The 72,089-nt window shown below is 41.9% G+C and overlaps 2 protein-coding genes across 7 annotated transcripts; one reads left to right on the forward strand and one right to left on the reverse strand.

The window, feature by feature from the left end:
• Positions 1–9,193: 9,193 nt before the first annotated feature.
• On the reverse strand, positions 9,194–23,723 carry LOC112248852 (proline dehydrogenase 1, mitochondrial). Of its 2 annotated transcripts, XM_024418205.2 has the most exons (14): positions 23,306–23,721; positions 22,247–22,455; positions 20,477–20,511; positions 20,224–20,373; positions 19,839–19,903; positions 19,610–19,726; positions 16,263–16,333; positions 16,038–16,119; positions 15,477–15,569; positions 15,124–15,270; positions 14,685–14,860; positions 14,145–14,243; positions 10,480–10,568; positions 9,196–9,881 (listed from the first exon to the last, which is right to left on the reverse strand). In XM_024418205.2, the coding sequence occupies exons 1-14, from the start codon at positions 23,612–23,614 to the stop codon at positions 9,679–9,681; spliced, it is 1,845 nt and encodes a 614-aa protein (XP_024273973.2). In that variant the 5' UTR covers positions 23,615–23,721; the 3' UTR covers positions 9,196–9,678. The 2 variants fall into 2 exon arrangements, with proteins under 2 accessions (XP_024273974.2, XP_024273973.2); XM_024418206.2 differs by lacking the exon at positions 14,145–14,243 and having other exon boundaries at positions 9,194–9,881; positions 23,306–23,723.
• Positions 23,724–24,616: 893 nt separating this feature from the next.
• LOC112248853 (scavenger receptor class F member 2) lies at positions 24,617–51,332 on the forward strand. 5 transcript variants are annotated; one of them, XM_024418208.2, is made up of 11 exons: positions 24,617–25,461; positions 28,207–28,265; positions 29,763–29,864; positions 30,023–30,542; positions 31,716–31,934; positions 32,434–32,562; positions 34,177–34,280; positions 35,971–36,085; positions 36,510–36,634; positions 41,749–41,907; positions 47,663–51,332. In XM_024418208.2, exons 1-11 carry the CDS (start codon positions 25,352–25,354, stop codon positions 48,946–48,948), a joined length of 2,928 nt encoding a protein of 975 aa, XP_024273976.1. In that variant the 5' UTR covers positions 24,617–25,351; the 3' UTR covers positions 48,949–51,332. The 5 variants fall into 5 exon arrangements, with proteins under 5 accessions (XP_024273976.1, XP_042176699.1, XP_024273975.1 ...); XM_042320765.1 differs by having other exon boundaries at positions 36,537–36,634; XM_024418207.2 differs by having other exon boundaries at positions 24,618–25,461; positions 41,746–41,907.
• The last annotated feature ends 20,757 nt before the right edge of the window (positions 51,333–72,089 follow it).

A 72,089-nucleotide genomic window follows, 5' to 3' on the forward strand; every position in this document is an offset into this window, starting at 1 on the left:
TATTATTCTACAATGTAGAAAGATGTACAAATTAAGAGAAACCCTTGAATGAGTAGGTGTGTTCAAACTTGATTGGTACTGCATATATTATGCTATTCTATGTATTCTACAGATATGCTGAATGTTATATATATATATATATATATATATATATATATATATATATATATATATATATATATATATATACAAACACACTGGACTCTGATGTTGCTCATCCTAATATTAGATTCTGTATTTCTTAATTTCATTCTTGTGCTTTTAGATTTGTGTGTATTGTTAGATATTACTGCACTGTTAGAGCTAGGAACACAAGCATTTCGCTACAGCTTCAATAACTTGTGCTAAATATGTGTTTGAAACCAAATTTGATAAGGAATTGTTTTAAGAGAGTCATGCCAAGGATCCTTTTGTTATTTGCTTTAGATTTTTAAGACCCTTTTTTTTGTTGCTTTACTGCTGTTAGCCCATACAAACACATTTGACTTGAGACTTGACTTGGTATAAAATAGCTTTGACTTGGAGCCTCAAATCTCTGGACTTTGACTTGAGACTGACTTAAAATGATCTGACCTGGTTATGTCACTCATTTTGTGGCACAGTCTACATGGATTAATCTACATGTAGCCGCATCATCGCTCTTGCAAAAAAAAATGCAACAGATTGGCTAGTGAAACATGCACTCGGAACTCTAATTGGATCAGCAGTCTCAATCAACACAGATGTCGGGGGAGCGGAGGGGGTGAACAAGGTCAAATCATGACGTCAATGATCTACAGGTCAGACCTGTTGGATGACCGTTCAAAGATTATTTTCCCAGTTGGAGCAAGCTTTTTTTCCCCCAGTTGTGTTGAACTCACTGAAGTCGGAGATTTCCGAGTTTGCAGTTGTTTTGAATGTGTCAGAAATCATGCTGGATTGACAGCATGGCCAATGTATTGAAACTGTTCTGGCCCGTGGTGCTGCATGTTTATTATTTATATCTTGTTAAAGGGACCGTTAAACCCAGACTTGGACCGCCCACTACACTGAATATCAGGCTAGTGATTGATTGCTTTGCAACACTTGCAGTTAGCAACTGATTCCTTCCAAACCCACTCATTGTTGAGTTTGCGATTTCCAACTTGTGTAATGTTTACGATACATCGGCCTTCAATACATTTTTCATTTTACAGCAAAAATGTGTACAATGTTTATAGTGCACCAGAACATTTGCAAGACTTTGAGGTAGCAATTGTTTATTTAATTAAATGTATGATTTTCTTTGCTCATATTTCCCAGGTTATGTCAGAGTGCCGTGTGTCCAGTTCCTGTCATTTTTGTTGTGCATAATAGGAGCACGTGCTTTAGGCTACATGGCCTGTGCTCCATGCTTTGCAGTCAGAACATTGAATGAGAGAAAATTATTGTTTCATGTATGCATGGTGTTGGAATATCATTGTCTGATTTTTAAGACTAGTGTACAAATATAACAATGGATGTAGACATTACCTTTTACATTGTGGAACCAGTTTATTGGTTGTAATTGCATATTGGGTAATTGTATGGTCCTGTAGGCCAAGGCCATATTATTTAGGCCTACCTGTTATAGCTCCTTTTTAGACAAATTCATTTTGGTTTCTCAGATACAGAGGCTATTTATTTCTGGCATATGTTTGGTAAATCTACTTGTATAATGTATATCGCTTTCAACGTTGGCTCACCAAGACCTGTAAATAAATCTACGCTCTGAGCATATCAACCTGCCTTGCCTTCTGCTGATTTCATGCCCTTGACTGCTACAAGATACATATTTTACAATTACATAGGCTAATAAAAATGTTGCAAGATGGAGCTGACAGACATGACATATTTCTTTGTGTGTTATTTCTTACGTTATTAGCCCAGAATTTTTGTTTATGTTACATACAGCCAGAAATTACTTTTGGATATCAGTGGCGGTATCTCACCAGTATTCTGACCAGAAATACAACTTTCAAATTGGATCCTTTGCTCGTACCTCCCCCAAGGCATATGAACTTATCCCAGAGGCTGCTCCAAGACGCCGGAGGAGAAGATATATTCAGAGTGGACTTCTAGTCCGACTCAAGAGCCATGCACACCATCCACCACTTCCGAGTATATTACTCACTCATGTTCAGTCTCTGGACAATAAAGTAGATGAGCTCAGGGCGAGGATCTCCTTCCAGAAAGACATCAGGGACTGTAGCGTACTCTGTTTCACGGAATCATGACTCTCTCCGGATATATGCTGTCCCCATCCATACAGCCAGCTGGGTTCTCAGTACATCACGCAGGCAAGCATAAAGAACTCTTTGGGAAGAAGAAAGGCAGAGTTGTATGTTTTATGACTAACTACTCATGGTGTGATTGTGATAAGAAGACATATTCCTATGTTAGATCTGGCAAAAGATAATACAAAGAGAAACATACATTTTTTTAAAATTACCATCCTTGAAATGCAACAGGAAGGCCATAATGCATTATTCAAGCCCAGGAAAAATTGAGATTTTGGCCACTAGATGGAAGCACTGTTTGTGCAAAGTTTTAGACTGATCCAATTAACCATTGCATTTCTACTGTATGTTGTATAAAGACTACCCAAATGTGCTTAATTGGTTTATTAGTACATTTTCAAGGGGGGCGCTCACTGATCACGTAGAGGTTAATAATATCCTCTTAAGGATCTACAGGATCGGTGTCCCTATACAGGAATGGTTGTTGCTAATGTGCGCTAATGTGAGTTGAATGACATAAGTAACAGCAAACCTTCCATGATATAGACAAGGCTTATATGGGCAGAAAGCTTAAGTTCTTGTTAATCTAACTGCACTGTCCAATTTACAGTAGCTAGTACAATGAAAATGTGATACTTGATACGAGCAAATTTATCACTGAAGGTAAATAATGTACTTACATTCAGTCATTTTGCTCTGATTTGTCATCCTGGGGGTCCCAGAGATAAAATGTAACAGTTTTGTTTGGTAAAATCCCGTTTTATATTCAAATGTAGGAACTGGGTTCTACAATTTGAACCCCTGCTGTCTCACACACCACTGCAGTATATCTATATAGATAGATGAGATTTTAAATATGTTTGTCACAGAGTATAGACAGGTAACAAAAAATTACATCTATTTGGGAAAAGTATAAATCGACAAGGGGGAATCTGTTTATGATATATTTCTTTGATAGTTTACAGAGTATTTTTATCAATTCAAAGCTTTTATGGTTCATATGACAGCTAAATCTCCATAGGTTTATTAGCTTTAACCACTTTTTCACACTTCCTATATACACTGCTCAAAAAAATAAAGGGAACACTAAAATAACACATCCTAGATCTGAATGAATGAAATATTCTTATTAAATACTTTTTTCTTTACATAGTTGAATGTGCTGACAACAAAATCACACCAAAACTATCAATGGAAATCAAATTTATCAACACATGGAGGTCTGGATTTGGAGTCACACTCAAAATTAAAGTGGAAAACCACACTCCAGGCTGATCCAACTTTGATGTAATGTCCTTGAAACAAGTCAAAATGAGGCTCAGTAGTGTGTGTGGCCTCCACGTGCCTGTATGACCTCCCTACAACGCCTGGGCATGCTCCTGATGAGGTGGTGGATGGTCTCCTGAGGGATCTCCTCCCAGACCTGGACTAAAGCATCCGCCAAGTCCTGGACAGTCTGTGGTGCAACGTGGCGTTGGTGGATGGAGCGAGGCATGATGCCCCAGATGTGCTCAATTGGATTCAGGTCTGGGGAACGGGCGGGCCAGTCCATAGCATCAATGCCTTTCTCTTGCAGGAACTGCTGACACACTCCAGCCACAAGGTCTAGCATTGTCTTGCATTAGGAGGAACCCAGGGCCAACCGCACCAGCATATGGTCTCACAAGGGGTCTGAGGATCTCATCTCGGTACCTAATGGCAGTCAGGCTACCTCTGGTGAGCACATGGAGGGCTGTGCGGCCCCCCAAAGAAATGCCACCCCACACCATGACTGACCCACCGCCAAACCGGTCATGCTGGAGGATGTTGCAGGCAGCAGAACGTTCTCCACGGCGTCTCCAGACTGTCATGTCTGTCACATGTGCTCAGTGTGAACCTGATTTCATCTGTGAAGAGCACAGGGCGCCAGTGGCGAATTTGCCAATCTTGGTGTTCTCTGACAAATGCCAAACGTCCTGCACGGTGTTGGGCTGTAAGCACAACCCCCACCTGTGGACGTCGGGCCCTCATACCACCCTCATGGAGTCTGTTTCTGACCGTTTGAGCAGACACATGCACATTTGTGGTCTGCTGGAGGTCATTCTGCAGGGCTCTGGCAGTGCTCCTCCTGCTCCTCCTTGCACAAAGGCGGAGGTAGCGGTCCTGCTGCTGGGTTGTTGCCCTCCTACGGCCTCCTCCACGTCTCCTGATGTACGCAGTACGATATTAAAAACACTAGAGAATCACATGTTTGGTCTTTACTGGAATTCCTCTTCAAAGTGCAAATCTAGTTCTAGATCTAATGATGCAAATAACAAACAAAAAAAAGTATATGCATAGGTTCTGTACAGCAATCTAGAGGGAGTGGGTGGAGACAGTGAGGAGGGGTGAGGGGGTTGTTGAGTCTAGAAGGGGCATCGAGGGGGGTGTGCAGAGGTAGCGCCTCCATGCTCTGGACACTACGCTGACAGACACAGCAAACCTTCTTGCCACAGCTCGCATTGATGTGCCATCCTGGATGAGCTGCACTACCTGAGCCACTTGTGTGGGTTGTAGACTCCGTCTCATGCTACCACTAGAGTGAAAGCACCACCAGCATTCAAAAGTGACCAAAACATCAGCCAGGAAGCATAGGAACTGAGAAGTGGTCTGTGGTCACCACCTGCAGAACCACTCCTTTATTGGGGGTGTCTTGCTAATTGCTTATAATTTCCACCTGTTGTCTATTCCATTTGCACAACAGCATGTGAAATTTATTGTCAATCAGTGTTGCTTCCTAAGTGGACAGTTTGATTTCACAGAAGTGTGATTGACATTGTGTTGTTTAAGTGTTCCCTTTATTTTTTTGAGCAGTGTATATATATATATATATATATTCCTCAGTCTCCTCCTCATCTTATTCTGTGTTGTTTGAAAGGGCTTGATACTTGTTGTGAACTTGCATTATGAAGGTTTTGTTGACAGTTTGGTCCCTCAGCATGCCAACATCAAATCTGGTTGTTCCTTTTGTTTGGTGGTCCTGAACGTTTCAGCTTTAGTTTGATGTTGGCAGTCACAAGATGGTGGTCACTGGCGACATCTGCCCCCCTTCGCACCTTGACGTCCCTCAGCGAACTTCTCCACTTGCCGTTGATCATCAGGTGGTCAATCTGGTTCTTGTGTCTTTCATTAGGAGAGTACCATGTCAGCTTGTGGATATTTTTGTGGGGGAAACAGGCTGCCAGAGACTAACACAAAGGACCAATTTTAAAACAGTTATTTATAAGGCATGTTTTTTTGTTCAACCATTCAGCATATTCTGAAGTAATATCAACAATACACATTATCATTTCAATTTTTGGTATCAATTTCCTTCAGTTTCCTCTTTAACCCCTAAGGTTGATTTCCACGTCCCCGCAGAAATCGAATTAGCATAATAAAAACATCCCCATGAAAGTTTGTCATTTGCAGCTTTTGCATTTGATGCTTCTCAATCCACCGCATCCGCCCATATCACACTGCATCTGTGGTGAAAGTTGACAGAGCTAGAGCGGGGTTTGTCAGACCATGAGACATCCCAAAAATCGGTCTTCTCACAAAATGTTCTGTAGCATTGGAACACTTTGGCCTAAAAACCACTATAACCCCTCTATGGAAAGATGAGACTCTCACGAACACGATGGCGTTCTTCGTAAATTGGTACAGCCAATCTGTCAACTTCTATCTGTAGCAGCCAAACAGTTTGGCCTACACACTAATATGACTCCTCTGTAGAAAGGCGAGACTCTCACGAACACAGACGCCCACAGGCATCACAAACTAGCCGAAGGTCCCCCGGTACCAGTTGAAAAAAATGATTGGAGATGGTTTAGTGCCAAAAATAAGGGTTTAATAACATGTAAAAAAGAACACACTTCAGAACAAACTTCCTTTAGATATCTGTTGTTCCATATTGTGAATCTGTTATTCAATGTGTTCGTATGGCATAATAGCACTGAGGCCAAATACATTTTTTCTTCAAGTAATTAAAAATCAAACATGTTTTTGATACTTCAAGGGGTCGTAAAATTAAAAATCAAATAGCAAAAGGATCCTTGGTATGACCTTTAAAAGAAAATCCATGTAGCTTAGTAGAACTTGGAGGAAACTATGCAAAGCCCACATGTAAAGTGATTCCAGTCAACCTCTTGCATAAGAAACGTCGACATTCATTACATAAAGTAAATTAGGAACAGCTCAGTTTAGAAGGTACTGTCAGTGGATCTGGAGTTCAATTGTTTCCTTACTAGAGAAAAAAAACATCCCGAAAATCAAAAAGAACAGTTTAAAAAAAAACGGAGAACAGAAACGTATTGCTGAAGGATTCGCGGAAGATCCGCTTTGACATTGAAAGGCGATTTCCGAATGAGCCGACATTTGCAGCATTTACTGTGAATGCAGTCTCCGCGAACGTAGGAACACTGCCTTTAAAATGAATTTGAGCTATAACAATACAGATGGAATTGAGCCCTTACATTGGACAATGTATTTTTCTTGTTTCTGTAACACAGAGTTCTTTTGACCAATTTGCCTACAATGAATAACACATCCTCTCCCTCCCCTATTCAGGGTGAGAGAACAATATCACATGAACATCTGCAGAGTCGCAGGGTGATAATAACTGGGAAGCATGATTCGTTTCCGACAGAGATATTAATAGACTGTCAGTAATGAAACAGGCATTAGCCTACAATTATCACACAAAATTACCCATACTGGGACTCTAACTTAAAAGCTGGGCTATCAAAAGAGGATGATAACTTTGTGATTTCTCAATTTACTTTCAACTTGTACAAGACTTGTTGAGGCCTTGTGCATTTTTCCATACATTCTTCTTGTCAGCCATTTTGGTTATAAACTCACTTCGTGAAACACATTTTGAATAAACAAAATGAATGACTTTTCACAGATAGCTTAAGTATATTTACAAGAGACAAGGTTGGAGTGTAAGATCTGAAGCCATTCTTGTGATTATTGTGACTTTGCCATTGTAATTGTTTGTAAGCTTGTGTAGTTAAAAATTAATTTATGATCGTATGCTATCCATTTGTTGCTTGTATGCGGTCCTTTGTATGACATTTTAATATTTGATATTAACCAATGATATTTGGCCACTCTTGGCCATGATTACAGACACCTGTGTCTTTTGACACTATATAAATGAGTCATCCCGCAGTGTTTGTGATTATACCCTGATGAAGACAGCTTGGCTGTCGAAACGTTGGTAATTACATTTTTGCATCTGAGCTCCTAGAGTGTGCGGCTCCCTTTTATTTTGGAGTGTAAAATCCAACACATTTAAAATGTAATTAATTTACATGCCAAATGGACAAATAAATAGCACAGTCAGTATCAGTTATTTGATGTCCAGAATCGTATACAATACTGTAATTGCATCCCTGGATATGAACACAAAAGAAACAAGGCTACCGGAGAACCAACCCTCCAGACCCTTTACACAATTTAGTTCCAAAAGACTCTTATTGATTCAAACTAAACTAGCTCTGTCTATGAGAGCAATATTTAATGCAGTACTACAGAGGCACCGGTGTGTGTAGACAAGTATACATTCTCACCATAGATTTATGTACAGTATACATTTCCCAAAGAACACTATATGATACTATCTTTAAAACATGATGTAGGAAATCTACAGAAATACTCCTCAGAGGGTTTTGTATTCTCAAGAAGTATTATAAAGTAAAAGGGATATTGATGGATATTTTACTGCCACTTAAATAAGCCTGCAATGTTTTTATTGCTGTTGTCCCTCTCCAGGATAAATAGAGCTATAAAAAGCAGCGAGTGACAGGTAGTCTGGGCCAGCCTGACATTTTAGGGAGTCCTGTTAGAGTAGTAAAGATGCCCATATGATATATGCAGCGCTCTGAGGATGCTGAGGACACCAAGAGGAATGCTCATAGAGAGAATTAAGAGAGAGGAAGAAAGGGAAGTGGGGGAAAGAGAGAGGAAGAAAGATGGTTGGGGGGGGGAAGGGAGGGAGATTAAAAGAGAGAGGGGTAATTGATAAGAATAAGACAGAGAACATGACAAAGAGAGAGAGGAGACAGAAAGAGAGAAAGCAGCTGTTGTGTCTTTACTATCATTAAATTGAAGACTTCGTTTTTATCAAAGATTCCTGTAATTAGTATTACGTGATTAAACTGAATAATCATGTAACTGTAATTAACTAGGAAGTCGGGGCACCAAGGAAAGTATTCAGATCTGATCAATAGTCTTCTGATTAATGATTTATTTTACCTCATGTTAGTCTCCTTCCAAACGTCATAAATTGTTGGTTATCTGCAGGAACCCAGTCTTCACTATGAGTCATCCATACATCAATTGTCTTAAATAATTGATTTATTACTAACTAAGTAATTCACAGAAATTCATAAACAAACAAACAAACATGGTAAATGTGGTTACATGAAATGATAGGAGAATATGCACTAGTGGGCTGAACCGGCATGGTGGCTTGTTAAACAAGCCACAATTAAAATGCTAATCCTTTACACATGAACGCTCACTCATTCGGGAACAATTGCAATCAATATATATATTTACACTCAGTGTGTCGTCTTGATCGCTGGTGAAAAGTCTTTCTTTTGTAGAATTGTCCGTCTCTCTCCCTCTCTGTCTTGGTTAAAGGGGATAGTTCAAAGTGACATTCGTTATAGAATGGATGTTTCGGCGGTTGTTGTTCTTCGCGTTCGATGATACCAAATTCCTAGCTGCAGACTAGTAATTAATATCAAAGACTTGTTCTCATTCTGTCGGTATCGATAGTCTAAGAGTTTAACCACGTGGTATGGTTAAAAGATTCAGCAATGGTCCTAATGGAGAAAAACATGGTCTGGTGATAATTTCTCAAAGTTGGGTTTTATTCGGAATGGCAGAAAAGGGCTGTCCCAGGATGTCTGACCCTAACTGGGTTCAGGGGCGGTCCTCTGATTTAGTTCAAATCCAATTCCCTTTTTGAGTTTTCCTTCATTAAACAGTCCAAAATCACATTGTAAAATTGTGTAAACAGTATCATACTCACTCATTCATCTTATACAACAATTAGATGTAAACCCTTTATCTGGGGCTATCATATAAACAACGTTATGGTAATATGGCCACAGTCTCCCATGAGTTTCCCAAGTTGTGACAAACGGACCAGTTCGTAGCTGGATTCTTCACCGATCTTTTACACTTTCTCCGGAACATGAAATTTGTTCGTACCTCGAGTTCTGTGAGGTGGAAGGATTTCCTTTGTCTCCATGAAAGACTACTCTCAATAACTGTGTGTCCATGAGGTCTTCTCAGGAATTTACGACCTCTGACCACAGCAGCCTAGTTGAAGGAGGCAAGGGGGGTGGAAGGGAGAGGGCATGGGGTTGCTATACTCAGAGGCCAACGTCATGACACAGCACAGACAGACAGCTAGCTAGCTGTGATTTCATAGACCCGGTTCAGGCTGAGGTCTGTAGAAGACCTGTCCCGAGGCCAGCCTGCGTTTTAGCTCCTTCCACAGCAGCTCCCTCTCCCTCTGGGAACCCTTCATGAAGCCCCTGTTCTCCTGGGCACGACGGGATAAGTACGGTATCACCTCATTCACCGGCCCGTATGGAACATATTTATAGACCGGGAAACCTGCCTGGCCTGGAGGAGAGAGAGACAGAGGGGAAGAGAATGACATTTATTGGGGCAGCTTTTCAGTACATACCCAAAAAATATTATACTTGGCTAGTGTAATGGAATTAGTGAGTTGGGAATTTATTCAACTTAATCGTGCACTTAAATTTTAGACCACACAAAGTTGAACCAGTAGTATCTTTGCTAGGATGGAGCAAAAGCCTTCACATCCTGTGTCTCCCCAGCACCTCAGTTGATCATCCCTGATTTAGTTCAATACAATGTCTTTGATTGACAAACTAGTGCTGTGAGCCAACACCAGTCATGGACAATTTGTCAATAAAGTGTCAGTGCAAGTCCCAGAACTCCATATGTGCACAATGCAGGGTCATGAGGTTCCATGTGTCAACACAAATAACTGACTGCTATTGGGAAATACCAATACAAATCCTATGGAATCTAAACAGGGCCAAAAGGCCATCAAATCAGCAGTGCTCTGTGAGGTCAGAGAGCTCTGTCTGTCCCTGCATCCCAATAATCTGTCCTGTAGGCATGGGAAGTGCAAACTTGGACCATTGGGAAGCTAACCAATCAATCAATTAACCAATCAGTCAGTCAGTCTCACCCAATGGGAAGCTGATTTGGTCACACATGCCCAGCAGCTGTCCAAAGTACACCTTGTTCTCCGTGGGAGTCAGGCCCAACTCATTCATCCTGTGTCAACAAGAGGAAAAGGAAAATTATAAGTATAAGTTATATTTGTATGGTATGTGATAGTGACGAAGACACAGTCTATGAAACTAAGAGATGAGGTATAGAGACTTCCTTTGGACACATTTTGTTACTGTATGTGCAAACAACTCTAGCTGCACTAATGGTGAAAGGGACACGTTAGCTTTACACACACAGTTGGAGTCATTAAAAGTCGTTTTTCAACCACTCCACAAATTTCTTGTTAACAAACTATAGTTTTGGCAAGTTGGTTAGGATATCTACTTTGTGCCTAACACAAGTAATTTTTCCAAAAACTGTTTACAGATTATTTCACTGTATCACAATTCCAGTGGGTCAGAAGTTTACATACACTAAATTGACTGTGCCTTTAAACTGCTTGGAAAATTCCATGAAATTATGTCATGGCTTAAGAAGCTTCTGATAGGCTAATTGATATCATTTGAGTCAATTGGAGGTGTACCTGTGGATGTATTTGTGAAAGGCCTACCTACAAACCCAGTGCCTCTTTGCTTGCCATCATGGGGAAATAAAAATAAATCAGCCAAGACCTCCACAAGTCTGGTTCATCCTTGGGAGCAATTTCCAAATGCCTGAAGGTACCACGTTCATCTGTACAAACAATAGTACGCAAGTATAAACACCATGGGACTGCGCAGCTGTCATATCGCTCAGGAAGAAGACGCGTTCTGTCTCCTAGAGATGAACATATTTTGGTGCGAAAAGTGCAATCCCAGAACAGCAAAGGACCTTGTGAAGATGCTGGAGGAAACAGGTACCAAAGTATCTATATCCACAGTAAAACGAGTTCTATAATTGACATAACCTGAAAGGCCGCTCAGCAAGAAAGAAGCCACTACTCCAAATCCGCCATAAAAATGCCAGACTACGGTTTGCAACTGCACATGGGTAAAGATTGCACGTTTTGGAGAAATGTCCTCTGGTCTGATGAAAGAAAAATTGAACTGTTTGGCCATAATGACCATCGCTATGTTTGGAGGAAAAAGGAGGAGGCTTGAGTGTATGTAAACTTCTGACCCACTGGGTATGTGATGAAAGAAATAAAAGCTGAAATAAATCTCTCTCAACTATTATTCTGACATTTCACATTCTTAAAATAAAGTGGTGATCCTAACTGACCTAAAACAGGGAATCTTTACTAGGATTAAATGTCAGGAATTCTGAAAAACTGAGTTTAAATGTATTTGGCTAAGGTGTATGTAAACTTCCGACTTCAACTGTACAGTCGTGGCCAAACGTTTTGAGAATGACACAAATATTAATTTCCACAAAGTTTGCTGCTTTGGTGTCTTTAGATATTTTTGTCAGATGTTACTATGGAATACTCAAGTATAATTACAAGCATTTCATAAGTGTCAAAGCCTTTGACAATTACATGAAGTTGATGCAAAGAGTCAATATTTGCAGTGTTGACCATTCTTTTTTCAAGACCTCTGCAATCCGCCCTGGCATGCTGTCAAATAACTTCTGGGCCACTGACTGATGGCAGCCCATTCTTGCATAATCAATGCTTGGAGTTTGTCAGAATTTGTGGGTTTTTGTTTGTCCACCCACCCCTGTTCGTCACAAAACTGTTCCTGGATGGTTGGAAGAAGTTGCTCTCGGAGGATGTGTTGGTACCATTCTTTATTCATGGCTGTGTTCTTAGGCAAAATTGTGAGTGAGCCCACTCCCTTGGCTGAGAAGCAACCCCAAGCATGAATGGTCTCTGGATGCTTCACTGTTGGCATGACACAGGACTGATGGTAGCGCTCACCTTGTATTCTCCGGACAAGCTTTTTTCCAGATGCCCCAAACAATCGGAAAGGGGATTCATCAGAGAAAATGACTTTACCCCAGTCCTCAGCAGTCCAATCCCTGTACCTTTTGTAGAATATCAGTCTGTCCCTGATGTTTTTCCTGGAGATAAGTTGCTTCTTTGCTGCCCTTCTTGACACCAAGCCATCCTCCAAAAGTCTTTGCCTCACTGTGCATGCAGATGCACTCACACCTGCCTGCAGCCATTTCTGAGCAAGCTCTGTACTGGTGGTGCCCCGATCCCGCAACGGAATCAACTTTAGGAGACGGTCCTGGAGCTTGCTGGACTTTCTTGTGCGGCCTGAAGCCTTCTTCACAACAATTGGAACCGCTCTCCTTGAAGTTTTTGATGATCCGATAAATGGTTGATTTAGGTGCAATCTTACTGGCAGCAATATCCTTGCCTGTGAAGACCATTTTGTGCAAAGCAAAGATGACGGCACGTGTTTCCTTGCAGGTAACCATGATTGACAGAGGAAGAACAATGATTCCAAGCACCACCCTCCTTTTGAAGTTTCCAGTCTGTTATTCAAACTCAATCAGCATTGTAGCGGTATTTATTAGAGAGGGGTAAAGAAAGATTTTGTTCGGGCGCCAGGCAGGTATTAACCATGCCAAAAGTAAAAGAGTAGAATAGAGAGAGTACCACTACCAGACCCACACACATCAGCAGAAGAGACTGCCTAGAGTGTAGCCTGTTTACCAGATAGCCAGTGGAGAGAAAAGAGAATACACACCATATAAAACCCACATCACAGCACAGGGGTAACCCCAATAAGAATACCTCATACAATAATACTAATAATGGCAGAGCAATTTAACAGCAACGTCATACAAGAACGAACCCAGTCATCAACAGAGGATTTGCAATAATCTGTATTATCTTCCAGTGGATGAGTGCAGAGGGTATGAATGTGGGGGGTGTTCATAGACACAACAAAGGCCTCAAAAATGTCCACAATCTTCTCGGCCACATGTCATTAGTACACCTCACCTCAATACAGTTCACATAACAATACACAACTTGCAAGCAACCTCCCTTTTAACTAAAATGTCCACCCAAATACTTCTGGCCGGGCAATAATAGTCCAGCTCTAATGAACTTCAATGGGAAGTGCATTTGAAAAATAGAGAGTCTGTTGCAGGGTAATGCACTGGAACGATAGAGGGAAGAGAAAGAGAGAGAGAAAAAGAGATCTTAGCTGTGGTCTTCAGGCATGCCGGTGTACTGTCTGACTGTCCGATGGTTTGTATGTTAAAGCTTCGCAACAATGTTGCTACTAATCCATGCGATCCATAACGGGAGCGGGCCCAAACAAAAACAACCATGACCTAAAGCGATCACACCGATGATTGAGTTAAATACTTGATAAACTACACACGCTGAAAACAAACAAAACTTCTGCAGCCCAGCAGACACAATCAAACTGTCGCGCCACCCAAGAGGGAGGGACTTTGCAATTAATTGCAATTCATCTGAGCACTCTTCATAACATTCTGGAGTATATGCAAATTGCCATCATACAAACTGAGGCAGCAGACTTTGTGAAAATTAATATTTGTGTCATTCTCAAAACTTTTGGCCATGAATGTACATAGTATATGCTTTAAACATGAGAAAAACTCTATAGAAATGCAATAACTACGTGTGTTAGAGTTTGAGCAGGAAAACTTGGCAGAGAGCCATCCTCAGTGTGTCTGTGTCAAGCTAAGGCCATGCAGTGCAGTAATGAGACTTGCCTCCTGAGGGTGTGCTTCACTGTGTCCTCATTGTGAGAAGCAACCATGACATTGGCATTTCTGTTCAGTACAATCTCATCGAGGATGTAGTCTAGACACCTTACAGAGTACAGACATGACAGACATGTTAAGTAAACTACAGTTATCCTAGCGGTTAAGAGCGTTGGGACAGTAACTGAAAGGTTGTAGTTTGAATCACTGAGCCGACTAGGTGAAAAATTGGTTGATGTGCCCCTGAGCAAGGCACTTAACCCTAGACGCTCCTGTAAGTCGTTCTGGATAAGAGTGTCTGCTGAATGACTAAAATAAAAAAATACAAACCAAAATGCTCTCTGTGTGAAACGATGTTACACAGCTGTTACTGAAAAATTCCTCATAGTGCTCTACTTTTGGTCAAGTCGGAGAGTTTACTTTATAGGTCATTCAGCATTTTAACAGGTTCTTAAAAACAATTGCTATTCAATACGAATTGAAGAATGTTTTAAGTACAGTATTTATTTAAGCACAGTGAGTAACTAAATAAGCACATCCATCCCTTACTTGTGGTACATCATGTTAGTGGTCTCATAGTCAGGGTTGATGGGGTCCTCGTATCCGATCTCCTCCGCTCTGCTCCTCTCCTGGTACATATAAGCCCCACGCACCAGCTTGGCCCCAAAAAACCATCCCTCACGCCTCGACAACTCAACATCCATGGTCACAATATCATAGGCCTCCTACAATGGTAGAGAAAGCGAGAGGAAGGAAGTAAAGGAGGGATATTAGGGACACCGGTCATCTGTATAATAATGGCGTATAAGCTGTTTATGATAAAACCTTCAAATGATGTGTTTCAGAGAGCTGCTGGTAAGACATGACTACATGTAAGAGCATAGAAACTCAGCGACTGGGTCTCTAGTATCCTCAGCTCCCAGGCTTCAACTTCCTTGTGATGTGACAAACAAGACTTGGAAGGATGGCAACGTAATGGGTTCCTAACCTTGAGGTAGCACTGGTAGGTGTTGAAGATGACAGGTTTCCCTCTATTGTAGATCCTCTGCATCTCCACAGTCAGTGTGCTGATGGCAGGCTGGAAGTAGGTCTGCTCTGCATCCACCATCAGACGAACACTGTGCTCCTCTGCATGCTGCAACACAGACAGCCAGAACAGGTGAGTTCCACTTCAATCCACACATGAGCTCAGAGCTTTTCTCAATAAACCAAGGAAACTGAACTGGTAGCTAATTATGAGATGATGAGATGACCTGGCGTGATGTAACGTGACATAGCATAACATTGCTGAAGACAACATAAGCATGGTTTCATATAGTATTTTGACCTCCCTGTGTTTACATTGGCAAGTACGTCCAGCCTCTGGAGCATCCTCTTCATCTGTTTCTCCTCCTCCTCTGTGAACTTATTGAGCAGGGGCTCCAGCTGACCAGTCTGGACAAACAAAGAAAGGAGAGCCTAAAATACCTTACCTGAGGCTCAATGAATCACACTGTCTGAGCTAACACTGGAGACAGCCCACACACACAGAGACCTGAGGGCCTTTACCTTCAACAGGCTGGCTTTGTCTAAGCTAAGATAAGTAAGTATTAACACACGGCCTCAAGCCTTCTCACACCGCTGAGGTGTGTGGTTATTCCTTGGAATTGCACAGCTGTCATGTGTTAATGCTTACATAGGGAATGGCGTGCCAATTCAAACCATTTCAGGCCCAGTGAGTCACAAGAGGTGTAACTCTTTTCAAACATTCTTTCACCATTCTGGGATCAACTCTAAACTGAATGGTCAATCTTATCAACGTATTTACTCAAACAATTGACAGGGTTTGGAGGTGTTTACAGAACCAGTTGAGTTTGAAACCAAGTGGTATCACTTTCGTTGCCATTGCCGTGCCTTGCTTACCTCTAAATTTGGGACAACCAGCAGATCTGATATCTTTATTCTGTCGTCGATCAGGCTGTTCCAGTCCAGCCTGTCAATGGTTCTGAAGGGGCACAGAGAGAGACCGCTTTTAGTAAGTCAAATATAGTTGTTGTAAGGGGCTTTTTCAACAAAGTATGCAAGGGCAATTATTCTACTGCTTTATGGCTCAATACAGTTTCTCGAACGAGAGGTATTATTTTTTACCCTGATCCTTGTTTCTCTCCAGTGAACCAGCCATGGAAGTCACCTGTGGCCCCCAACGTGGTCATAAACTCCTGTATGGACAAATAGGCATTTTTGACCGTGTATACATAGTACGACATTGTTATCTCAATGGATCAAACCTATACATAAGTCATTATAAACCTTAAAGAACAGCAACTGTGTTCTCAGGGTTGGGTAGGTTACTTTCTAAATATAATCCGTTACGGTTGCTAGTTACCTTCCAAATATTGTAACTTTTGGATTACCCAAACTCAGTAACACAATCTGTTTACGTTCAGTTACTTTTAGCTTGCTTTCCACTTAAGAGGCATTAGAAGAAGACAAAAATGAATATGACCAATTGAATGGCATTTATTGCAGACTAAATACATTTGAGAGTTTACACAGCTGGCCATAAATGGATGTTGCATTTTACTTTATGGGTTGGTTATGTAGGCTTCTTCTGACCCACTGCTTTCTACTACAGATAATGATACAAGTAGGCCATGTATTCACATTAAAAAACAAAGTCTGTCAGATGTCCTGTCGTTCCAATTAATTAATACCCCTTGATCTTCAAGACTTGGAAATATAGATTAGTCAAAATGTTTTACCTGAACTTAACCCAAACACTAAGGACTTAATAACCTACTCTGTTGTTTATGTTTTGTTGTCATGGAGGACTGGTCATTGCTTCAAGTTGAAAAAGAAATGTTGCGCTCATGTAAAGGCATGCTTTGAGCACTACTGAAAAGTGCAATTCGCATGTGACAAATGAAAACCATATGCTGCATTTGGTATTGGCCAATTGCTTACATTTTTGTTGGTGACACTTTGATATGCGGATAATTTGCAGCTGTTTGGGATAATTCTATCAAAAGTGTGCAAGTCTGAGCATGTGTCTGTTTTCTTTATCAGCATGAATTAGATTGAGCAATAAAAGCCCCACTTAAACTAAACTAGTTTTTGACAGTATTGAACACAATACCACAGGGAGTTTAGAAAGGAGAAACTCCCTCAAACTTTTATTCAATAGGCTGGGAACCGCACTAAAGCTGTTTCAAGAGCGCATTTTTCACTGACTGTCCACTGGTCACAAAAACAGTGATTGATAAGCAGCTTAACCTTCTTAAATTCTACCATTATTGGGTTAAAATACACACACACACACATATATATATATATATATATATATATATATATATATATATATATATATATATATATATATATGTGTGTGTGTGTATTTTGTATTTTAACCCATATATATATATATATATATATATATTGGTGAACTGCGAACCCCAACAACCACAATCTGTAAGGCGCACAGACACACACATATACACACACACACACGGTAACATATACACTATACACACATACACATGGATTTTGTGTTTTAGATATGTGATAGTAGAGTAGTGGCCTGAGGGCACACACTTAATGTGTTGTGAAATCTGTTGTGAAATATAATGGCATGTTTTAAATGATATACAATTGCCTTAAGTTTGCTAGACCCAGGAAGAGTAGATGCTGCCTTGGCAACAGCTAATGGGGATCTGTAATAAATACAAATACAAATAGGTAAATGAGAGCAGCAGTGTGATTCACATCAATGTGCTATGTAGATATAAATAATAAGTGATATCCACCACTGCTGTTGTCCTTAACTCCAAGTGTTTATTCAAGTTTGATAATCTTTTGATGCCGACAGCAGTCGGCAGACATAGCTTGGACTGTAGGAAGACATTGGAAGACATAGCTTGGACTGTAGCCTACAAAACCTATTCCTATTTTACTGCGATCCATAAAACGCGTTTGTTGTGTCATCATAGTGTCACACCCTGATCTGTTTCACCTGTCCTTGTGCTTGTCTCCACCCCCTTCAAGTTGTCGACCATCTTCCCCATTATCCCTTGGGTATTTTTACCTGTGTTTTCTGTCTGTCTGCACTAGTTCATCTTGTTTGCCAAGTCAACCAGCGTTTTTTTCTCTCAGCTCCTGTTTTTCCCCAGTCTCTCTTTTTCTCGTCCTCCTGGTTTTGACCCTTGCCTGTCTTGACTCTGAGCCTGCCTAACCACTCTACCTGCCCCTGACCTCGAGCCTGCCTGCTGCCCTGTACTATTTTGGACTCCGCCCTGGCTATAAACTCTTTCCTGTCCCCGACCTGCCTTTTGTCTATCCCTTGGACTATAATAAATATCAGAGCTCAAACCATCTGCCTCCTGTGTCTGCATCTGGGTCTCGCCTTGTGTCGTTATAAATAGTGGTCTCTGACTTGTAGCCAGACTCGCTCACGCCGAACAAATTTAAACTTGCGCCTTTTTTCAATTCTGATTTGAATGTCATTGTCAAGTACTCCCTCTCCGGCCTCTAGGTCATCAGGCTTCTGATAATCCCGCACACCTGTCACCATCGTCAAGCGCACCAGCGCCTCATGACACTTACCTGGACTCCATCACCTCCTTGATTATCTTCCCTATATCTGTCACTCCCCTTGGTTCTTTCCTCAGGTGTTATTGACTCTGTTCTTGTGTCTCGGCGTACTGCCTTATGTTAGTGTTGTGTTCTTGGTTTTGTTGTTTTATTAAAATGTTTCACCTGCACCTGCTTTCGACTCACCGCCCCATCATTACAGAATAACACCTCACCCAAGGGAAGCATCAGGGAGTGTTTCTTTTTGTGTGCTAGTGTAAATGATATTGGGTCCGGGAGCCGCTACAGGCTCTCATGCCTCAGCCAGATGGCCAGGCTCCCCTGCCTCAGCCGGTCTGACAGGCTCTCGCACCCCAGCAGTCTCGACAGGTTCCCGTGCCACAGCCGACGTGACAGGTTCCCGCGCTTCAGCAGGGGTAACCGGTCAGCTCCTGATCCCCGGGTTCATCCCCTTTGTCGGCGTCCTGCGGCTGGATCCGCGCGTCAGGGAGGGGGTACTGTCACGTATACCCCTCTCCGTCCTCTAGGTCATCAGGCTGCTGATTATCCTGCACATCTGTTGCCATCGTCGAGAGCACCAGCGCCTCATGACACTCACCTGGACTCTATCACCTCCTTGATTATCTTCCCTATATCTGTCACTCCCCTTGGTTCTTTCCTCAGGTGTTATTAACGGTTTCATGTCGGTGCGTTGTTTGTGTTTCGTGTTTATTTTTTGGTTTATTTATTAAAACACTTGCTTCACGACTCTCAGCGCACTCGTTACAGTCATTGAGAAAACGTTCTTTCTGAATTGAAAAGTAATCCTATAAGTAGTCATCTAGTTTTTCAAAAGTATCTGTAAGCTGATTACAATATTTTTGCTGGTAACGGAACCGTTACTCCCCAACCCTGTGTGTTCTGTGTACCTGTAGTGGCTGCAGCTCTAGCCTCTGCTCCAGAGCCTCCATGCCATCTCTCCCCTGCTGTGCCGCCAGGAAGCTGAAGAAACGCTTCCATTTCACCAGCACCTCCGAGAACTGGAGCTATAGAGGTAGAGAGCAAAATACAAGCATTATAGCACTTTACCAGAGTCAACTATCAGCTAAGTGTGTGTTACACATTGATATTGAATGAGGTGAGTTCCCCCTTAACTACCAGGAACTGAGGTCGTCCCAGTGCAGTCATCTTGATGGCAGAGAAGCCATCCACTGAGCTCCCACCTGAATGAAGGTTGATAGGTCACACATGCTCAGTGTAAGCCACACTAATATCAATCAAAAACAGCTATATATAAATTCATGGGAATAGGAAGCTGATGCATTTTGCATAATGTTGTCTAAACAGTAAGGATACATAGAGGGATATTTTTGCTGAGTACTAATTACGGTCTTGAGATTATGAGTGTCCTTTAGTGAGTGTTATGATGCCAAGGAACTACAAATTGGTACATGGTAATTACTATTATTACTATTAGTCACTGAATAAAAAACTCCATCCCAACCGCCCAGCCTTTTTGTATTGTTTATATCCACAGGTGTACCAGATGCTTTGATACACTTTAGGAAGGTCTCCATGTGTTGGTCACATTTGGCCTCATCAGAGTAGAAGTATGTCCTGGCGCCGGTCACTCCCCCTCGACGGTCCCCAAACTGTTGGTGAGCCTTATACTGCTTTTCTCTGTGGTCCATGCCTGCAGGGGGAAGCAAACACATCAGCATTCCTCCCTATTGCAACCAGTTGCATCATATAGTTTGGGCTCAAATGAGAGCAAAAAAACACAAGGACGGACTTACTCATGCCTTCTTTCTCTGTAGCAGACACACATGAGCTAACAATGAGAAAAGAGAGGAGAATTTATTAATTTGTTATGGACACAAAGTTTAATATTATAGTGTTATGGGCACAAAGTATATTCAGATATCTCTCTCTACACACACACACACACACATTCAATTCCTTGGTGACCACAACTCAATCCCCGTTCCACTTCTAGAAATAAACACCATTCTATGAACCATATTGCCCTTGAGGCACAAGCCAGTGTATATAGCACACATCTACCCACAGGTGGCCCCAGATTGACTGAAGCTGAGCTGTCTCCCTGCCAATGTTTTGACCTTCCTGAAAGGGCACTCAGACACACTACACCATCACAGATCACAGGACACAAGGGCTGACGTCACAGGACACTATATTGGGTATTTTGGTGGTTATTGGTGCTAGGTTTGGTGGGTTTTTGGACGTCACTGTCAGTGCGTTTAAACAGAAGGAGGTTGAATGGTATGATGACATGTCTGGACTGTAAGTGCCAGACGTTTTACATGCTTGGGATGGAACTGTAAATGTCTGAGTGACCTTTTGGTTGTTGGTTTGCATATTTGTGTGTACATGTATGAGCTTGTGAAGCCTCTATACTTTTCTATTTTATTCTCCTGGAAGGCCAAGCGTTCCTGTTGTTTGTGTCCTACTCTAGCTGATCAGTGCGATTCTCTTTGGAGGATCATAGAAGTGCATGTCAAGCACGAACGTTACTATAGCAGTCGTCTTGCATCAAAGTAGACTAGCTACCTTTCCCTAGCGTATGCCTTGCAGGTCAGTTTTTTTTTTACCAACAGAGAGGCCTGACTGAGACTTTGATGGCCATGTCTTTTGATGGCAGACAAAGTAAAGACAAAGGAGAAAATTAAGCAGAGCAATGAAGTGACTGTATGTGTATTGAGAGAGAGAGAGAGAGAGAGAGAGAGAGTCCTTTGGCAGCATGTTCCTCTCTCTCTCTCAATACAATTTCAATTTAAGCGGCTTTATTTATCTCTCTCACTGGACTAAATGCCGACCAAATGTCTTATTTATTTATTTATTTATAAGTATATAACCTCAAAGTTAAAGTTGTCCTTCAAAGAGGGGTCAGGAAACTAAGCTAAGAAGAAAAACAAATGTTCTTAGCATAACTATCTCACAGTGTGAGTACATAGTGCCATTATCTCACACATCAAAACTACAGCTCTCCTCAGAGAGAACGGTTGTGTAAGTTTTTCCTGGCCTGTCATACAGGCTTATATCAGAGCTGGGATCAACTCATGTGACAGAATTCCTGAAGAGTGAGTTCTGAGAGGCCAGCCAATCCACCGAGGAGGGCCTTGACCAAACCGACCAATGGGGTCTGGACAGACTAGTGTTTACATCCTAAGAGGGATATCAAATTATAGCATGTCCCTGGCTTCAAACGAGGGGAAAATCATACTTGTGGTCATTCACTCTGGTTAGATTTGGATGCCTTTGATTTTATACAAAATAAGGAAATTACATTAGTTTGGGGAACTAAATCTGTATGTGTGAAAAATAGAACTTTGTTTGCTTAAAACAATGCTTGTGTGCTTTCAGAAGTGAATAACACAGAACTGCAGTACTTTCTATATTCCCTAATCCTTATCGAATACCTAACTGATGACAGGAAATGCATTCATCACATTCATCACCACTCATATTCCTTCTGATTAAGTTGTGGAACAGCATTTTATATAGGTTAGAAACACAATGTTTAGGGTAATAAGCAATTTACTTACTCCATCTCTTTAGTCACTGCATCCTCTTGTGTGAGGTCCTCCTCTACACTGTAGTCCAGGACAGAGCCCACTCCGAAGGCCCTGTTCTTTTGAATCAGAGACTTGATGGACTTGTGGTCCTCTCCCGCCACAAACTGGCCATAGAATGTCATCTTCATAAACTGCTCAAATGCCTTCTTTCCCAGTAGGAACTTACTGATATCCATCAGCTAAGAAAAAAAGGGAAATGCATTTAGAGCTCGTTTCAAGCTGTAGCGCTGTGAGGATCTGCGGTATAGCGCGATTTAAATGAAAGCGTTTACAGTGAATGCAGTCCCCGCAAACAAGTAAACATTTCCTTTAAATTTCGTTCACGCCATTTACTTGTGTGGCCAATAATTGTGTGGTAATAATGGCAATAAAGCCTTTATAAATGATACATAACATTGTTATAGCATTTGCCATGAACACCGTCTTTTTCAGTTTTTGGACATTTCACTGAGGTGAGAACCTCAAGATGACAGTAAACAGTGGGAGGAGGGCCGGGCAAGTCAGGCACAGTTATGTTCTATAAGAGGGAGTAATTCCACACTCTAAATAGACCGCTTGGTGGTAACGTTATCTAGGGATAGGCACACAGCATACTAGGCAGACGACAGATTTACTGGAAGAGAGGTAATAGATTCCTCGCTGCCTGCACCTGTATGCACACCCTTTAGGCGAACTGAATGTTAAACAAACTTTGTTTATGTTTTCTTATACCGCTTCAAATAAGAGTTCCCTCACTGGAGAAATAATTCCAATTGTATTCTGTTTCTTATATATTCTATAAAATGCAGATTGTCCTGCCTTTAGAAAGTCATTTGGGCCTTCTGTGTTGTCTTCTATTATAAGTCAGCATCCTTCTAAAGGACAGACAGATCAGCATGTGAAACCACCACAGCAGGACGTAGAGCGACACATGATCACATGCAGTAAAGTTTCTCTAATACAGTTTGTGTGTCTCGCCGACTTGAGCTTCTCAGTAACAAAACAAATACAAGCTTAATGCAGATTCAGCACACAGATATTATACCATACCTCCTTGTTCTTATCAACCAAAAGGTCATAGGAGCACAGTTTGAAAACCACCAAACTTCTGAGCAGTTCTAAATTGTCTTTACTCTTGTATGCTTCCTGTGTCAGCTCAAAGTCAATAGAGATCTTTGGTGAGGAGGAAGCATTTCTGCTTTTCCTTGAAGAGTAGGACTCTCTGTTGGTGACATCCTGGCCTGCCTGAGTTGAGGCGACAGTGGACTGTGCTCTTCGGTTAGAAAGGGTATTCAGTCTTCTGACGTTTATATCCACGCCTGCCCGAGTAAGGGCTGGTACAGTTTTGACATAAGACATGAGTTTTGAGGTGCTGCGTTGGTCTCAGCGGAACTAACTAAGCAGGTGAGCGCAGCATCGATTGTGGGCTGTTTAAAATTAGTTTCGCATTTATCTGCCACACGTATTCGTATCTACTCCGTTCATGCATATTTATAGTAGTTTAATTCTGAAGTACCGGTTGGTGGGGAAAACCCTGACGCATGCATATTGATTTTGACGTAATAGGTTAATTTCGACACGTCTTTATTTGGCCAAGACTTTAAGGTGGACTTGGGCGCGCAAGACTATCAATCTGTCCCCTGTCATGAAATCTTGTGGAATAGTGATTTTTTTGTGTAGGCCTAATTTTGCACCTTCAATATCAGGAAAAAATAGTACTACTATTGTATTGAAAAACTATGGCCATATACTAATAACCCACAGTCCTCTCTGTGGTTATTTTGCCAGTTCATTTAATGAAACAGACGGGGGAGCCATTGCTGTGCAAAAGTATAGCCTAATGGTATTCTTTCTGTCAAATTCCCATACAATGAAGTTGGCATAAAATATAAAATTGGGGCTATTGATTGGGACTAACGTTCATCTTACAAAAATGTCAATAAATACATTTGATTCTTGATATAATTACTCTTATTCTTATAAAATTGGTATTTGTATTACTCTCTAATTTGTCTATTTTTATATTAAAGAATTACGTGTCTTGGTGTCCCAATTTGCCAGTGTCGACAGCAAAAAATTCATCTTAGGACAATCATCCATTCTATCATCCATTCTGTGTCAGAAAATGTCCCACTTTACCAATACTCACCCTATTATTAGTAGTAGTAAGTAGTAGTAGTAGCAGTAGTAGTAGTAGGCCTATGTATTATATTTAATATTTTGAGGAAAGGTTGGCATTGAAGAACGAGACCTAGGCCTATATCATATTGTCCCCATGTGGCACACCCACTTTTGTGTGTTGCTTATCGCCTCTTTTCTCTGAAAATAAATCCACTGTGGCGCACGAAAAGTATGCTCACTTAACTCTGTGTAACTAACTAACTGCAGGCAAGGATAGAGTAACAAATCAGAAAGTGCCTGCCCCCGCCACTCATGACAGCGCAACAGAAAGAGAAGACAATAACACGTTATTAATCTTTGATTTAAAAGCAACAACAAAAAAAGGGAATCTTTGCCTCGCCCAGTTCAAAGATTTAGTTTTTACCTATTCCATAGCACTGGGCATAAAACATAATATTTGTGGTCAAGTTATGGTTGGTGGCAATACGCGGATGCTTTTATTGTCGGAGGAGGATGCCCGTTGGATTCCGCTACTTTCCTGATGCCTCTTTCCTTCTTCCTTATTCTTCTGAAAATGTATGGGATAATGAATGTTTTAATATTACAAATCAGCAATGAAGGAAAGTAATCGTTCGAGGAGATCGAATTGCGTGTTCAAGTTTGGGTTTTATAACTTCTTTGGAACTGTGCTCTGTGTGGTTTGGTGTCGCTACACATTCTTTCAACTCTTGGGTACGTCGATGGCGTAGATGGCGCAGTGCTAAGCCTTTTCTCCCCAACTGGAACCTGGATCATATCTCGAATACTTGGATAAAGCTTCTGAAGTTCCCACAATAACAAAACATTATTATTTTTTTACCTCCGTGGATTATAAACGCAACCCTGGAGAGCAGAAGAATAGGGGCAATTGTCGTTTTCTGGAGAGGAGGAATGCGGAGAGAAAGAGACATCTAGAAGGATGCTGTTTCTTGTAAAATGGAATTGAAGATCATTATTGAAGTTGTTGTGGTGGTTTGTTCATTTTTTTCTTTGAGTTTTAGCCAAGAACTCAACCTGAAAGGCAGAAATGTATGCAAATTACCAGGGTAAGTATAGCTGCACTGCGGACGCGGAATAACGGGCTTCTGTCGATTTAAAAAAAAAAAAGGAGTTGCCTGCCTCTATCGCTCTCAGTGCGATGCAACTACTAGGCTACTTGTTGATTATTCAGGTCAAATTCTGAACTATTGTGCTTTGAGTATTGACTACTCACATTGCAAAACTTTGTTTTAGACTCGGTTTCTCTTGCCCTCCACTACCTAAAATAGTTCATTTTCGATATTGTGTAGGCTAGTTGGTCATATTTCTTTTCATATGCACTCTCCTTACACAAGGAGGAGTCCATCTGAGGAGCAGCCATCCAGATGCTACCTACATCTGGAACCGTGGGTAATGTTCTATAATTTCACATAGGGGGCGCTTCCAGGCCTTATATATTTAGTGTCACTGGCCTGAAGTCGTGGCATCAGCTATATGGCTGAAAATAACCCCACAAAATTGTATGGCTGCAGCTACCAGAAACAAAGGTAAGTTGTAGACTGAACTTATAGACAGGGGGTGCATCAAGTTAGCTTAAGCCTACATTTCTTATTCACCAGTTAGCACCTTTACTATGCAGACTGAAAACCACATGTCCAAGGAGGGTCGGTGTAGGACCAGAGTATGTGAAATCTGTTATCATTTTGGCATTCCATAATAGAGGTCAAAGCCCTTCTGCGGTCTGGCATTATACACATTTAAATGACATTACAAGTAGACCCCTGGGCCCTGCCTGCGCCTGTCCTTACCTTTTCATGTTAGAACGTGATGAAATGTGCCTCAATAGACAATGGTGAGCATGTACAGTGTCTCATGGGCAAAACACGTCCTTTGTTGTCAAAGTTGTTGCCCAAATGTCTAGTTGGTTTGAGGGTCATTACTTTAACATTTAGCATCCATGAGGAGTGTTAGTGCTTACTGTAAACTATTCTCAATCCTTTATCTTCAATGAAATCACACACATTTACTGTTGGCCCCACTCTCAATTTAAAGTCTCTACCACAATCCTATTCTTAGTGTTTTAACTGGCTTGGATGATTTATTTTTTTGCAGTACAACACCCGTATCATTTTCTTTCGTTTGTGCATTTTGTTTAATCTCTTTACTGGGTTCACTGCTCACAGGAAGAATTGAGGGAAGTAGTTGTTCATTTATCATTGCTGCTTAGCACTTCCTATCTGTGTCCTCGTGTTACTAAATCAGCTCGCTGACTGTAGTGGGGGCCATTGACAACATTAACAACGTTGGTTCACACATCATTGTTTGTCAGTATTCAATGCATCACAAAGTACCATGGGAAAGTGAGAAGACAAAAAAAACACAGAAATTGAGAAAAGTTGCTATCTGATTTTTTCAGTGTTGAGAAACAAATAATATGTTGTTGAATGAAGTGTTCAGTACTAGAACACTGTTCAAAGTGCCAAATGTAACAATACTGTGGCCGATAACGTTTAGGCTAATTTGAGTAACAAAAGACAAATGTGGGTCCTGCTTTGATAATGAGAGACCAATGTGAGTCCTGCTTTATCTCAAAGCGTCACATTTGTTACGCAAATGAACATAATGTGTTCTTTTCCAGAGTTGTGATGGATTGAGCTGTATGTCAAAGGTCAGATGGGGTCATCTAAAATCGCAGATACCACTGACCACATTGGAAATGCTTCACTGAAAGGAGATTTGATTAATACCTTACAAACAGCTTCTTGTGAGGTATAAATAAACCAACACAGCTTTTTATCCATGTATTAGCTCATTCTTGCGTCTTCAGACCCAATCCAGAATAGTAGGCCTAAATAAGACCAGTATCCATTAGACTCTCCCTCTGTGTGACAGACCCAGGTCTGAGACAAAACAGAGAGGCTGAGATAGTGTTTTTAACAAATGGCAGGTTTTAGAGGGGAAAAACAGCGCATGTGTGTGTCTGTGTGCACGTCTGCTTCTGAAGGCAGAATTCCGCCCCCAACACTTTAGAGGAAGTAAAAGTGTGGCGGGGGCCTCTGGGAGGTCAGTGGTGTGGGAGGAAGAAGAGAAGCATCTGTCCTTTCCTGACAGAGCAGTGCGGAGAGGAGAAGAGAGCAGAGTGGAGGGGATCTAGCTTTGCTTCAAACTAGACCGCCAAAGACTGCCTCTCTAAACTCACTCCTCACTCCTTCCTGGCTAGACGTGGGGTCATCTTTAAACACTATTTGTGTTCTTTCTGATACCAAAGTTGTGCTTGATTGAGACTGACTGACACACTGGATCAATGGGATAGTCCCAAAAGTGCAAAACATCACCCTTCAGGTACGCCTGGTAGGTTCAATCACACATTAAAGTATTTGAAAAAAACATTGTTTTTGAACTGTGGTTGTAGCTAGCTAGCTATTGCTAGAGTTGCTCTTCTATAGTCTCCATGGGTTAGCACTTCAGAGGCTACTATTGTTCTGACTGTTGACTGCTGACAGGCCGGGCAGGAGAGGTCGAGTTGAAGGGGCTTTGGGGAGAAGGATGTTTATGTGAGAAGTGTGTTATTCATTTTTACCCATTTCTTTACACATGGAAAGCATATGGAGAAAGTCAGAACAAATGCTGCGCAGACGTTTAGAGTTTTCAGCGTTTGCCACACGAAGGACAAGTGTGAGGACTGAGGAGATGACAGGATAGTAGTGGTTGTGCAGGGTGGTGGCATGTTGTTATATTCCAGTGTCTGTTTAAGTTTCCTTGCTTATTTTCTTCCTCTCTGACAGTCTCATATTTCCTCTCCTCTCTGTCAGGTCACCAGGCTTTGTGTGCTGCAGCGGGTGGGGGCAGATAGGAGAGGAATGTTTGACACGTATGTATACAGCATATCAACATCATAGCACAGTATTTTCATATGTACAGTTGAAGTCGGAAGTTTACATACACTTACGTTGGAGTCATTAAAACCCGTTCTTCCACCACTCCACAAATTTCTTGTTAACAAACTATAGTTTTGACAAGTCGGTTAGCACATCTACTTTATGCATGACACAAGTAATTATTCCAACAACTGTTTACAGACAGATTATTTGACTTATAATTCACTGTATCACAATTCTAGGGGGTCAGAAGTTTACATTCACTAAGTTGACTGTGCCCTTAAACAGCTTGGAAAATTCCTGAAAATAATGTCATGGCTTTAGAAGCTTCTGATAGGCTAATTGACATCTTTTGAGTCAATTGGAGGTGTACCTGTGGATGTATTTCAAGACCTACCTTCAAACTCAGTGCCTCTTTGCTTGACACGATGGGAAAATCAAAAGAAATCAGCAAAGACCTCCACAAGTCTGGTTCATCCTTGGGAGCAATTTCCAAACGTCTGAAGGTACCACGTTCATCTGTACAAACAATCGTACGCAAGTATAAACACCATGGGACCACGCAGCCGTCATACCGCTCAGGAAGGAGACGCATTCTGTCTCCTAGAGATGAACGTACTTTGGTGCAAAACGTGCAAATCAATCTTGTGAAGATGTTTGAGGAAACAGTTACAAAAGTATCTATATCCACAGTAAAACAAGTCCTATAAAGACATAACCTGAAAGGCCGCTCAGCAAGAAAGAATCGACATAACCTGAAAAGCCGCTCAGCAAGAAAAAAGCCACTGCTCCAAAACTGTCATAAAAAAGCCTGAATACGGTTTGCAATTGCACATGGGTACAAGGATCTTACTTTTTAGAGAATACTTTAAGGACAACAAAGTCAATGTATTGGAGTGGCCATCGCAAAGCCCTGACCTCAATCCTATTGAATATTTATGGGCAGAACTGAAAAAGCGTGTGCAAGCAAGGAAGCCTTCAAACCTGACTCAGTTACATAACCTCTGTCAGGAGGAATGGGCCAAAATTAACCCAACTTATTGTGGAAGCTTGTGGAAGGCTACCCGAAACATTTGACCCAAGTTAAACAATTTAAAGGCAATGTTACCAAATACTAATTGAGTGTAGGTAAACACTGGGAATGTGATGAAATAAATAAAAGCTGAAATAAATCATTCTCTACTATTATTTTGATATTTCACATTCTTAAAATAAAGTGGTAATCCTAACTGACCTAAAACAGGGAATTTTTGTTAGGATTAAATGTCAGGAATTGTGAAAAACTGAGTTTAAATGTATTTGGCTAAGGTCTATGTCAATTTCTGACTTCGACTGTACATGTTTATATCACTTAGGGCCTGTTTCCTGGACAGAGATTAAGCTTAGTCCTGGACTAAAAAACAATTTCAATGGAGGTTCTCGGTTTGGTGAAACCAGCCCTCAATGTTTAATATGTGGACATGTAGTGATTCAGTACATCCTCCCCCTAGCTCTCTGTGAAGGCAACTTCACCTGTAAGGAAAATGAGGTATGCGTTAGGCCCAATGAATGCCGCTGTCGCCATGGATACTTCGGAGCCAGTTGTGATACAAGTAAGCACCTTGTTTTTCGGACACATCTCACACGTCCTGTCCTAAAACATCAGAAAGGACATATTTACCTAGATATAAGGCATCAAAGAAATGTTTGTGTAATGCTTATGATGTTCTCACCATAATATCCTGATATTACTTCATCCCTTCTTTTTCAGAGTGCCCCACCCAGTTCTGGGGCCCAGACTGCAAGGGCAAGTGCCAATGCTTTCCCAACGGCCAGTGTGATGACGTGACGGGCAAGTGCACGTGCAACCCAAACCGCTGGGGGCCCAACTGCGAGAAGCCCTGCCTCTGCCAGAAGGGCAAGTGTGACCAGGACACAGGCACATGCACTTGCCAATATGGCTTTTGGGGCCCTCAATGTGCAAACAACTGCTACTGCAGTCTCAACTCTGTGTGTGACCAGAACACAGGAAGGTGTAACTGTAGTCCAGGCTGGTCGGGGAGGAATTGTGCCATCCAGTGTAACTGTAATAACTCTCCATGCGAGCAGTTCACGGGTCGTTGCCAGTGCCGGGAGAGACTGTGGGGCCCCCGATGCGAGAGGTATTGTCAGTGCATCCATGGGAAGTGCAACCAGGCGGATGGCTCATGTACCTGCACACCGGGGTACCGGGGGAAGTTCTGCAGGGAACCATGTCCCGCAGGGTTCTACGGACAGAACTGCAGGAATAGGTGAGGAACCACTGGAGAACATTACTCTGTGTCATTATGACCGAAGATAAGACATTTTTCATCATAGTGTAACAGATGGGAAACTGAAAAGCAGTGGATTCTTATTAACAGGGATTTCTCTTAATCTTTTTCCCAAGGATCTTAATGTTCATGTTTTTTTACTGGTACGCATTATATTGTGGTTTTGGAGTTTTGATTAGAAATATGATTTGACATACGCTCCACCTGATAACCCATAACATATCTTAAAATAATTGTCCAGTGTTTACAGATTTCTATAAAATATGACTTATAAATAATTACAATATGAGTGAAATGTTAATTAAGTATTTAAAAAATCTGCTTTTCTGTGTTTGAATGGTGTGGTCGTACCCCAACAACAGAATGGTCTGGGCGTATACCGGTCATAAAAATTATTCATGCGAGTATAGGATTTTTTTATTTTATTTATTTAACCTTTATTTATCTAGGCAAGTCGGTTAAGAACAAATTCCTATTTACAATGACAGCCTACACCGGCAATGCTGGGCCAATTGTGCGCCACCCTATGGGACTCCCAATAACAGACAGTTGTGATACAGCCTGGATTTTAACCAGAGTGTCTGTAGGGACACCTCTAATACCGAGATGCTGTGGCTTAGACTGCTCTGCCGCTCGGGAGCCCAGGAAGAGTCAACAGCATTATTTGGGTATGAATTAATAGAATATACATTTTTAAAAGTGAGATTTTCACTGGACAGTTAGTTACTTTAAACATGATCGGTAAAAGTGTATTGGGGCGATACTGTGGAATTGGTATTCACAGTATCTCATAATAATCATCCAATATGCTGAAGCCATTCAGGTTAAGTGATTTACCTTGCTCAAAGTCTGCAGAACTCATGTTATACATGAGCTGCTACATAGCCGCTTTCCCACACTTCTCTGACCTCTATGTCATAGATGTTATAAGAAAAGGCAGTCCTGGAAATGTATATACAGGGCCCCCTAAACTGTGTAGATACCAACACAAAGATTCGCTATGAAAATGTTACCAAATAGTTTTGCTGTCAATAGGCCAGGTCAAAAAATAGTGCACCATAGGGAATATTATGTTAATTTGGTGCCGTTTTGTAGGCAAATGTCTCAACCCACCATCCTGATGCCCTCTCTCCCTTCATGTCCTGACTCCAGGTGTGGCCACTGTAAAGGCCAGCAGCCCTGTAAGATAACAGAGGGGAGGTGTGTGACCTGTGAGAGGGGCTGGAACGGGACCAAGTGTGATCAGATGTGCCTGCCAGGCTTCTTCGGAGAGAACTGCCTGGATGTGTGTCCCCCGTGTAAAGATGGCCACTTCTGCAACCGCATCGACGGAAAGTGCTCCCACTGCAACCCCGGCTGGATCGGGGACAGGTGAGAGAATGGAATGGAAACACACATACACACACATAAACAGTTTTTTTTGCTTCTACCTGGTAGTTTGTTGCACTCACCTGGTGTCCCAGGTCTGAATCAGTCCCAGATTCGAAGGAGAGGATGAAAACTAGGAGTGTTTTGGCCCCTCCAGGACTGACATTGAACAGCCCTGCTCTAGTACAACACTTGAAAACATAACTTCAAACAAAGACTTACAGTTATGCTAATATACACTTGAATACAAAGCTAGAGAAAATGTAAATTGTTGTCTACTTTTCAGCATGTCAAAATGTAATTTACATAGATACTGCATTATAATTACATACCTGAACTTGTACTGGCACAGGTATTTCAGGTATTTATATATTAAATACCTGAACTTGTACTGGCACAGGCTTTCATGTTGTGCTAATGGTTCTGAGACATGACTCACAGCTGATGTGACAATGATCATAATAAACAACATTCATTCCTGTTTTGTCTCCCTGGTCGGTAGGTGTGAGGTGCGCTGTCCCAACGGGACTTATGGGGATAACTGTGAGAATGACTGCAGCCACTGTTTTAACGGCGTTTGTCACATTGCTACCGGAGAGTGCCTGTGTGAGCCGGGATTTTACGGGACCTAGTGAGTCAGACCTTTCACCAAAACATCTTAATGTTTACGCTTCCCTTCATGGCTACAATACCCAGAGAGCAGTGGCGGTCGGTGCCATTTAAGATGAGGGAGGACAATTATTTTAATGAACATGGCCTTATTAATATTGCAGCATATTGGAGGACTATCATTCATACTCCATTCACTCAGCTCATTGTAGCATTGACAGGTTTAGGCTACTACATGATACTAACATTTTCCCTATACCCATCATGAGGTTGCTACAACCTAGCCTATGAATGAAAGTTTACAATTTAGATGCAAAGTTCGATAGAAATTTGAGTAAGCAAGGTGACAGACATTGACACTTTCAATACCGCCTTGCACAATCTTGCCTGCATCTAGCTGATCAAGGGTGTAATCATTAGTCAAACACTTGCAAGCAAGAATTTATATTGGACAAATTCCGGTATGTTTATTCCCGTTTAATTCTGTTTGTTTTCTTTTAAGAAAAGTTTTTCAACAGAATCGGTGAAATGAATACACCCCTGATCACACGCAAACACAGTTCACTTTCATAGCAGCCACATAAAACAGCATGATCGATTTGAGCTTTGGATTATTCATTCTCGCATTTACGCCCTCTCCTCCACTCACCTTTCCCCTCGCTTGTGGACTTCAGTGCACAACACATTAGCAGTCTGTGACTAGGCAAAAAAACATTCCAAGCTAAACCTTCATATCATAACCGCTAACCGCTACACACTGTCTACATTGCTGTCACCATTATTAGCTACCGTCAAGTCAACGATGTAGGCTGGTGACAACAATGTAGGCTGTGTGTAGCTATTAGCGGTTATGATATGAAGTTTTGGCTCGGAAAGCTAATGTGCACAAATAATACATTAGTAAACCCGCTACGATCATGCAGTACAGTGTACAGTTAGCAAGCAGTGTACCAGTTACACCGGCGGGCCCCGTCGCAATAAATTAATAAAACCAAAAGCTTACCTTGACTTGGAAGAGTTCCGGTGTTCCATAACCAGATAGGTAACATAGCATCCCTCTCTTTTTGAGCCGGGTGTTTGAGTAGGCTAAACTAGCAAGCTGTATTTTACTAGCTAAGTAAGTGAAAGTGAAATAAATATAGCTAGCTCCTTCACTCCCTCTCTTTTTCTCTCTTGCTTCTCCTTCATTTATGAAGAAATTAATTCGTAAAAAACTGTTCAACTATTGTCTTTCTCTCTCTTTGAGTCAACTACTTACCACATTGTATGCACTGCAGTGCTAGCTAGCTGTAGCTTATGCTTTCAGTATTAGATTCATTCTCTGATCCTTTGATTGGGTGGACAGCATGTCAATTCATGCTGCAAGAGCTCTGATATGTTGGTAGACATCCTCTGGAAGTTGCCATAATTACTGTGTAAGTCTATGAAATGGGGTGAGAACCACAAGCCTCCTATGTTTTGTATTGAAGTCAATGTACCCAGATGAGGATGGAAACTTGCTGTCCTCCAGCAATGTGCAAAACAATGTGCTTTAATAGATTATTTGGTGACGTGAATATATTTATTATAGTTTTATCGCATGGACAAATCGCATGGACACAGTAACTAAGTTGTTAGTGTCTTCTCTTTCTTCTAGCTGCAATATGACGTGTCAGATGGGTCAGTATGGAGTGAACTGTGCCCAGACCTGCTCCTGTCACGACAAGAACTGCAACCCAATGTCTGGGGCCTGCAACCTACGTAAGGAAACCAACCCACTCTCTTTCCTTAGTCACACACACATGTGCACATACACATGCGCACACACACACACACACACACACACACACACACACACACACACACACACACACACACACACACACACACAGAGAGACAGAGACACACATATACACCCTGCAACCTGTAAACTACGTAAGGGAACCACTCTCTTTATTACCTCATTCACTTCTACAGATCTGGGTGAATGTTAGGTCACTGTTTTTGAAGCCAGCCACACTGCAAGACCTAAAGTGTAGATGTAAAAATACATTCTTAGCAGAGTGCTTGCGGCATCAAACCGTGGTGCTTCTAGTGATAAAGACGTTTTTATATTTTGGAAAGAAAGGCACAACATAAAGAAAACACACCCCTGCATGAAACCATAGGGAACATATCAAATGTGTGCACTGCACATGTAGGTCCCAAACCCCTTGCTTGTACTGTTTGTCTAAATAGCCAGTTGATAGTGGTGACGGAGACAAGTTTGTCCTAAATGGCACCCTATTCCTTATATAATGTACTATACTACTCCTTATATAATGTACTTTTGACCAGAGCCTTATGGGGGAGACAATGAGCACTAGCACACATGTCAATTCAGGTCAATGTAGTAGTTGAGCCTAACGGTGTTTCCAGACTGCCTGGTGTCCTTTTTTTACTTCTGTGTTTGTTGGCCCTGTTCCTGTCCTGCTGGAGAGAGAGAAAAGAGGAAGAGGAAGAGAGAGCTGGAGGAAGAAAAGAGAAGGGATGGAGGGAGGAGAGCAGCTTGAGGAAACAGGGTTACCAAATGGACATGTTGGGAAGCAGTGATGATGTCACCAGGTCAGGCCTTTGGGTTCTGCCAGGCTAGTCCCTTCCTTTTTCCAGCTGTGAACACAGAGGCCTTACACGCCACACCCAGGCCACACTTCCATTCATCCACAGCCTCTATGACAGAAGAGGGGCGTAGAGGGCCAGGGGTCAGCAGTATTTATCTATCTGCTAACTTATAGGTTATCTCACTGATGGCGTCATCTGGCTGCACAGTGCATGTATACTGTGGAAATTAAGGGTGCGTCTGAAATGGCATCCTATTCCGTATGCAGTGCACTGCTTTTGATTAGGACCCATAAGGCTCTGGTTAACAGTATAGTGCTCTATGTAGGGAATAGTGTGCCATTTCGGTCACACCCTGAGAGATGCTTATGCAACAGATGGACTGCTGTTCTGTTTAAGTGCATCCAGCTTAGAAAGGGAGGGGTGCTAATAAATCATCAATGAATTATGGCGGTATAGGGAGTGTAGTAGAGGAGTGAGAGAAAAGTGAAAAGATGGGGTTTGACAGATATTTCAGAAGTAGAATCCACAACAGGAGATAGATAATGCGGGTGGCGATTTAATAGATGGAAGTCAATTTGTCTGTTCCACATTGTCGATAATTTGGATATCTCTATCTCTTTAATTCCCACTTTAACGATAGGCCTACAGTATTTCCACAGTGTGGAGGGTCAACACAGTGCGGGACAGATTGAATTTCAGCTCCAGAGTTCTGATTCTGGGAGTTCAGGGAGTCCTGACAGAGAGTAATGTTAGTTGGTACCAGATATACAAATGGCTCTGGTTGGCACTGGCAGTCTGCACCAGTGTGGCACACCCAAAAATCCCTGCTTGTGTCTGTCTGCTGTTTCAGAGCCCAACCAGCGGATGGGAGTGATCGCGGCAGGAACCCTGGTCTCTTTTCTGCTCATTGTCCTCCTCTCGCTGCTTTGCTGCTGCTGCCTCTGCCGAAATAAAGATGACCACAAGTGAGTGACAGACACGGGCCTGGTGTGGTGCGAGGGATGGGATTTGTTGGAAGGGAAGAGTGGGCCATTTGCCTTCCTTGCTAGTAGCTCATGCAGATGGCTCTATCCTTTGAAATAGTTGTTTGTCCTGTTATCTTATATCTGGGTCCTTGTTATAAGTTACAATAAGGGCCTAAAGTCTTTCCTGGTTAGTTCACATGGTGAGGAAGAACGGCAGGCCCTGCATAGCATATCATTTGTAGCCAAATCAAAAATGGGTCAGCATGATATTGTGTGTGGTCTTTTTCTTCACGTGGTCCATGAAATGTTGCTTGTACTGCAAGCGTGTCAATGCAGATGAACGTTTACCCACATTTGAATCAGTTTGTGGTGTTTCGTAATTTAGTATGTTTTCCATGGCGTCACCCCTCCCTCTTTCCCTCAGTCCTGACCAAGACAACTCTACCAACAGCAAAAAAGCCAAGCGGATCCTGTGTGGAAGATTCAGCCGAATCAGCACCAAACTCCCCCAGATCCCACTGAGACGACAGAAGCTGCCCAAAGTAGTCGGTAAGCACCAATCCCTCCTCCCCATAGTCTACCGCCTCAACCATGCCAAGACAGAGCCTGCATCCTAAATGGCATCCTATTCCCTAAATAATTCACTACTTTTGACCAGAGCCCTATGGGCCCTAGTTAAAAGTAGTTCACTATATAGGGAATAGAAGGTGTCATTTGGGATCCAGCTACAGTCACTTTCTTCAATACGATACTCTCTTGTTTGTTTGTGTATATGCTCCATGTGTCTCTGGATGATCCCATAGTTTCTGTGTCATAATCTTTGCACGCCTCTTTAACTCTTCAGCAAGAGGGAGAGAGCGTTTTCGTTTGACCTTTGCTCTGTGATACTTCTCTCTGCGACTCTCTGTGGAGTGGTTTTCAGACAATGAATAGGGTTGAAAAGTGTACTGCGGCTGCCAAATGGGTATGGGGTTTCATCTGAGAGGAATGCACTGGTTGCAGGGCTTATTATTCTTGGCACCCTTAAATACCATGTGTTCATATTATTACAACCCTAAACAGGCCCTTCTCTTTTTTTCTCTCTTTTCTTTACTCATTTCCCTCCTTCCCTCCTTCCTAAGAAAGTGAGTTGAGTTCCTACTCTGCTGGGCTGAAGGCAGTGTTATTAAGAGAGAATGGGTCAGTGTAGTGGTGTGGTCCTCGGGAGGTCTGAGTGGTGTTGAGTGATACTTTATCAAAGGCTGCTCTGTTTGTGTCAACGTGGATGGAAGAGGAGGGAGAGTAGCTCCTGTCTGTCTGTGTGGAGGGAGTGAGAGAAGGAAGTGGAGGAAGGTCTCGTGGTCTGGGATAGGATTGTCTGTCAGGACCCATCTCAAGTCAGCTTAAAGGATATTACACGTTGCCTACATACTGAAGAACTCTCCTTTGTCTACCCAGATGCCTTCTGGAATCCCTAGAAATTTCAAACACGGCCACATTCTGTGCCGTTCTGCTTTGTCTCTACCATGTAGGAGTTAAATTGAGTCATGGCTATCTAGACTGGTTTTGAATGCATGGGTGGAAGAGCTCTGACAGTGCTCTGACTAAATTTTGGAATTAAGAAAGGCCCTATTTGTGGGATATATTGTAATTACCTTTACCAATTAAGATCAGTGATGGGGGAAGGAGTTAAAAAGCGGTGACCTTGTTTCTTTCCTCTTTCACAATGAGTAGCATGTTCTTCTCCACTTCCTTAGCTGATTATTTCAGCTAGCAGCGGTCTTCATTGTGCCTGCGTAGAAACACACACGGGAACAGTATTGTCTTTGTCATCCAGTTATCATGGGACATTTTAAGATCATTTTGCACAAACACTCTCAAAGTTTACTGTAACTTATAAACAATCTGCCAGAGGCAACAGATTTTTTTGTTAAAAGTCTATGCGTATGACCTTTTAAACAAACAAGCCCTTTCATTATTTTTTGCACAAAGCATATCGTGCCATGTCTGGGTTGCGATCAAGCAAATCAAGGAGAACAAACTACCACTTTGGGAATTTGGAGAGAGTAGAATAGAGTTTTTGGTTCAAACCAAAACCAATTCTTTCTAAGTTTTCATGACATGACAACACACAGCTATAAAATGACAACTGACTGAATTTAAGTATATACTTTGGAGTCCTTCTCCCAGTGTTATAGACTCTCTTGTTCATAAGGAGAGATAAACTGGTCAGCTTCTCTCTCTCTCTCTCTCTCTCTCTTTCTCTCTCTCGCTCTCTCCCTCCATCTCGAGAGCCAGGACGCTCTGCTCTGCTTTGCTTTCCTCATTGCCTGCCCACAGAAGCGTGGCCTGCCTGCCAGCGTTTTGAAACTCTACCCTCCCTGGGGCGCCGTCAGTCCCTTCAACATTCCACAGGAGGCCCACTGGACTCGAAACAGGAAGTGGCCAAATTTACCCCAGCCCGTGTCAGACCTATGATTTACCCACACTGTGGTCAACACACAACAACAGATGTGGCAAGACAAAAGGAAAGATGAAAAAGGGGAGGAATAGGAGGGAGGAAGAAAACCTTTATGCTGTCTTTACACAAACACTCAACCGTTCCAAGACAAACGTAAAGAGAAACAGAGGGAGGAGGAATATGAGGAAGAGGAAGATGAAGAGGAGGAGGAGGGGGGAAGAAAATATTTATGGTGTCTTTACCCAAACTCTCACCCAATCCAAGACCAATGTAAAGAGAAACTGAGGGAGGAGGAATAGGAGGAGGAGGAAGAAGAGGAGGAGGGAGGAAGAAAACAATTGCTCTGTCTTTTGCATAGCTCATATAGCTCCTCCGCTCCTTCATACATAAACGTTCTCCCATCCCCCCTCCTCTTCTAAAACCTCTACACTGCTTATAGTTTGTCATTCCATTCTAAGCATATTTATTCCACGCCCTATACTATAGTTAGCTATCTCACGCTCGGCTGGCTGCCTTCCCCCATTTCCATTCCGTAGTCCTCTGTGTGTGTGTGTGTGTGTCACAAATGGTACCCTATTCACTATACTGTATAGTGCACTACTTTTGGGCTCTGGTCAAAAGTAGTACACTATAATATAGGGGATAGAGTGCCATTTGGGATGCAAATGCATGTCCGAATGCTTTCCTGTGAAAAGTGATGTGGAGCGGGACCACCTGCTCCAGTGTAGCTGGCCTCACAGGCAGCTATGATAGGCCTGTACAGCTGGGGTTCATCAGAAATGCACAGTTGTCCAATGGACTCTGTAGGCTGAGCTTTGGGCTTTCGCTGCTGCCCTGTCTCTCCCGGAAAAATCCATCCGGCTCCAGACTTTTAGTCTGGTGTGAACATTCAAGCACAGCAGTTGTTCACTGTATCATGAAAGAGAATGTATGGAATAAAGAGCCAGTTGGTTAGTTGGTCAATTGAGGTTACTTACAGTAGGCCCTATGCTATACCTATTGGACACTGCATCTGTACTGACTAATATAGTCTTGCACAGACATTGGTTAAGTCAACTGGGACATTCTGCTATTGTACCTCCATGGCATTGGAGTCGTCTGTTCATTATACTCTAGCATAGCAGGGCTGTTACAATAGTCATGAAGTGCATACCGTCCAAACAGAAAGTCTGCCATTTATTTATGTTAAAAGCTGCTATGAAAGAATTTCCATGGCCTTTCTTTTCTGTGTCCGTGGATAAATATTTGGATGGGCACTGTTTATATTATATTGTTTCTAACGGCTGCCATTGCTACAATCCAACTAATCTACATCAAGTCAATTTCCTCCATTTAATCCCTTCACCATGGCGGCATTATGTAGAGTTCTGAACAAGACTGGGATGTCACCAGATATATTGCCTGGAACAATTTCAGAAGTATGGAGAAATAGACAAATAGTCGCTTTCTGCTTGACTCTGCAGTATGCAGGATATCCACATAGTACCCACCATTTTCAGTGGAAATTCCCATCAAAATAGAAAGTCCCCTTGCATCAATCTAATTAACAAAATTAAAAGATTCCCATCAAAATCCATCTGTTCAACATCTGAGGTTAACTGCTATCCACCTATGTCACTGTTTGTCAGACCCGAAAATCAGTCTTCTCACGAAAACGTACAGTTTGTAGTGTCTGAACGGTTTAGCTTACAAGCTAATATGGAAAAGATGAGACTCTCACAAACAAGATGGTGTGGTCCATTTTGCTCTATGACATCCACATAGGACTTGTCTGAAGTTGGTACCGCCGATGTGCCAAATTCTGTCTGTATCATCCAAACCATACAGACTAATATCACCACTCTATGGAAAGATGAGACTCCCACAAACACGATTCTCCCTTTTGTTCTACGACCCACACAAGTGTCACAGGACTCGCAGGACTGAAGGTAACCCCATACCGGTTAAAACATTTAGTTTTGTTTTAATGTGTAAAAAAAATATATAAAAATCCTAAACTTTCATATATCTCCGGAATATAGGAGAGACACTTCAAAATCCAAATCCTAATGATGCATTTCTGGACTGTCTGTATTGCCAAGAAAATCTGATACCTACAGGGGTCCTAAAATTCTCAAATCTAAAAGCTAAATGATCCATGATATGACCATCTTAAAACAATTCCATATGTTAGCTTAGTACAATTTCCCCCAAACCCAAAGGCTTACTTAACAAGTGCTGTGAGAATAATAAAATAATGCTGCTCTTGCATTTACACGTCTCCTGGTACTCATTTAGCTGGAGCTGTACCACACCTGGTTGTGTTGGTGTTAGCAGAGGTCAGTTGTTTTACAGTTTGGGAGATGACATCCATGCCACAACGTTCATACTATAAACTCATAGCACAATAAGGACCACAATGGAAATACGTTGTAAAACTTTTTGGATTTATCCACAATGATTTTAAATGCAGTAAATCCACTTGGGTGGCTGAATTGTGTTTAAAATGTCAAATACATAGAGAGTTGGAGGGGAACTTCCAGCCAAGAGAGGGTTGAGTTTTAGCTTAGTGTTAGTGGAGAACAAACGGATGGGCTCATGTGTCATCCAGTAGAGGGGGGAGGGTGTAAATTGATGTATCTGATGTGGTTAGTGTCCAGTTAACGCCCAGTCACACACACACACACACACATGCACACAGTCAGTCCTCGGCCAGTTGGGGAAAGGAGAAGAGGAACCACAGACATCCCATACGAACACAGCTGTCCCCAGACTGAAGGGTCAGCAGAATACATCAACATCTAAAGGGAGGGGAGGGAGGGAGGGAGGGAGGGAGGGGGAGGGAGGGAGGGAGGGAGGGGGAGGGAGGGAGGGAGGGAGGGAGGGAGGGAGGGAGGGAGGGAGGGAGGGAGGGAGGGAGGGAGGGAGGGAGGGAGGGAGGGAAAGTACCTACATTTAGGAAATGGAGCATTCTGTCTATTGGAATGATAACTAAAGGAAAAACTTGAACGTATTTCTCAGTAAATAGCAGTTTCTTCAAGGAATGTAGAATCATGCAGACTGTCACATGAAACACTATTGAAACATTCTAGATAACTCAAGCCAGACTGTACCGTGCCTGACAACATCAACATACTCCACAACATCTCTCTCGATCTGTTGTTCTTGTAAGGTAGTCCTGTCAATCTACTTCTCTCTGACCCCTGCTTCTCTGTGTTTGTTTTCTCTCCCTGTCCCCCAGTAGCCCACCACGACCCGGAAAACACATTCAACTGCAGCTTCATCGAGCCCCCTTCTGTAGTTGAGCAGCCCTGCCCTTCCTCCTGGTCCTCCCAGGAGTCTTTCGATTCCTTCGAGGAGGAACCCAGCGATGATGGCCCCGTATACTGTGTACCCCATGAAGGTGAGTCATTACACACACACACACACACACACACACACACACAGAAAGAGAGAGGCACACGGTCGGACACAAACGACAACGGACCTGTCTAAACAATGTGTGCCCCATGAAGGTGAGTCATCAGGAAAGAACAATAAACACTGTGATTAGCCACAACTACTCCACAAATAAACACATCCAGGCACGTATGGATGCATGCCCATACACATGTACACACACAGATGTTTGAACACACACACACACAAACACACACACACACACACTTGGAGTGGGATTTGTTTGTCACAAAGTGTAAAGGAAGAATACGTACTAGGATGACTGAGCACTGAGTCACACACTTCTGCAAAGCTAATTAGAGCGATATGATAGTTATCCTTACCATGTGCCAACGAGCCCTGTCCCTTGTGTTGATGTGAAACAATGAACAGGAAATATAATGGTAAAGTCATCCAATTCATGAATCTCTCCTTGTAGTTTGGTGGAAAGCATCATGGCTATCAGTTTATATATTATTTCATTTAGACACCCCCGTGAGTTTATTGTTTTTGGAGGCCTCAAAATTTATTGATATTATTCAAAAAGATAAATATGATGTACACTCATTCTAAATAATGTGAACATGCCTCATATAAGCATCCTTTATCCCTATTGATGTACTAATACTGTATATGAAAAGTTGAATTAAAAACCACTATACAGTGCCTTCGGAAAGTATTCAGACCCCTTGACTTTTTCCACATTTTGTTACGTTACAGCCTTGTTCTAAAATGGATGAAATAAATAAAAATCATCAGAAACCTACAGACATTACCCCATAATGGCAAAGCAAAAACAGGTTTTTCGATTGCTATGAGACTTGAAATTGAGCTCATCCTTGAGATATTTCTACTTGATTGGAGTCCACCTGTGGTACATGCAACATGATTTGGAAAGGCACACACCTGTCTATATGAGGTCCCAAGAACACAGTGGCCTCCATCATTCTTAAATGGAAGAAGGTTGGAACCACCAAGACTCTTCCTACAGCTAGCCGCCCAGACAAACTGAGCAATCGGGGGAGGAGAGCCTTGGTCAGGGAGGTGACCAAGAACCCAATGGTCTCTCTTAAAGACATCTAGAGTTCCTCTATGGAGATGGGACAACCTTCCAGAAGGACAACCATCTCTGCAGTATTCCACCTATCAGGCTTTTATGGTAGAGTGACCAGACTGAAGCCACTCCTCAGTAAAAGACTCAGACCATGAGAAAGAAGGTTCTCTGGTCTGATGAAACCAAGATTGAACTCTTTGGCCTGAATGCCAAGCATCACGTCTGGAGGAAACCTGGCACTAATCCTATGGTGAAGCATGGTGGTGTCAGCATCATGCTGGGGGGGATGTTTTCAGCGGCAGGGATTGGGAGACTAGTCAGGATCGAGGCAAAGATGAATGGAGCAAAGTACAGAGAGATCCTTGATGAAATCCTGCTCCAGGGCACTCAGGACCTCAGACTGGGGCGAAGGTTTACCTACCTTCTAACAACCTGTTTTGCTTTGCCATTATGGGGTATTGTGTGTAGATTGATGAGGGGAAAAAAGTATTTTATACATTTTAGAATATCACTATAACCTAGCAAAATTTGGAAAAAGTCAAGGTGTTTGAATACTTTCCGAAGGCACTGCATATTTTCAGAAATGTTGGTAAATTAGCTTTTAATGTACCTCTTACAACTACCCCCCTACTTTTTTCAATTTCTGCCTGAAGACATACCCAAATCTGATTGCCTGTAGCACAGGCCCAGGACCAAGGATGTGCATATTCTATTCTAAAGAAAACACTCTGAAGTTTGTGTAAATGTGAATTGAATGTAGGAAAATATAACACAATAGATCTGGTCTAGATAATACAATGAAAAAAACGTGAATACGTTTTTTCATTTTTATTGTTGTATCATCATCTTTAAAATGAACAAGACAAAACAAACATTTAGATAGGATGATGGGGACAATTTCAGTGAAAATTTCAGTACTTGTGCAAAGTTTTAGAATGATAACTTCCAAAATGGGTGTGCTACATGACATTTATCATGAAGTCACCCAGGTGTCCCACACAAGTAGCCCAAAGGTACCCAAGTGGCCAAATTGGTGAGGTTATACATTTTGAATGGAATAACTAAGTACAAAATACCAAAATGGTACTCTAACACACACACCCCAAAAATTTAGAAAAAACATGAAAAAAATAGAAACATTTACAAAATAACACTTTCAATATTTGGAAGACCCTCAGTCATCTACACAATATTGTGCTACTGATGCCAGGTGCCATAGCTGTTTCTTTCTGCTGTAAAGCAGAGGGTCACCAAGCATGTGGTGCAGGTGATGGGGGACTTCATTTTGCAAAGAACACAGCGACGCCTCCATGCTGTGCCCTTTTGGCCCTGAGGCACATCCATGCCTGCAGAAATAAATTTGGGCAGATGAACACCACTTGTGGCAGGAGCTGGATGAACCAGCTTCAGTGGGGGATGGACACCTTGGCACTGGGGGCTCCCATTCGGAGTCAGTGTCACTGTGAAAGAAAATGTTCAGTTAGAATAGTTTCACATATGAGCCCTGTATCAACAGGTATAATAAACAGATATATATAGAGTACAGGGAACATAAGGTTGAATATATTATTATAGACCTGCTAGATCTACTGTCTCATTTATATTATGACAGACCAGCTAGATCTACTGTCTATTTCATATTATGACATTTCAGCTAGATCTACTGTCTCTATTATATTATGACAGACCAGCTAGATCTACTGTCTTTATTATATTACAACAGACCAGCTGTATCTACTGTCTCCATTTCACTTTGGCCATTGTTGTGGGCCTGCCCTCCTCTCAACAGCCTCAAATAGGCTATTTCATGTGGGGGTGGGGTGGGGCGGCAGACACACGCATCTCACATTTCATTACATTAAATTTTTATATATTGCTACTAAAATTTTAAAAAATCACAAATACTATTTTATATTATTAATTTCAAACAATGGCATTAGCATGAGAAGAACTTGCCAGTCCAAAACGATGTCCACCCCGTTCAAAAAATATTCCTCCATTTGGGATCGCTAAATGAATCGTCCTCCAACAATCTCTGTCTCACTTTCCCGATCAATTTCTTCTAAAATTGTGTGTACATCTGTATATCTAGACTTAGATTTAGCTTTCCCTGACTTAGTCGCCATACTGATTGATATATAAACAGCTGAAGATACGCTTTACCAAAACAATGCTGTGCGTAACATGCATGGCTCCTTCCGAAATGAATCTTCAATGGCGAATGGGTTGGTCTTCCAACACATAAACATTACATATTGCCGTTTACCTCAGCTCATTGGCTATATACCCAGCTAGATTTCAAGACAATCAGTGGTCATTGGGTTAAAATACAGTCAATCAACGAAACAGCGGTCATATCATTGGTGCACAATGATGTCATTACTTGTTGTCTTCAAATCGGTTTCTTTCAGTCAATACATCCCACGAAATGACCCATCAGGTTTGGTTGTGTTACAAACAAATGAGTTGATTGCAATGAAACCAAACAGGACTGGAAAAGTCACGTTTAGTGTGTGTATTTACATCGAATGTGTCATCGAAAATGGAATGAGAAGGAACGGAATTCACGACACAAGCGGTTCACAAAATGTTTCGTGTTAGGCTATAAAAATGTTATCAAACAAAAGACCATTCATTGTGTAACAATGAGCATTGGGATTGCAAACAGAGGAAGATCGTCAAAGGTAAACAATTTATTTTATTGCAGTTTGTGATTTTGTTAAGCCTCTGCTGGTTGAAATAGTTGTTTTTTATGGGGCTCTATCCTCAGATAATCGCATCGTATTTTTTCACAGTAAATCATTTTTTAAATCTGACAACGCAGTTGGATTAGCAAGATTCTAGGCTTTCGAAACATGTGAGACACTTGTATTTTCATTCATGTTTAATATGACTATTTATGTAGCGATCACCGTATGTTGTCGAATTTCATCCTGCTAACAGGTTCGGTGCACAGAGAGGCTAAAGAAATTATGAAAGTGTTTTTTCACTATCTAATAATGGCAATAACATATATGTATTTGTTTAAAATCTATTACTTGATGGATTAATTTCAGAGAAATAAGTAGTACTACTAGGTTTTACACAGTCAAATGTATTCAGTAGAGTCATGAGATCTGTATGTAAAACATTTACTTTTGACATTTTAGTCATTTCGCAGATGCTCTTGTCTAGAGTGACCTACAGTAAGTGCTTTCATCTAAAGATAGCTAGGTGAGACAACATATCTTAGTCAAATATACAGGATATGAACATTCCATTCCATTCCTGCTGATATATAAAGTGTCTTGAACTGTGGTGTAGTGGTGCCTGGAGAAGTGTGTTTCTTTTAATTTTACCTACATTTTTCCAAATGGCGCCCTGTGTGAAACATTATATTAGAAACAGTGACATACACTCTGAATGACCTAAAATTATACATCCCATATTGGTCTTTCACAGTCAGGTCAACCCAAGCTGTACTGTTCAGTAGGCTAATACTATTGAAACAGATAAACTGAGTCAGAAATTAACAGGTTTCAGATTTTCCCCCATTTTTTCAGGTTTTCGTTCTCAAAGTCACACCTTTTTCTTTTCTTCAGAAAAACAAAAGAAAATCCATAACAATGCACATCAGGAAACCACTTTTGAGGTCTTGTAAAAATTGTTTGATTAGCTGTGTTTCTGTAGGACATGATATGGAGTTTGCAAAAGAAAAGACCACTGGATTGATGCAAATAATCATCATGATATCATTCTGACAGATAGGCATGGGCTACTTTGTAGCTAGTTAACATTCAATAGAGAAGGTTATTAAGAAAGCCTTGCAATCTACCAGAAGACAGTTAGGCCTATCAATAGCATCACTATATTTTCCCTGTTCCTTAATTGTTTGAAACCTGGAAGTTTTACTTCATATTATGAGGCATGTCTTACCTTGATTCAAAGTAGCCTAAAGCAAAAATCCCACCATAGAAATGTGGAGGCAAGTATTTTTATAAAGACTTACTCGTATGCATTCTCCTGTTCTATTGGTTTTCTTTCAACTTTCTTTCATTATCTAGCAGCCAAAGACATTATCCTAATCATATTACCAACCCATGATAATTGTTGCATCTTTAAATTCCACCTCTTTGTAACGGGTATTTCCAACTCTGTATTTCAATCTCTGGCCATGAAACCGCTTGCATGTGCAGTGCGCACTTCAGAATGGTGTTTTCTTGCTAATTGCATTTTGGAACATTCACGGATTGGTCTACTGCCATGTGTACATTGCTGCGCCTAAAATGTGAACAAATAATAGTTTATCAACATTTGAAGCAAAACATTCCAATCTGTTCCATCAGCCCTATTAATTGATACAGCTTATACCTCCGCTACACTACGTTGATACCTATCAATGGGAATTAAGAAGTAAGTATAGGCAATGCCCACTGAAAAACAAGTGGGTATACAGCGTATACCTGCGTATACCCTCCACTACACCACTGGTCTTGAATACAAAATCTGAGAACAGTCATATTTTACACACACATGAAGGTACTCATAAGCGATAATGTCTGATAAAATAAAACGTGTTGATAGTGTTTTGGAAATAAACTTCATATTCTGACCACCTACGTATGATCACCATTACCATCCAAACTAAACCTGACTCTCATCAATTATATATCTTACTGTCCTATAGAGTCACTGAGTGAGAGTAAGGAGAAGCCAGCAGCTGAGAAGCCATCCGCAGCAGCTGTGCCCAGTGAGGACGATGCAGGGGAGTACACGTCTCTGAAAGACACCAGCGCTACCAGCACCACCATCAACAAGCCTCAGGCTGGGGACGGGAGCGAAGCAACCCTGCTCAAGTCCTCTGACAGCGAGGGCTCCACCAGTGGCTCTGAGTCGGCCATTGGGGCCCTCTATGCTCGCATTGCACACCTCTCCAAGAACTCCAAGGACGAAGAGGATGGGGGTGGCAGCACAGTTACAATAGAGGTCAAAGGTAATGGCAAGCCACCGTCCCCAGGATGGAAGACCACCACCAAACCACGCCCGCCAGACCCCTCCACCAAACCGAAGGTGTCATGGATCCATGGGAACACCGGGGGTACCACACCCCCCCAGGTGGAGCAGCTGAACCAGGGGTGTAAGGGGCTGACAGTACCCAAGGAGAGGACGACCAGGAGCTCCAGCGACAGCTCAGCCAAGAGTGAAGAGAGGCAGAGGCTGAAGGAGACGTCCAAGGAGAAGAGGATCCAGGAGGGGAAGGGGACGGAGGTCAATGGTTCCCCCAGCAAACACAAGGCCCACCGGCTGGGAAGGTCCAGGGAGGATATTAACCACATGGAGCACATAAATGGAGTGGTGCAGAACGCTCTCAAGAAGATCGGTAACTTCCACAACTCCAACTCTGACAAGAAGGCGGCCGAGAAGGCAGCCGCTGTGGAGAACCCCAAGGAGCCGCCCAAGAGCCCCAAAGTGATCCACCCACACATGAACTCCGAGGCCGCCACACTCCTGGCGGCCCAGCTCAAGGAGAAGACGCAGAGCATCAACCGGAATGAGGGCACCGGCCTGGTAAAGACCAATGGCCTGCCCACCCCAGCCTTCCGGGACCGAGGAGACCGGGAGAAGCCCACTCCTCCGCAGAAGGCAAAGCGGACCACTCCGGCCACCCCAGGCCACCAGAGCTCCAACAAGCCTCTGCTGCCCACCACCACCAGCCTCCAGAAGATGGTGGGTGTGGGGGTCCCCACAAGGGACCCAGCCACCCCCGAGGTCGCCCCCAAGAGCCCGGAGAAGCAGGACTTGAACGGCTCCAGGGTGGAAGAGGGTGGTGGTGGAGCAGTGAACGTCACGCCAAAGAAGACCCCCATCAAAAAGCCTCCCAGAAAGAGAGGCAAGGAAGGGACATTGGATACTGCTCTGGAAACTAAGACACCAACAAAGACAGCAATTATGCCACCGCAGATAATCAAATAGACCATTTTTTTACTCCGACCTATTGACCAGGGTTTTTTATTGTTACTCACACACATGACAATGGGGAATTAATTACTTTTCTTCCAAATGAGACATGCAAAAGGACTTGGTGGTTTTTCATCAAAGGAATTTATTATGTGTGTGTGTGTGTGTGTGTGTTGTGTGTCCGGGACCAGTGGAAAGTAAGTAGAACTTTGTTTAAATTGTGGTTCTTCTCATTGGTGTGGGAGTGTGTTTGTATTAAATTGAACTCATATACCTGCAATGTATCAGTTTTACACTTCAAAGTCGGACATAACTGTGGCAGTGGAAGAGTTCTGACAGCGGCAAACAATCATCTTCTATTTTCTTCGATCTATACTATATCCCTCCGAAGCCCACCACTATATTTATATAGGAATTTCCGACAATAATTGTAATTTAAAATGTTTTTCCTCAACATTGTATGTGATACAACAATAGAAATGTAATCTATGCAAAGTGAGGTCTCAAGTTGAAACAAGGTACTGAGAATACAAATACAGTATTTGTCTGTTTGATTTAAATTAGCCAGTTTCAATGAGGAACACTCCATAAAGGAGATTGTTGAGTTATTTGTATATTTTTTTGTTGCTATGTTGTCCACAATCTAATGTTTTAGCTGAAGTACAGTACATTTGTTCCACAATTTTGTCAGTCACAGTTTATTGACAATGAAATGAGTAATCAATGCAAACTTTTAAGGAAGCACTTGTTGTCATTCCCCCCTAACAGAGCAATAGCCCTGTATTCTGAAGGCACGCACTATATTACCTGGATATGCTGTAAAAGCAGCTAAAGAAAGCTAAGATGCTGTTATGTTCTTTCGTCAAGCCGATTGAACAGCTAGTGTAAATGTCTTAGATTCTTTCCCACTCAATCGTTTTCAGCCTGATTCTTACGCACTAATACATGTGGGTAGGCAATGTTCCTTATACCAAATGCTTCTGTGCATTGTTTCTGCAGCCATTGTTTTCTAAGAAGCACATAGAGACAGATGTATTGCCACTAGGTCTTTGGCCACTAGAAACAGTCTGTGAGAGGCCTTGGCTTATCTGGTATTTCTCATCATAATGTTGTTTATAAAGGTTGAAGTCATGTTTGAATTCCAGATTAAATATTATACTTACATTTTGATACTTCAATCATTCTTTAACAGTATATTAATCATCCACCTACCTGACAGACAATCTAGTCATGTTACATTAGAAGGTTGCCTTTTCCTTAACTTGAATTCCAGTGTGGCTAAGTAGCTGAATAATGCTAGCTAATTAAAGCGAATTGGTTAAAGAGGCCTTATTGAATCAAGGGTAACACTTACCCCGAAAGGGATGTAATTGTTTAATCAACATTTCATATTGCATTAAGTTTGACTGGTTTTATACATATGAGGATTACTACATTTACAAGAGGAGGCTAGTAGAAAAGAATATGGAATATAAATACAACACTTAACCAAAAAACAATGAACCAATCTGCATAATATAAAGTAGTACAAAAGTGTCAGTGGTGGTCAGACCGTGGATTCAGACTTACTGTACATTCCACAGTTTTCAGAGCTATTTGATAGTGCTTAGGATTTTTTTCGGTGCCTTTGATGTTTTCATTTTTTTTTATGGTACAGCCAGCCTACTCTTTGCCAGTGTTCTTTTTCGACACGTGAAGGTGTTTTTGTATCAGTATAATTGTATATGTTTGTAAGCTGCGCTTATATGAATTATTTTGCTACTTATTTTTGTGTGTGTCAATGAACTGGCTTTCATGTTACATTTGATTGTTTTGTGTCAGGCTCTCTGCAGCCACAGTATATGAGTATGTACTTTGTAAAGTTGCCCTTGGCTTGTCATTTCCCTTTTTCCTGTTGATGTTGTTGTTTGTTTAACACTTAACTGCATGAAGCAGAGTGAAACTTATCTGGCATTAATAGCTACACAGGAATCTATAGCCTAACACTCTTTTTCTTATCGACTTTCCCAATTGCTATCATTTTGTCCGTAGGAAATATACAATATCAAAACTTCAAAGGATTATACAGGATGTGCATTATTGTGTTACCACTGTTATTAAGTACATGTAACTAAAACCATATGAGTTGTGTGATTATAAAGTGCCAATTTAAGCAAGCAGAAAACACATCTTTTTATATCTGACTGACTGGCCTCTGCCTGCTTTCACAGGCTACAGTACATATTTTTAAGCAGGGCCTCATAACGCTGCAGAAACATTATCGGTGATATGGTATATTTGTAACTCATCATTCTGTTTTGTTTGTTTGTCTGATCTGATTTTCCGTTTTTTTATTGTCGTTGAATTTTTTTTATTTTTTTTTATTTACTTATTTGAAATAAAAGCGATACATGTAGCTATATGGACATTCTCACCTCTCACATTAATCTGTGAACCTATCCCTCAAGTCTACCTTTTGCGTGCTAAAATATTATCATTACCATCCCACAAACATCACACAGTGGCCCTAGAGTATTGATTTCAGAACCAGACATATAGCTCCCTTCCCCCATCTGTAGCCTAAAACCATCCATCCTCTTAGCAATAATTGATATTTTACAGTTTCCGGTGACTCCTGGCTGCCTCTCTCCTGGAGACAAAGAGGATACAGAGACTTTTTCACGGTCACACTTGATCATCAAAGAGGCAGAAGAGCCAGAGGAACCACTGCTGGGCTCCTCCTGAGGGAGACAAGAGCTCCTTTCATGGGGGAAAACAGTGGGAACTCTGTGCTAAGGACCCCAAAGTTAATGCATCATGCGCTGCATATTTGTACTCTTTTGGGGGATAGAAGGGTATATAGCCAGGAGCAAGGAAGAAGGCTGTGCAGGAGTGTATGGATGGATCATGTGGTTGGGTAATTGAATCCAGAAGACCGGGTCATTGACTTGGGCCTGCACTGCTGACATGGTACTCCACTTCCATGTATTTTTAACTGTATGTGTATGTGTGTCTTTCTGCGAGTGTGTGTGTGTGTGTGTGTGTGTGTGTGTGTGTGTGTGTGTGTGTGTGTGTGTGTGTGTGTGTGTGTGTGTGTGTGTGTGTGTGTGTAGCATAGACTAAACAAAGCACACCCTATGCACAGCTAGACTGCAAACTAGGGCACAGTCAAGACGTGACACAGAGGTCGACCGCAGCTTCAGACCACACTGTGACCACAAAGAGAAGGTCTGAGCCAATCATATCCCAGTCAGACCCAGAGAAAGCAGTTAAATGTGTCTTGATTGACACATGACGTTTCTACGTTGTGTTTTTAATGTAAAGACCTTTCTAAAATAGACCTCCCTCCACTAACTGCCAAATTCAGTTTTTGATACTAACCTGGGCATAAGTGACATAGGCAACATCGCCTAAAACTCCTGGTCGCACAGCAAAATACTTATTTGCATATGCAACCAAATTGGTCTGACTTTAGAGCCCAGTCTCCACCATCACGAGGGGGCCACTAAAATGTTTTTCCTGTGAGGTGGGGGTACCCCCAATTAAATCTTGCCTAGCGCCCCCAAAAGGCTAGGGCAGGTCCTAATACTAATTCACCACATCCCAAAGAACACTCGACTACTGTATTCAGTGTTTGGCTGTAGAACTGGCAGAGTAGAATTGTGTAGAACTTACTGAACGTTAGAATGTAATATAACTTATTGAATGTAAGAATGCTATCAAACTTATTGTCAGAGTGGAACTTACAGATGGTGGAGGTTCTCAGCCCAGCATTGCAATATCTGTCACACAGTTGCTCTCCCTCAACATGCCCTATAAGACCGGAATGAATGAGAAGGCATATCTGCGTTTAATCAGAGTCTTTTGAGAATGACAGGCGCAATCTAATCTTCAAACACAACATTTTTGTACTAGTATTTTCAAAGAGAAAGTTTGCAGATAGTGTATATCTCTTTTCAAATATCAACTTTAGTTTAATTCAAACAATGCCTTTGGCCTGAGGTCTGAAGTATTCCTGTACTGTATACAGATGGTTGGATGGTTATGATTCCATCCAAAGTGAAACATTGGTTCGAGAAATATGAAAATATGTGTTTACTCGTTAGTTAGATGCTCAAAGCTTCTCATGCAATTTGTAAACTACAGTATTAGAAAAACAAACAAACCATACAGGATAACTTCCAGGATTGACAGTCAAACTGTTAGGGGGGAATAGAGTGGGTGGGAAGTGCAATGACAAGTTGACTGACAGTCTAAACAGAACTTGGATCTTGGCACATATTACGGCTGTGTAGTGTGCCAGGTCTATAGAAACAGCAACAGTGAGTCAGCCAAGCTAACAGCCCTAGAACCTAGAAGGTCTTTTCAGAACCCTGCGTTACCACGGTAACAGGAACAGACTGCATCCACATCTGGCATCCATTTCAGCCCTAGCTGCAAAAAAAATTAAATAGAAAGAAAGAAATGTATGAGTGAGGGAAAAAATACAAATATTTTCTGCAATGCAAAGCAGAAAAGAAAATGGGATAAAAAAAATATATAAAATATAAATGTTTCTGTGGCTAGAATGCATGGAGAAAATGTGTTTATATTCTCCCATACATTATGGATATTAGAGCGAGACTCACTGGATGACGTGCACTACTTGTAAAATGATATATTGGACTAAGCAGAGTATTTCAGCATTGAGAGGGAAGTACAGGTTCACTCAAGTCAACATAAGTTTTCATAGTAATTCCTGACTTAAAACTATACACATTTCATTCAAAAGTATCTTATCTACTGTCTGATGTTCATGTCAACACATTATAACATTATATTATATTGTCTTACAGCAAGAGACATTGTTTAATCTTAGTGCTTTGTCACATTGAATGTAATGTAATGTAATGCTCAGCATGTGGAGCTTCAGTAACTATGAAATGACTTTTACTGGAAATGGAGCTGGCATTTTCCCTCGCCCTAAACCACACACACACACACACACACACACACACACACACACACACACACACACACACACACACACACACACACACACACACACACACACACACACACACACACACACACACACACACACACACACACACACACACACTAACCACAGCATGCTGAGGTCAGTGTTTCACCATAAGGAAATAACGCTGGGATCCCGTGTATGTTTATATATTTCCAGTGACATCTACTCACTCTGTGATTCAACACTGTCATTATAATAGTATAATATAGCCCAAAACTCAAAACTCCCTCACAATGGCACCACACTCAAATTGGATATTCTGACATACTATGTTGGTTGAAGACAACCACATTGCATGACATCTCAAATAGACATTCGGCAACACTTATCTTTAGTTAAGTTCAGGTCAGTATTATGATATATTTGTCATAGAAAGACAAAAAGGGATTATGGGTAAGTAACAAACGAATAAGGGGTCTGTAATTATGTTTAACATGTGGGTTTGAAGTGTCAGCAGATATTGAAACATCAGTATAATACATTTTTCTGCAAATTATAACTAAATCAAAAGATCTCCTCTACCAAAACAACAAGGCCTTTATAGGTAGGCTAACAAAGTTGTAATTTGCAATGAAACATTTATCTCAGCACAGTATTGACCCATAAGAGTCGAAGCCCTGTCTAAGCCAGGGGAGGGGGAGGGGGAGGGAGGGGGGATGGGGTACTACTTAGCTATATGGAATGGAATTGTTTTAATCACTTTGCTATTTGATTTTGAAGACCCCTTGAAGTATCAAAAATAAATATATATATTATTTGATGACACCTTTTATTTAGCCTCACTGCTATTAAACCATAAAACTTGTGACGTTGTTATGAATGATTCGGGAGACAGGCACAGGAATGCGTAATAGGGTTTTTAGCTCAGCCCAAATTACGGCGTGCCGTGTAAAGGCACGGGGACGAAGACCAAATAAACACATACACAATAAAAAGGGTTGAAAAGTAAAGAAAAAAAGTACCTCGAATAAATACACACGCGCACAATGATTAACACACGGGACGAGACCCGTAATCATCTGCACAATCCACAAGGGCACGAAAGCCCAAAACACACAGCACAGGTACTCACAGGCACCAACGGACAGGAAAAATAATCGACAGCCCAAAGGAAACCAAAGGGCACACTTAATCAAGTACTAATCAGTAGGAATAGGGGACAGGTGCGCGTAATGAAGGTTCTGGAGGGATCTGTGACACAAATGCATAGGATAACATATTCACTACATGGGACAACAGATAGTCCCTTCATTAAATCTAAAGGAAGTTTGTTCTGAAGTGTCTATCCTATATCTGAGCGATATAAGAAAGATCATGAAACATTGTTTTTTTAGTTTTTTTACATGTATTTAACCCCTTAGTTTTGTTACTAAACTGTCTCCATATCTGCTTCCATACATTTCTTCAACTGTTACCGGTGGACTTTCAGATGAGTCTTGTGAGGCCTGTGGGCCTCCTAGAGCAAAACACAGAGGGGTCATTTGTGTGTATTAGTGTGTAGCACAAACTGTTTCAGACGCTACAGACAGAAGTTGGCAGATCCGCTGTACTGACTTCAGACGAAACCTAAGACACTTGTGGGGGTCGTAGAGCAAAACGGTGAACACCATCGTATCTGTGAGTCTTTTTCCATAGAAGGGTCATAATAGTGTGTAGTCCAAACCGTTTGGACGCTACAGATTTGCGGGATGTTTCATGGTCTGGCAAACATCGCTCTAGCTCTGTCACCTTTCACCACGGACGCGGTTACATAAGTGGATGCGGTAAATTGAGATGCATCCAGTGCAAAGAAAAACAGACATCTCTAGCTTAAACTGACAGATTTCTATGGGTATTTTTGTATTATGCAAATTATATTTCCTTGCGGACAATGACCTTATCAACCACACTTCTTCTGTAATGCAGACACTTAGCTAGTAATTATAGTTGTATGATTCATTATGTTATCATCTTGTCTTGTCGTAAACATTACTGATGAATGGGAATAAATTGGGAATTCATCTACAATCCCTCTCCATCCAGATTGTTTTCTGGTGGAAAGAGAGGGGTATGCAAACAGTTGTCTGGGACTTTAAATAGCCTAAACTATTTTTTCCCCCTTTGTCAGCATAATTCTGCTGAGTGTATTAAGGAGCTCTGGTTCTAATAGAAAACAGGTCAGTCAAATGTTCTCTCTCTCCTTCCCTTCCCCTCTCTCTTTCTCTCTTCCTCTTCTCTCTGTCTCTCACTGTCTCCCTCATTCCCTCCTGCCCTCTTTCTTTCCATCTTTCCCTCTCTCTTTCCACACCCCCATCCACAATCTATAGAGAGGAGGCAGTGTGTCTCCAGGTTTCAGTTTTCACATATTCCAGAGTCAGACCCAGAGCTTTTTAACTTCCTCTCCAACCTGGAGTAGAGAACCTCACTATGCTCCAGAGATTGGGATGGAAAATGGTCACAAGATTCAGCTCTGTTATATCCAAGAGCTGGAGAGGGAAATGATTCAGAGCAACGGAGCGTATATTTTTATGCACTGAACCAATGGTCCTACAGTCAATGTAATCAAAAACATACTGATAAATACACTCAAGCCTCAAGCGGTTGCACACATTGAGTACATTGTATGAGATGCAGGCATTCTTTTGACTATTTTCTGTGCCAAGAATTACTAAAACGTATGTTGCCACCATGGACTTTTCCCTCTCTGGCTTTCCCCCTTGCCTAACTTTCCCCCTCGCCTAACTTTCCCCCTTGCCTAAATAGCTTGCCTTATCGCTGTCTTGCTCTCTCCTTTTTCCAGCCAAGTCATGGTTATTCACACCCTCTTTATCCTGGCTTAATTTGCTGAGATGATACGGCTTTCCGTTCTGCCCACCCAGCTTTCTGCCTGAGACTCCAGGGGTTGATAATGGCCGTCTGACTCTCTAACGCTAAATGGAACACAGGGAGTGCGCGTCACTGCTTTGTGTGTGTGTGTGTGTGTGTCCCAGGCTCACACTGAAGCCATTACCCCCTCCTAGCCACACACACACACTGTGGCCATGTGTTTTCCATTAGCTGGCTGAGATTAGAGAGGGGAGCAGCAGTGGTAGTCTGTTTGCCCCGTAGCCTCTCTGATGTGGTCAGCGGCTGGACATCGATCATTGCAAAACTCCCACATCCGGCATGATGTCAACTCACGCCGCCTCCCTAACTCGCTAGTTATTCTCAAATCTAAATATGTAAACACTGAGCCCCCTCACCTCACACCACCACAATAGAAAAAACAACTGTTTTCTCCGTTGAAGGTCACAAAGCTTTTCTTTAGGTGTGGAGATTAGTGACTAGATTCTATGGGGTTGTATGCAGTCTAGCACATGGCTGAATTGAAAACAAAGATTTAAAGCTGGGATATTATCATTATTGCAGGATGTCCATCCTCTGGTTCGTGCCACATTGCCAAATGCTCAAAATGGACATATTCCAGCAGCAATTTATCATCCCTATATTAGATGTACATGTATTATGTGTCAGCAGAGGGTATAGGCTGTTTTGGTTCTTAGACCTGAGCATAAGTAGGGCCAGTAGTTTGCCCTGACCATGTTGCTTGACCTGGAATAACTCTGGGCCCCCAAAGTTATGCAACTCTAGTGTGCAACCCTGTTACCATGCCTACAGTTAGCAACCCTATTTTACAGGCAGCAGTGTTTCCAGCAGACAGAGAAAGTCAGGGAGGAAGGCCTTAATTCCCTCTGCAGCCCTGAGGGCCCAGACAGGATCAAACACACAGCCAGACCCCTGTTACTGTTAGTGAAGCTTCCCGCCGCAGCACCACATTAGTGGAGAGAGAGGATAGAGGAAGTGTATGTCTCTATAACAAGCCCTGACGACTGCTGAGTGTGAGGAAACTAAGAGACAGGAGACAGGACGGATAGACACAGACACACACACAGACAGGGGCCTGCAGATCAGTTGGGGAAGAGAGAGGGGCTTCCGATTGGTTCCCCTCATTATGCATGTTCGGGATGGCGTGCTGGGAGTCTAGTACACTCACAATGGACATGATAGGAAAGAGGGAAGAGCTTTTTTAGATGGATGTTTGATCTTGCTCCAGATTCTGTGTGGAAACCGGCCCTCTAAATACACCTCTGCTGTCTTCAACCAGGATCTCAGCGATCACTGCCTCATTGCCTGCGTCCGTAATGGGTCCGTGGTCAAACGACCACCCCTCATCACAGTCAAATACTCCCTAAAACACTTCAGCGAGCAGGTCTTTCTCTAAAAGTGCTTTCCTCACCATCTTAAATAAGCATGCACCATTCAAAAATAATAGAACCCGGAACAGATATGGTTCACTCCAGACCTGACTGCCCTTGACCAGCACAAAAACATCCTGTGGCATACTGCATTAGCACCGAACATCCCCCGCGATATGCAACTTTTCAGGGAAGTTAGGAACCAATATACATAGGCAGTTAGGAAAGCAAATGCTAACAGAAATGTGCATCCTGTAGCACAAACTCCAAAAAGTTCTCGGACACTATAAAGTCCATGGAGAATAAGAGCACCTCCTCCCAGCTGCCCAATGCACTGAGGCTAGGAAATACTGTCACCACCGATAAATCTACGATAATCGAGAATTTCAATAAGCATTTTTCTACAGCTGGCCATGCTTTCCACCTGGCTACCCCTACCGGGTCAACAGCTCTGCACCCCTCACAGAAACTCCTAAGCCTCCCCATTTCACCTTCAGCCAAATCCAGATAGCTGATGTTCTGAAAGAGTTGCAAAATCTTGACCCCTACAAATTAGCTGGACTAGACAATCTGAATCCTCTCTTTCTAAAATTATCCGCCGCAATTGTTACAACCCCTATTACCAGCCTGTTCAACCTCTCTTTTGTATCGTAAGAGATCCTTAAAGATTGGAAAGCTGTAGACGCAAACTGTTACAGACCTATATCTATCCTATCCTGCCTTTCTAAGATCTTCGAAAGCCAAGTTAACAAACAGATCACCGACCATTTCGAATCCCATCGTACCTTCCCCGCTATGCAATCTGGTTTCCGAGCTGGTCATGGGTGCATCTCAGCCACGCTCAAGGTCCTAAATTATATTATAACCGCCATCGACAAAAGACAATACTGTGCAGCCCTATTCATCGACCTGGTCAAGGCTTTCGACTCTGTCAGTCACCGCATTCTTATCGGCAGACTCAACAACCTTGGTTTCTCAAATGACTGCCTCGCCTTGTTCACCAACTACTTCTCAGATAGAATTCAGTGTGTCAAATCGGAGGGCCTGTTGTCCGGACCTCTGGCTGTCTCTATGGGGGTGCCACAGGGTTCAATTCTTGGGCCAACTATTTTCTCTGTAGACATCAATGGTGTTGGTCTTGCGGCTGGTGATTCTCTGATCCACCTCTATGCAGACGACACCATTTTGTATACTTCTTGCCCCTCTTTTGACACTGTGTTAACTAACCTCCAGACGAGCTTCAATGCCATACAACTCTCCTTCCGTGGCCTCCAACTGCTCTTAAATGCAAGTAAAACTAAATGCATGCTCTTCAACCGATTGCTGTCCGCACCTGCCTAGCATCACTATTCTGGACGGTTCTGACTTAAAATATGTGAACTACTACAAATACATAGGTGTCTATTTAGACTGTAAACTCTCCTTCCAGACTCATATTAAGCATCTAAATCCAAAATTAAATCTAGAATCAGCTTCCTAGAATCAGCTTCCTAGAAGGCATCCTTCATCCTTCACTCATGCTGCCAACAATACCCTCGTAAAACTGACTATCCTACCGATCCTTGACTTCGACGATGTCATTTACAAAATAGCCTCCAACACTCTACTCAGCAAATTGGATGCAGTCTATCACAGTGCCATCCATTTCGTCTCCAAAGACCCATATACTACCCACCACTGCGACCTATATGCTCTCGTTGGCTGGCCTTCGCTTCATATTCGTCGCCAAACCCACTGGCTCCAGGCCATCTATAAGTCTTTGCTAAGTAAAGCCCTGCCTTATCTCAGCTCACTGGTCACCATAGTAGCACCCACCCATAGCACACGCTCCAGCAGGTTTATTTCACTGGTCACCCCCAAAACCAATTCCTTTATTGGCCGCCTTTCCTTCCAGTTCTCTGCTGCCAATGACTGAAACAAAAATCACTAAAGCTGGAGACTCACTAACTTTAAGCATCAGCTAACAGAGCAGCTTACAGATCATTGCACCTGTACATAGCCCGTCTGTAAATAGCCCATCCAACTGCCTCATCCCCATATTGCTGGCTTACCTGGTTAAATAAAGGTTAAATAAATAAATAAAAACAATTCTGTGTGGAAATCGGCCTGTTGCTATAATGTATGTGTACCAGATGTCATACAGATCCTACAAGGAGTTGGTTTTCACTAGGGCCCAGAGTTCTTTCTCACCTGGTCACATGGTCTGTAGAAACTTCTAACCACATTTTGTTTTTTTGCCCTAGCACTACACAGCTGATTCAAATAATCAACTAATCATCAAGCTTTGATAATTTGAATCAACTGTGTAGTGTTAGGGCAAAAAAACAAAATGTGCACCCCTTGGGGTCCAGAGGACCGAGTTTGGGAAACGCTGTCCTAGTCTGATGTACGATAGGTACAATGGATGATGGAAGAATAGACTAAGATGATTTGACAATACCGACAGTGATTTTTTTAAATATATAGCAGCATGGGGTGTGAATTTGTATAGGTTTGACACTGGAGTTTAAGTTTGTGGAACGGGGAACAAGATATGAGATGCATGGAGGTTCGTGTGCCTTTATGTTCATGAATGTGTGTAACGGTAGTCTTCGGTGGAAGGAGAGGAGGACCAAAGCGCAGCGTGGTAAGTGTTCATATTTTTTATAAAATAACTGAATACTGTCCAAAACCAGAAACGACAAACGAACAGTCCCATAAGGTGAATGAAAAAACACTAAACAGGAAATAATCACCCACAAAACACAGGTGGGAAAAGGCTACCTAAGTATGATTCTCAATCAGAGACAACGAACGATACCTGCCTCTAATTGAGAACCATACCAGGCCAAACACAAAAACACATCATAGAAAAAGGAACAGAGACTAACCACCCCAACTCACTCCCTGACCAAACTAAAACAAGGACATAATAAAGGAACTAAGGTCAGAACGTGACAATGTGGCTATTTATGTTGGGTATGACTGAGTTCCTTTTACTGCATTTATTTTCCTGTCTTTTCACAGGAATCAGTGTTCACCATGTGACCTATCTCACTACAGCTCTACACCATCATTAGTCCCTCTCATTGTCAGCAGATGGATGGTTGTAACCTCTTGTTCTGACATACTCTCCAACATAGAAGGAGGCCTACACACACATACAGGGAGAAAACATATGGTATGCATCCACACATATACAGTACTCTCACAGAGGCATGCCAAGAATACCCAACCCCCATCTTCTCCTTTCTCTCTCTTTCCTTCTCCTGCTGTTTAAAATTAATTGTATTTGGATTGTTCTGCTGCTCAATCTTGGCCAGCAAACTTACATTGTGAGAAACATGGCTGGGTTTATAACACAAATAAAGATAAATTAAAGTAAAACTATAACTATTTTCCGTGTCGGAGGGGGCTTGTTCTTTTTAATTTGGGCTGTGGATTTACAGCCACAGCCAAGGGGTTAAACTCTGTTAAAATGAGGACTGCTCCACCATTTGACACATCATGGTTTGCACACACCGAACTGCTGAATGTTAAGGGTTGAACATCAAGTTCTAAGCTCTAGCCTGGGAATTATAGAGAGAGATGGTTTTGCTTTAGCATTCCAATCTAGAAGGGTTTATTTTTCTTGGAAACATAATTGTCTGTGGCTAGAATTTGGAAGTAGGCTACATTTTACCCGCCAATCTGCCAGGAAATAATAGTCAGTTGTTGTCGCCCTCTAGTGTACATGTCATGCCTCTGTTTCATTGACAAAGGAAAAGCAAAGGTTTTTACTATGGAATAACAGAATACTTTATTTTGTCATCTACTGTATTGTTGTGTCATGTGATTTGACTGCATTTATTTCAAGGGGACTTCTAGGATTAAAGGCATGCTTATTCAATGTAACCATTTATTTCAACCTGACATACTGTAGCTCCATCTGTGGGGAAATGGAGAAACGCTCTAAAGTGTCACATTCTAAAGTGTTTTACTATGTTTCACTATTCTCTGCAGCACAGAGGTATTTTACCGTCATACATACAGGCTTAACAAGTTCAAGAAAATGCACTGCAGTGTGCCATGAGGTAGGTTTTCACTAGCACCGTGATCTGGGAGAAAGTGATACGGATGCAGGTGTCCTCGAGTGTTGCTACAGAGACAGAGGATATTTTATGCAGTCAGGGGTACCAATCCCGATAGAAAGTGTTCATTAACATCTATATTTATGTTCAAGCCATTTCAAGTGGAACAAGTATTAGGCCCATCTGGTGAGTATTTCCCATAGGTCTGTCATTGACAATAAACCAAAAGAAAACCCAAACTAAAAAGATGACTCATTTTACTAATGGACCCTCTTCCCCCCTTGGCCCTGCCACCTGGTTCAGTCCAACCTGAGCACATGAGTCCATGGTCACCCGAAAGGTAGTTTACTGTGTCAGTTGTTGAATAACTCCATTGAAGACTCAAGAAGCAAGGTTTAGGCTGAAACACGTGGCCCGTTTTGTTGCACATGCTGGCCTTTTCTGATCCAAGAAGGACGGCAGAAGAAAATGTCACAGATTTAGCCGTTGAAGAGAGACTTGGAATAGCCAAGGGCATACTTAAGGTAAGTTAAATGTGAATGATGTGGTGATTAAATTAGTGAAATGAATTTACTTCTCTACTCTGAACATACCTTTGTTAAACTTTCTACTTCGGAGGAAGACACATTTATTGTTGATACATGAAGGCTTCAGTATCTTTGACCTAACTGAGATAACAGATTAGACATGGTGGTTGTGAATGAAAAATACTCATTGTCTGTTCATTTTTCCCATAGGGTCCAAGTGTGGTTGGATGAGCCATCAAGAAGATGCCTGAGCTCTATACGTTTCTCATGGAGCGATGGGCATTGTAGTATCCTTCTATTGGTTTCTGTGTAGATCTTAAATAGATTTATGAGGCTAGATTATAATTGTATTATGGTTGCTACGTCGCTTTCTAATGATATCTTGGGAGATCGTTTGCATTGTATGTTAGCATTGCCTCATATGGTTACATCGTACCTCATGTCATTTTTTTCCAAACTTGACCCACCCAAAGCCTTTTGTAGTTTCTCATGACCTTCCAGATAAACAAGAAAATGTGTGTTAGCAACAACCCAGTTTTATGTGGGTCCCACTAAATTCAAATCCATCATGTGTTGTATGTTGCATTATGTTTGATCTCACTTCAAGTAGATTGTTCTTGAATTTGTTGGTGTTCCCGTATCCTACAGGCAGAGAGTGAACCTAGTCCTGGACAATAACAAAAAATCATGCTTAATGGAGAATCTTCACTGAAATAGATTTTTTTTTGTCCAGGACTAGGAATAATCTGGGCTCAGGAAACCAGCCCTACATATATGTTCCTTGAGCCTCCTTTCAGTTGAAGTCACAATCTGGAATATGATACAGGGGAGGAGAAGAATCCACTTCTGATCTTCTACAATGATAAGGATGAGGTTGTTCAGGTAAGCTATGATTCCCATTGAAGATGCTACATATTGTAGCAAATTCAGAGGGTAACTCTGACTGGGATTTGAACCTACAGTAGGTCCAGTGACTAACAAGCCAACACTTTCACCATTATGCCAAGAGCAACAAACCATTCAACAAAGTCGCCGGGTGTTGGGTTAAGGTCGTTACATTAGCTCCTTCCTTTGGGAGAACTTGTCCCCACACTTCTCTATACCAAGTACCTTACATGTAAATGCCTCTCCAAAGGCCTCATCCCACTTCTGACACCAATGTAGTTGTTGTGGGGGTAGGCCTGACAAGGCCTCAAACCCAGGGTCAGCTATTGTATAGCCAACACCTTAACTCTTACGCTAAGAAGTCAGAACCTCTTGATGGGTGTTGTTTTAAGATCGCTACAATATCGTCTAAAGGTCAGGCAAAGATTATCAGCTAAATAGTTGGGTAAATAACATATATTTTCTGACCTTGAATCAAGCATGAAAATTAGAAAGGAATACATAACTATTGCAAGAAGACATTACACAATAAAAAATAGGAACATATATATGTGTGATTTGAAAGAGGCATGACAGTGATGCTGTATATTTTCTGAACCTGTTCAATCTTGCATTATGGTTTCCCCGCCTGTACTGAATGTAAACATTTTGCGTGTGTGTTGTATCAGACTGTCCCTGTAAAGAACATGAATGTGGATGAGATCAGCAGTCTGCTGGTGTTGCTGGGTTTCTACAATAGATCCCAGAAGATAGAGGAGGTACTGGAGCAGTTTGAGTACTTTCCCCTGCGTGCCCCCAGAGATGAGCTGTAAGTACAGGGACATCTTGTGGCCATACTCTGTCATTGCACCCTCAAATCAAATCAAAATCAAATCAAATTTTATTTGTCACATACACATGGTTAGCAGATGTTAATGCGAGTGTAGTGAAATGCTTGTGCTTCTAGTTCCGACAATGCAGTAATAACCAACAAGTAATCTAACTAACAATTCCAAAACTACTGTCTTATACACAGTGTAAGGGGATAAAGAATATGTACATAAGGATATATGAATGAGTGATGGTACAGAGCAGCATAGGCAAGATACAGTAGATGGTATCGAGTACAGTATATACATATGAGATGAGTATGTAAACAAAGTGGCATAGTTAAAGTGGCTAGTGATACATGTATTACATAAGGATACAGTCGATGATATAGAGTACAGTATGTATATACGTATGCATATGAGATGAATAATGTAGGGTAAGTAACATTATATAAGGTAGCATTGTTTAAAGTGGCTAGTGATTTATTTACATCATTTCCCATCAATTCCCATTATTAAAGTGGCTGGAGTTGAGTCAGTGTCAGTGTGTTGGCAGCAGCCACTGAATGTTAGTGGTGGCTGTTTAACAGTCTGATGGCCTTGAGATAGAAGCTGTTTTTCAGTCTCTCGGTCCCAGCTTTGATGCACCTGTACTGACCTCGCCTTCTGGATGATAGCGGGGTGAACAGGCAGTGGCTCGGGTGGTTGATGTCCTTGATGATCTTTATGGCCTTCCTGTAACATCGGGTGGTGTAGGTGTCCTGGAGGGCAGGTAGTTTGCCCCCGGTGATGCGTTGTGCAGACCTCACTACCCTCTGGAGAGCCTTACGGTTGAGGGCGGAGTAGTTGCCGTACCAGGCGGTGATACAGCCCGCCAGGATGCTCTCGATTGTGCATCTGTAGAAGTTTGTGAGTGCTTTTGGTGACAAGCCGAATTTCTTCAGCCTCCTGAGGTTGAAGAGGCGCTGCTGCGCCTTCTTCACGATGCTGTCTGTGTGAGTGGACCAATTCAGTTTGTCTGTGATGTGTATGCCGAGGAACTTAAAACTTGCTACCCTCTCCCTCCTCTCCCTGTCACACATGACGAGTGAGGCCCCAAGGCCACAACATAATCCAGGCCTCAGTCTGAGGACGACAGACTCTGTGCAGTTGAGCAAAGCAGAGCCCTACCACACCGTCTCACTGTAATTTAAACATGAATTGAATCATGAATTTGTCAATAAAAGTTTTCACAAGTTACGTCAAATGTTTCTCTTACTGACTTTTTGTGGCTTACTACCATTTTATAGAGATCCTATTAAATGACTATGTAATAAACCCTCAACGTTAGAATGGGGTGAACATGGCAGCCAGATTGGCCAGGGAGAAATCCAAAACCAGTCTATTTGGCGTGAATGGCAGAATTGACATAATCCAGATTTGACTTATGCAGGTAAGTAAAATTAAAGTGGGTGAAATACCAGAAATTGTGTAGTAGAATTATTGTCAACCTAAAGTATTGTCATATAATTATATATTCAGTTGATATGGGTTTTTGACCAATTTTCTGTCTAACTAGCATCTAGAATAGATGTAAGCAGACCATAAATGTCTCAATTGTTGTTTTCTTGGAAAGCTATGAGTGCTATTATATGACACAATATCAGTAATTGTTGCAAGTCCAACTGATTTCTGCCAGTTTATTGCTGCGTTGTTTTAATGGAATATTGGAATAATGGCAGTTCATTTGAAAAATAAATGGAATCATTCCTCTTAAACTGGCAGGCAAACTAGCTAACAAACATACAGTGCAGCTAAATTCTTCAAATTCATTATTTTACACTATCTTATCACAGCACATGCAAACCATGGTCGACCAACTCCCTGACCTAAACGGCTGGCCTTTATACCATCATAAGAAGGTTCATGTCCATCTAGTATTCTAATTCCTAATGACATGCTTACCACACTGTCTATCTTCCATCAAAAAATGATTTATCTGCATCTCATTAAAGTCACAGAGCAAAGTTTCAACAGGTAACGATTGATATTAGTTAGTGTAGCAAATATGTGTTATGTTGATTTAAAAGAGAACCTGCCTTAATTAAGATGTCCTACGGATATTTTGCATACAACCTTCCCACAACTTTCTGGGAATGGTGCAGGATAGCTGCTTGGCTTTGGAACATTCTCAGCACATTTAAGGAACTTCACAAAAAAATGTATTTCTTGGTATTGTATTACTTTAACAAAACATTTCCTGAAAGTTCAAACATGGTACATTTCATTTATATGTATATATATATTTTGGGGGGGGGGGTGTTCTAGGAACATTCTCCAACTGGTTTGACATTGGGAATGTTTACTCATGGATCTAGAAACAACGCTCTTCTGTGGTAATTTTCGTACTTGAGCTATACGTTTCCTACAGGTTTCCTCATGGTTCTATGTAAAGTAATGTTCTCAAATTGTTCCAAGAACACTAAGAAACAACGTTCTTCTGTGGAAATTTCAGTACTTTAGCATAAAGTTTCATACAGATTTTCTCATGGTTCTATATAAAGTCATGTTCTGAAATTGTTCCAAGAACGCTAAGAAACAATGTTCTTCTGTGGGAATTTCAGCATAATCTGTCCTACAGGTAAAGAAAAAATAATGTATACCGCTATCTCATGATAGCCAAGCACCGCAGTGCTTATACCGCTTTCTCATGACACCTCAAGCACTGCAGTGCCTTAGACCGCTGCGCCACTCAGGAGGCCCTACAGGTTTTCTCATTGTTCTATTTAAAGTCATGTTCTCAAATTGTTCCGATAACGTTAAGAACACTTTCCATAAAAAAACACTAAAACTTTTATAACGTTCAAAGAACATTCTAAGAATCTTAATAAAAACATATCCATTCGGTTCTCATAATCAACAAAACTCCATCCTCTATTTTGTAAAGTGTGTTCAGGTGTGTTGGCCGCGGCCACTTATTGGGCATACCTGATCTTAATGAGTGCTTGTTTTCTTTGAAATTGGGTCTGTTTGAATAGACTCAAATGAACAGCCTTGTATGTGTAAAAAAAAAAACATGTTAGCTCCATCCTGGTGGCGCAGTGGAATAATTCCATCAATAGAGAACAGAAGATTATAGGTTCAAATCTCACTGATGCTGTGTCACAATAAATAATACATTACTTTCCATGTGTCCTATCTGTGATTGTAGTTAGAGTTCACCTAAAATAAGATGGTGTTTTATTAAAACATTCAGTGAATGTTTTAAGGAAGTTATTTTTTTAAATCGAAAGTAGCAATCATTTCCGTTCTCAGGGCGTTAATAAAACCCCCCAGGAAAACTTTCAAGCAACCAGAGTAAAATGTTCTCAGAACCCCTCTGCAACCTAAAAATGTACTTTTCACTTCTGTTCTCAGAACATAAAAAAAGGTTCAGTTTTACCAGTCAGGAACATATGGCTTCGTTCTCACAATCAATATGAAACCAAAAACATATGTTCCTACAACTTCTACGGAACCAAATGATCTGGCTGGGAAAATTGTCCCTATTGATGGGTTTTATCTATTGTTGTTTTTTTCACAAGGAATGTTCAATTTGACATTTCAAAACTTGGTTGACATGAAACCTTCTATTCCCATGTATTAAAACCCTAACAAGGTACTGAGTGCAGAGCCACAGCCACCACGCAGCTATGTCTGTCTAGGGCACTAATCCCCCTGTCATCCCTCCTCTCTCCACTCTGATAATCTAATTAGCAGACACTGCTGTCTGGTTAACTAACGAATCCCTACAGCCCTCAATCACACACACACCATTACAAACACACTGTTGTTCCCTTCACCCACACATACAAACTGATAGCAGACATGGTTGTATTGGGCAGCCACCATGCCTGTGTTCTACTCCCCCACACCCAAGAACCTGCATATGGGCCTGGCTTCCGTCAGTGGGTCTGTGTTCACCAACAACAGGACAGGGAACTTTAGCAGTGACTACAACAGGGAGCAAGATGACAAAACAGCTAGGCCTGATTCCAAGAATAGGCAGAATACTATATGATGCCCATTTCAAATAGCCTATGTATTCAATATATTTGTTACTCTGAAATGTATTTGAATAGGTATTTTAGGAAAATATTTCACATCCTTTTGGAGAGTGTTTGGATATTCAGGAAAGTATTTATATACTTCAAATTTATATACTTCAAATATACATTGATTTTTGGTCAATCTATCGTTTTGTTTCTATATTCCAATCAATGAGTTGGTGACCCACCTTCCCCTTCAGATGCTCCTCTACTTCAACATATTCCAGTTCCCATGCTGGTAGGTCTCAGCTGTTGTCATGTTGAATCAGAAGGCGGGTTCTTCGTATGACTTCACAGAGGTCGCCCCAAGGTTCCACAATGCTTTGTTTAGAATTTATAGCATACCCAAATCAATAATGCGTTATTAGTCTTTCTTGTCATAGTTGTATTACCTGCCTGGTTACTACCAAGCTCTCCTTGTGACTGGGGTGGTTCTGCTTACCATCTGTGAAATTACCAGGCTCTATCTGGGCTATATCGGAACCCTCAAAGAGAAGGTAACCGAAGGTAACCGAAGCCAACTTTCCCTCTGGAACTTCCTCTCTGGAGCAGTGGCATTGTATTCATGGATGCCAAGGGAAGCCGTGCTTCCCTAAAAAATTGACCAATAAAAAAAGGGTAAAAAAAACATTCAAATAATACAGTGCCTTGCGAAAGTATTCGGCCCCCTTGAACATTGCGACCTTTTGCCACATTTCAGGCTTCAAACAAAAAGATATAAAACTGTATTTTTTTGTGAAGAATCAACAACAAGTGGGACACAATAATGAAGTGGAACGACATTTATTGGATATTTCAAACTTTTTTAACAAATCAAAAACTGAAAAATTGGGCGTGCAAAATTATTCAGCCCCTTTACTTTCAGTGCAGCAAACTCTCTCCAGGAGTTCAGTGAGGATTGAATGATCCAATGTTGACCTAAATGACTAATGATGATAAATACAATCCACCTGTGTGTAATCAAGTCTCCGTATAAATGCACCTGCACTGTGATAGTCTCAGAAGTCCGTTAAAAAGGCAGAGAGCATCATGAAGAACAAGGAACACACCAGGCAGGTCCAAGATACTGTTGTGAAGAAGTTTAAAGCCGGATTTGGATACAAAAAGATTTCCCAAGCTTTAAACATCCCAAGGAGCACTGTGCAAGCGATAATATTGAAATGGAAGGAGTATCAGACCACTGCAAATCTACCAAGACCTGGCCGTCCCTCTAAACATTCAGCTCATACAAGGAGAAGACTGATCAGAGATGCAGCCAAGAGGCCCATGATCACTCTGGATGAACTGCAGAGATCTACAGCTGAGGTGGGAGACTCTGTCCATAGGACAACAATCAGTCGTATATTGCACAAATCTGGCCTTTATGGAAGAGTGGCAAGAAGAAAGCCATTTCTTAAAGATATCCATAAAAAGTGTTGTTTAAAGTTTGCCACAAGCCACCTGGGAGACACACCAAACATGTGGAAGAAGGTGCTCTGGTCAGATGAAACCAAAATTGAACTTTTTGGCAACAATGCAAAACGTTATGTTTGGCGTAAAAGCAACACAGCTCATCACTCTGAACACACCATCCCCACTGTCAAACATGGTGGTGGCAGCATCATGGTTTGGGCCTGCTTTTCTTCAGCAGGGACAGGGAAGATGGTTAACATTGATGGGAAGATGGATGGAGCCAAATACAGGACCATTCTGGAAGAAAACCTGATGGAGTCTGCAAAAGACCTGAGACTGGGACGGAGATTTGTCTTCCAACAAGACAATGATCCAAAACATAAAGAAAAATCTACAATGGAATGGTTCAAAAATAAACATATCCAGGTGTTAGAATGGCCAAGTCAAAGTCCAGACCTGAATCCAATCGAGAATCTGTGGAAAGAACTGAAAACTGCTGTTCACAAATGCTCTCCATCCAACCTCACTGAGCTCGAGCTGTTTTGCAAGGAGGAATGGGAAGAAAATTCAGTCTCTCGATGTGCAAAACTGATAGAGACATACCCCAAGCGACCACAGCAAAAGGTGGCGCTACAAAGTATTAACTTAAGGGGGCTGAATAATTTTGCACGCCCAATTTTTCAGTTTTTGATTTGTTAAAAAAGTTTGAAATATCCAATAAATATCGTTCCACTTCATGAATGTGTCCCACTTGTTGTTGATTCTTCACAAAAAAATACAGTTTTATATCTTTATGTTTGAAGCCTGAAATGTGGCAAAAGGTCGCAAAGTTCAAGGGGGCCGAATACTTTCGCAAGGCACTGTATATCTTTCGTCTCTCTGTATTTCATAATGGTCCTTAAATTCAAAAGAGGCTGAATTTACACTACATGACCAAAGTATGTGGACACCTGCTCGCGAACATCCCATACCCCCTTTGCTACTATAACAGCCTCCACTCTTCCGGGAAGGCTTTCCAGTAGATATTGGAACATTGCTGCGGGGACTTGCTTCCATTCAGCCGCAAGAACATTAGTGAAGTCGGGCACTGATGTTGGGCAATTGGGCCTGGCTCGCAGTCGGTGTTCCAATCCATCCCAAAGGTGTGCGATGGGGTTCGAGGTCAGGGCTCTGTGCAGGTCAGGGCTCTGTGCAGGCCAGTCAAGTTCTTCCACACCAATCTCGACAAACCATTTCTGTGTGGACCTCACTTTGTACACGGGGGCATTGTCATGCTGAAACAGAAACGTTTCTTCCCCAAACAGTTGCCTCAGTTGGAAGCACATTATCATCTAGAATGTCATTGTATGCTGTATCATTAAGATTTCCCTTCACTGGAACTAAGGGGCCTAGCCTGAACCATGATAAACAACCCCGGACCATTATTCCTCATCCACCAAACAGTTGGCACTATGCTTTGGGGGCAGGTAGCGTTCTGATGGCATCTGTCAAATCCAGATTCATCCGTCGGACAGCCAGATTAATGCGTTTCCACTGCTTTAGAGTCAAATGGCGGCGAGCTGTACACCCCTTCAGCTTGACGCTTGGCATTGCACATGGTGATCTTAGGCTTTTAGGCCAAGGAAACCCATTTCATGAAGCTCCCGACGAACAGTTCTTGTGCTGAGGTTGCTTCCAGAGGCAGTATGGAACTCAGTTGTGTTGCAACCGAGGACAGACTATTTCTTTTCAGCACTCGGCGATCCCGTTCTGTGAGCTTGTGTGGCCTATTACTTCGGGGCCGTTGTTGCTCCTAGACGTTTCCACTTCTCAATAACTGCACTTACGTTTGGACTTGGCAGTTCTAGCAGGGCAGATATTTGATGAAGTGACTTGTTGGAAAGGTGGCATCCTATGATGGTGCCACGTTGAAAGTCACTGAGCTTTTCAGTAGGGCCATTCTACTGCCAATGTTTGTCTACGGAGATTGCATGGTGGTGTGCTCGATTTTATAAACCTGTCATCAACGAGTGTGGCTGAAATAGCCGAATCCACTCATTTGAAAGGGTGTCCACATACACCATATTTAAAAACGTATCTCTCCCGGAGAAAGCATCCGAGCAAGCGAAATAGCGCCCCTCTATATGTGTAGGTTATCTATCGTGAGCTAGATAAAGTTGGCCTTTTCCTAAATTAGCCATGGATGGAGACAGAGATTTGGACATGTGGTTT

This window comes from Oncorhynchus tshawytscha, linkage group LG04 (assembly GCF_018296145.1).
Source record: "Oncorhynchus tshawytscha isolate Ot180627B linkage group LG04, Otsh_v2.0, whole genome shotgun sequence".
NCBI lineage: Eukaryota > Metazoa > Chordata > Actinopteri > Salmoniformes > Salmonidae > Oncorhynchus > Oncorhynchus tshawytscha.

Bases quoted from the DNA above. Each gene is read 5' to 3' on its own strand.
- LOC112248852 (XM_024418205.2), bottom strand. From the start codon at position 23,614: ATGTCTTATGTCAAAACTGTACCAGCCCTTACTCGGGCAGGCGTGGAT. The intron at 14,244-14,684 runs GTAAGGGATGGA...GTACTCTGTAAG, and splicing joins ACTAACATGATGTACCACAA to GTGTCTAGACTACATCCTCG. The intron at 9,882-10,479 runs GTGAGACTGACT...TCTCTCCTCCAG, and splicing joins CCAAATCAGCTTCCCATTGG to GCCAGGCAGGTTTCCCGGTC.
- LOC112248853 (XM_024418207.2), top strand. From the start codon at position 25,352: ATGGAATTGAAGATCATTATTGAAGTTGTTGTGGTGGTTTGTTCATTT. The intron at 30,543-31,715 runs GTGAGGAACCAC...TCCTGACTCCAG, and splicing joins GGACAGAACTGCAGGAATAG to GTGTGGCCACTGTAAAGGCC. The intron at 36,086-36,509 runs GTGAGTGACAGA...TCTTTCCCTCAG, and splicing joins CGAAATAAAGATGACCACAA to TCCTGACCAAGACAACTCTA.